A 72,089-nucleotide genomic window follows, 5' to 3' on the forward strand; every position below is an offset into this window, starting at 1 on the left:
TTTTTTCTTCTTATATTCTTTTTGGGAAAGTAAACTGGAAGCCTATACAGGATGAGAGTCTCTTTAAAAGATCACTTAAACAAAAGGGAAAAGCTGAGAAGAATGGAAATTCCTCAGTAATATAATTAACAGATGGAAAATTAATGTGAGGATTGTGAAATCATGTCTGAAAGTTACAAAAAATCGGTTTCACACATAGCTACTTGCCCCAATTTTCATTATTGCTGTTTCTCCCTGTGCATTACCATGGAACAGTCAGACATGGTGCATGACTCTGCTCAGAGTTACGCTCTCTGCTCTGTGACTTGTACTGTGTTTCAGTATTTGATGGATCTGTTTTAGAAATTAAAAACATAGAACTCAAAGAAGGCCAAGGTGGGTGGGAAAGGGAAGGGATTTTTGTGGCACATAGAAGAGCATATAAGGAGACCAGAAATGGTTGTGGAGAGTTCACAGGGTCCCAGAGAGAATGGAACAATGGTGGATTGGAGCTTGTGGGAAAAGATGGTTCTGGAGAGACCCTGATTGGGGTAATATTGAGCAAGGTTGAACATTTCAGAGACTTGGAAGGATCTGTTTTCCCAAGCTTCCCTAAAGGGGGAACACTGCACCACAGATCTCTTGGGGGTCAAATTTCAACCATTTTTCATTAGGGCACAGCTCTAGCTCCCATTGCAATCAATGGCAATCTTCCCATTTTCTTCAATAGGAGTTAAAACAGGCCTTTAGCCTTTAACTTGTGAATAGTAGTTTAGAGTAGATTTAAAGTCTCCACCACCACTTCATTACAGTAAATGAGGACTATCAATATGAAGAGAACATGTAATTCAAAAGTTTCAACAGATATTTAGTGGATGGGGTGTGTGTTTGAGCCCAGCCCCTATGAAGTACAGTGCTCACAAAACAGTTGACATACATGGATACCGTAATTCAGGACTGGTAAATGTCTAGGATCTTTTAAACTCCCCATATAATTTTGTTTTTGTTAAAAAGTCCATGAAAATTTCAGCAAAATGAAAATGTTTGTTTTACTTAAAGAGCCATTTTTCATTTAAAAAGTGTTTTGTTGAAAATATTTGGACCAGTTCTATGTTCCCGTGTTAATTGTGCTAGTGGATCCCTTTACCTTATACTTCTCATCAAATCACCCCCTGGATCTTTACTTTCCATTTATTTCAGCTTTCAAAATGAACTAGGGAATGCTTACCCCTAGCAGAGTCACACACCAAGAACCTGGCTGCAAGCCAGTCAGGACCTCAGCTTGCTGACTTCAAGTGAAACTGTAGATGTTCTGAAAGACAGGAAGTTAACCCAAAAGCTAATATTGATATTTACATCAGAAAAAAAATCTATACATCCACTGTTCCCTTGGATCAGTGATGGCAATTGCATTCAAATTCATCCTTGATGTAAGTCCACTAAATTCAATAAAGAGAAAAGGTGAATTTGGCCCTTTGTATGTATTAGTCACAATGCAAAGGATGTCTAACTGTAAATGACTCCATGTCTGTTGATAAATAAGGAGAAAAACCAAACCAGAGAACCCAAAAGGAATTCTCTAAGTCTTTCATGTTTACTTTTCACTTGTAAATTTTGCTTTGACAGAGTGCTGTGAATAAATTCACCTTCAGTGAACCTAATATCCTTCTTTGACAGGCGTGACAGAATATACCCATGTATTCACACCCTACATACTATTGTGATAATCTTTTTCAGTAATGACAAGCAAACTCATAATTTGCTTGTCATTATTGTTCTGATAAAATGTGTGTGGCAACATTGTATATGAAGTTATAAGATTTCATTGTATGATGCTAACACATGTTCCAAAACGCACAGCCTTGCGAAAACTGAGATTGGTAAACAGGTCGGTCCTAAACAAAGAAATATGTGCTGTGCTTAATTTGCATTTAAGCAGTAAACAGAGTCATCAGGCTGGGAGGAGAAAAAAAAGAAAGCTCAAACAGGTGAGAAAAAGCAGCAGGAAACTCCTTCCATGCAGACTGCCTGTTGCCTTGCTCCGAGCTGGAAATGCTCCTCAGAGAGGGGGAGCAGGACTATAAAAAGAAGGGGGCAGACACCTGTCTCTTTTCCCCGTCCATCATATTCATTGTATCTGAAGTGAAAAAGGAAGCAAGAGTTGGATTCTGGGAGAAGTGATCCTGACCTACAGGGTTTGTTCAGTAAGACTGATGAAAGCATATGGTGAGAAACTTTGCTTGAATCTGATATCATTAAGTTAGGCATTAGTAAACATCTTTATTTTTCTTGTAACCATATCTGACTTTTATGCCTCATTACTCATAGTCACTTAAAATCTCTTTGTAGTTAATCAACTTGTTTTATCTAATCCAGTGTGTTTAAATTGAAGTGTTTGGGAAACCATTTTGGATGACAAGTTGTGTGCATATTTTAAAAAAGAGATAATGGACCTAGTATAACTTGTATTGTCCAGGAGAGGACTGGGCAGTACAAAGCATATATTTCTGGGGGAAATCTAAGACTGGGGGTGTGTTGGGGTCACCCTGCAGTATAACCAAGGCTGGTGAGAGCCAGAGTGTAACCCAAGTGTGGCTGGCATGCTGCAATTACATGCAGACACTCAGGGTGTGGTTCACAATCCCCCTCCCGCTCTCTGAACCCTTCGGTCCCAGCCTGGAGCACCATCCTGAACCCCCCAACCCCACCCCAGAGCCCACACCCCCAGCCAGAGCCTGCACCCCAACTCCCAATTTCATGAGCATTCATGGCCCGTCATACAATTTCCATACCCAGATGTGGTCCTCGGGCCAAAATGTTTGCCCACCCACTTATGTTAAACTACCTGTTCGATCTTGTATTTAGCTGTGACACTCTATCTTTCCCAAACCTGAGGAAGAGCTCTGTGTAGCTTGAAAACTTGTCTCTCTCACCAACAGAAGTTGGTCCAATAAAATATATTATCTCACCCACCTTGTCTCTCTCTATGGGTTCAGCCTATTGGAAACAAACAGGAAGGTCATGGAATAGTTCAGCAAACACTTAAGAGGTAGTACAAGACAATTGGAGAGCATGGCTTGATCCCCTGGGGAGCTCACCAAACTGGTTTTGGGCAACATGGCCAAGTATGTGAGAGAAAAAAGAACTTTGGTTGGATTTAAAGACAGGCCTCAAGGACAGGGAGAGATACTTAAGGGAGACAGACTTAGATCCAGACTCCCAGAAGATAGGGGTCTGTGCTAAGATAGTCCTCCCTAGGAGTCTGGGTAAGAAAGATGGGTAGAGACCTTCTGTTGTTTTAAAATCCTTTTGTCTTGTTATGTATTTTTCCTACTGTTAAAATTAAACAATACTTTGGTTTAAGAAGGCTGCTTTGGGTCACTGTAGTCACTGCTGGTCACAAGCTCCCTAAGGGAAGAAGTGCACATATTTGAATGCAGTTGGATCTACTGAGCAAGCCCAGTTAATACACAGGGTACTGTTGCTTAGCACCTGGTCTATGAATGGAAGATTTATGGAATTTCACCCCAGAAACGGTAAAGGTACAAGGCCCAACAAAAGTGGGGGTGCACTCAGAGAGTCCGAGGGAGTAGGGGCATCAACAAGTGTAGCTAGTCCTGTAACTGTGACAATGTAAACAAAACACCTACCCAAGTAATTTCTCCAATCCAAATACCCTAGTATTTAGAGCCATTCAAAATTTTACTAACCATAACTGGTTTGAGCTGTTTTTACTTAAAGTAGCACAGGTATTGTGACTTGTGAACAATATTACTACAATCAGTAATGATTAAGGATCAGATTTAGGTATTTAGGATTTTCAATGGGACTTAGGTACCTCACTCACTTAGGTACTTTTGTTAAGCCCAGTAGATCCCCATCTGCATTTAAATACCTTTGTAAATCGGGCCCTACGGTCCTAGTTTAGCAACTTGCTCAACCAAGTGCCTAGTTTTCAGTATATATGTCAGTTGGACTACTCACGTGTGTGCACTTAGACACACCCTTCAGTACCTTGCTGAATCAGAGCCAGAGTGAAAGTTTCTCTTTTACACCAACTGTATGAAAAAGCAAACTTCATTATTTTTCCTCTCTGCATGAAACTCTCTCAAAACTTCCAGCGTCGATTATTTGTGTTTATAATTTTAAAAACAAGCATAATTGAAAACATTAATTTCAGCACTTTTACAACATAGACTGGGAGGTGTCGGATGGCTCTGAGGGTGTAGAGGAGATGTTAGTCATATTAAATCCTTCTGCTCAACTAAGAGATATGAAAATATAATAATACTTTGAACTTAAACAGTGCTTCTTATCCATAGATCTCAATGTCCTTTACAGAGAAGACATGTAGCACTATCATCAGTTTGCAGGTGGCAAAACTGAGACAGAGGGAAGTGAAATGATTTGCCCAAGGTCACACAGCATGCCCATGGCAGAACAGGGAATAGAATCCAGGACTCCTGGGAATGGGCGACAGGGAATGGATCACTCAATGATTAACTGCTCTGTTCATTCCCTCTGGGGCACCTGGCACTGGCCACTGTTGGAAGACAAGATACTGGGCTAGATGGACCTTTGGTCTGACCCAGTATGGCCATTCTTGTGTTCCTCACTACCAGCCCAATGCTCTATGTACTGCTGTAATCATATCCCTGCCACTCAGGCACTGGTGTACCTTGGTTCCTCTTATGCTTTGCCTGTGGCACATAATAGCCCAGTCTCCTGTGGGCTGCAATACTTTGGTCTAACTTTGGTGGTTTGGTTTAGTGTGTGGGTGCTGGGTGGTGGTGGTGGTGGTCTGTGATCTAAAGGATGTCAGACAAGATGATCTGGTGGTCCCATCTGGCCTTAAACTCTATGAATGTCATTTTCTTTGGGAAAGCCAAGAGTAAGGAAAGTATTTAATCTATGAATTTCTAAATGCCTATCAATTGAGCAACAAGGGTCCAGGTACACAAACATATTTTTCTGTCCAACCAGACCTTACTCTCCACTCCAAAAGCCTTTGATGCAAGCATTATTTTTAGTCCCATTTTCAATCCAGTGCAAAATTCTGATACGTTAACATTTGTTTTGGATTGGGACAAAAAAATCAAAATATTGGGTATTTTTCCAGAACAGAAAGTTCAGAGAAGTTTAGATTCAGAAATGCTGAAACATTTAGTTTCAACATTTTTGATTGAAAAGAAAAGTTTTGACATTCCCAAACCAAGATGGTTAATTTGGATTTGTCAAACCAAACAAGCTCTTCATGTCAGGTTTGTTTGACATATAACTGTCTACTTGAGCCACCAGGATGCTTCACTGGAGTTATAAGTTTGGTGCCTCATGATCCCATTCTTCCATGGGCCAGGGTCTCCAGCTAGACTACATCTCCTATGATGTATCATAGACATGGGAGTCCACTCAGCCAGATGGGAGACCATTGTGTATCACTATCATCTGAGATGTAGTTCAGCCTGGGAGCCCAGTTTTGAACTTGTCCAATAACATTAGCTCAGTACGTACCAAATCCAGTTTCCAGAAATACCCACTTGAATACATTTTTTTCCTCCCTGTCTCCTCATATCTGCCTGGCAAACTTGAAACTTATGAGAGAAGAGCAAAATATCAGTCAGGATTCACCCCGCATTTCAGCACTGAGAGCACCCTGCAACTACCTGTTCTGGCACTCCTTGTTTTTCACTGTTCGAAGATGGAGGATTCAAAGAGTGACATCAGTTTATACCAGCTAAGGATCTGACACTTTAACTAATTCTAAAAAGACAGAAAATAGCATAGGCCAAAGATTCTCATGTCATCTCATACTCTGTGTCTGAACCCATGGTAGTTTTTGGAAATCTGGTCACATTGTGGTCATCCCTTCTTGCTTTCAGCTGATGAAACCACATTAAAAATCAGCTAACACCACACTAAATACGTCTTTCTAATCTTACTTTTTTCATGCAAGCAATTGCTATAGTTGCCACAGGGGTGTAGTGCAATCACAAAATGGAGGGGAAATCAGCATGGCTATGAATGGAAGAGTCAGTGATCCTCAAGTCAACCTCTGTACTAAATGTGATCTGTGCAGTGAGTAATGCTGAGAACTCCTGCCATAGAGTGTGCCCTGTTTTTGGCATGACATTTTAATTACCTTCTATTATGCAGTGTAGAAGAATTTTCCTTACATGTCTATATAGCACAAAATACCCTGGAAATGCATCAGCCCTTATTTAAAATGCTCTGTGAAGTATATTTCTGATTAATTTCTAATGGCCATCTATGCCTACACAGTTTGTTAAATACTGAAGCATTACCTCTACTACAGAGTATCCTGAGGCTGATAAACTTAGGATAAGCAGCTGAATAAAATGCAAATGTATAATTAGAGTTTTTAAATTAGCACTGAACTTTGTAATGTGTCTTAGCTAGTATATACTATATTGTTGATTATTTTATGTTCAAAACTCATGACTATAAGGAAAAAAGTGACAAATTCACTCACACAGAGATAATACTTATTTTGTCAAAGAAGTATTTGCAATTTAGGAAGGTAATTCATATTTCTGAAGAATATAAAACAAATCTTTAAGAAACGTGAAGCCAAAAGGTGAAAATATCATGATTTCCTCTGGGTTAAAAAAAAATCCCTTGTTTAGTAATGGACAATGCTTGCATCTGATGAAGTGGGTTATAGCCCACAAAAGCTTATGTCCAAATAAATTTGTCTGTCTCTAAGGTGCCACAGGGACTCCTTAATGTTTGTTTAATCGAGAGTTAGAGCTCCCTAATGATGATGTGGTTTGTGCTGTATTTTAAGCTACGGTTTACTTTGAGCTTTCAAATGTAGAGGACAGGGCCGGCTCTAGGATTTTTGCCGCCCCAAGCAAAAACAATTTTGGCCACCCCCCCACCCCCGTTTTTTTCTTATCCCACCCCCGGCCCTGCCTCAACTCCGCCCCTTCCACAAATCCCCAGCCCTGCCTCCTCCCCCAGGCTCTCAAGCCTAGGAGGGAGGGAGGGAGGGGGAGAAGCGGCACGCGCGCCGCGGCCACTCAGAGTCTCCCCCTCCCTCCCAGTCTCTCAAACCTGGGAGGGAGGGTGAGCAGCGGCGCGCGAATCAGCTGTTTTGCGCACCGCGGCCACTCGGGATCTCCCCCTCCCTCCCAGGTTTGAGAGCCTGGGAGGGAGGGCGAGCAGCGGCGCGCGAGCGGCAGCAGTGGAGGTGAGCTAGGGCGGCCGGGGCACATTTTTAGGGGCGGCATTCTGGCGCCGGCCATGCCGCCCCTAAAAATGTGCCGCCCCAAGCACCAGCTTGTTTTGCTGGTGCCTAGAGCCGGCCCTGGTAGAGGACAGATCACGGTCTGCCCTACAGGGAACCAAGGGGCAGATCCTGAGTTGGTGTAAAAACTGTCATAGCTCCATTGAAGTCAATTGATACCTTGCCAAGGATCTGCTCCCCGGGATGCATAAGGTACCTGTGTGGATTACAGATAACAGTGAAGGAGGGGAGAGCAGTCACTGTGGAGCTGCTACTCCCCAAGGCATGTGGGCAGAGAGTGGGTGGAGCCTTGTTCACATCCCCACAACATATTGGCCAGCACAGCTGAGCTGGTGTGTCAGGTGAAGTAATTTGTTACATCTTAACTGCCATTGTTACACAACAACAAAGTATAGAAAAGGTCAGTGAGAAAAGATCAGATCAGATCCAGTTAACTTCCAGACAATAAACTGTAACAAAATGAGACTTTCTACAAACATAAAAGTTATATAAAACCTGTTTCTTTTTCCAGGAGATGGGGACCTATCAATATAAACACTTATACTGCGCTCATAACCATGGTATTTGGGATAGGAGCAAAGAAAAAGACATGTTGAATGAAACAGTAGTGAGCATAGTAAATATGACTCCCTTCCTTCCTTCTAATGAAGTGTAAATTTTATCAGAGGCAAAATCTGAAGATACAGAATTTGAGATTTACCAGCTAACTGGACGAGTATAATTATCCCTGTTTTCCAGAGGGGAAACTGAGACCCATACAGGTTAGGTGACTTGCCCTTTGGGTTCTCCTGCACAAGTATAAGAATCTATCACTGTGTTTTCCACCATTGATGTTCATGGTGGAAGAGGGCCAGGAAGATAGATGTGCATGCCCAAATTTTTGTACACACAAGTGGAGAACAGGTTGAGACTCCACATAAAATCAAATTCTAAAATAGAAGTGGTCCTAATCAAACCCCCAATATTGACATGCTCCATTCCCTCTGAATTTTTTGGAAGTTCATATGTGTTTCTAGATCCAATGTTTGCATCTTAGGCAATAAAACAGGATTAAATGTGCTTAAAACTCTGTAAATTGGCCTGATTCTAATCTTACTTACACCTGAACTATCTCTTAGTTGAGGAAAAGGATTTAAAATGACTAACATTTCCTCTACACCCTCAGAGCTACCCTACACCCCCGGTTTATGTTGTAAAAGCACTGAAATTAATGTTTCCAATTATGTTTGTTTTTAAAATTATAAACACAAATCATCCTGTTGTATACTGCTGGAAGTTAGACCCATTATATTTAAGTTTATTAACAATTCAAAACAGAAGCACTGGTGATGGAATTACATGGGAGAAAACATGCAAAGACTCAGTGATTCCTGAGCTGCTAAACAGCTTGTATTTGCCAACACATTCTAATCTCTGCCTATCTCAGTTTACAGCTTTCACAATGAAACTGAACGCAGAAAAGAGCAATAGATTTTGCAGTTGGGTGCAAGCAGTTATGGATTGTTCAAATACCAGACATGGGAGATAGCAAGTGTAACTGAATGTAGACTGATAACGTACAAACACCTGTTGAGATGAAGAGGAAGAAAGAGAGAAAGAGACAAAGCTCACAATGTCTCAAAAACAAATAGTAAATTAAAGTCCCTACGATCTCCACTTAACACACACCTCTATTAAATGAGTGAACTGGCTGTTGAAATGCATTGCTGGAATAAAATAAAATAGAAATCAATGAGATGAATATCATATACTACAGTGCAAGGCATACTGGCAACACTTTATCTGAAGTACAGTATAGTATCTTTTTTGGTTAAACTACTTCAGGAAGGATGCATCAGCATTTACTTTAGATGGGTACAGCAAAGACGATCAAGAGTGGAAGCCTAAAAGATTTGAATTATAACACAAGATTAAGAATTTATTTTCCCATGGAAATGGAAAGATTTTGACAGGACTTAGTTGAAGATTTTCAATTATGAAGGAGATAGGAGAAAATTGATTGAAGAAAATCCTTCAGGCTGGCAAAGAACTTAGCAGAGAAGGAACTTGTTAGGAGTTGAAAAAGCCTTTAAAGCCACTTTCAGTGGCTGCCATCCATCTCTCTTTCCTACTCCAAGGCGAGCAGCTATTAGGGAGATTGGGAAGCAGATGTGTGAAATTTGGTGCTTTCAGTTTGCAGGGAGCTTGGCAAAGCATTTTGATCTCGTTTTGTATGGGTTTCCATGCCTTGCATTGCAGTTTGAAGTTTTGGGATTAGAACAAACCCAAATTCTCAGTGAAATCAGCTGAACCCACCAAATTTTACCCAACTTCGACTCATAAATTTCATGTTTTATGCAGATTCATATAAAGCTACTTTGCTCTCATGTACATCCCAGGTACTAAGACCAGGTAATGAGGAAGCAAAATCTTGTAAAAACGAACTGCATCATCTAGGTCTGAAGAAAATGAGCTATGGAGCTGCATGTCCTTAGTATACTGATGGCACTCCAGCCCAAAGCGTGAGACCTCTCAGAAAGGAATTATAGAGGGAATTGCTCTTTTTACTTATGAACATCTCATATTTAAACATAACATGGCAGTGATGAAAAATCATACCATTCACTTCAAATTATGTGAAATGTTTCCTTTATTTGTTTTGTTTCTCCTCTATAAAACCTTTGTGGCAACATTTCAATTTGAAGAATAATAGGATTTAATTGACATGCAGTCTTCTTCAAGCTGAGCTGTAGATTGGCATAAGGAGCTACATGCAGCAACTGTCATAGTTGTGTGTACATTGTGTGCAGTTAGTGGCTCCCATCTCCATTAGCTCATCAGTATGGCTCAGGAGAGTTAGCAGGGCAATCAGGTAGTAAAGTCGGGAGAGAGAGTGGACATAGGATCTTTCCTAAAATATGGGTCTAGATTGTGCCATAAGGGCACAACCCATTCATAAGGGGGAAGTAATGATACACCACACCAGTAGAAGAACAGTGCCCCCATGGATCTGGAAATTATGATCCAGCCCAGGATTCATCCCCCTACAGCAGGCACTCCTCTTGCATGGGTTCATCTCAGCTTCCTAATATGGAGCTGGGGGGAGAAGGAAATCAGGCCATAGACCGGCCTCCTTTGGAAAGTCTAGAAGCTTCCAGGAGTCTTCCCTAAGTACAAGGCCAGGAGCTGTGTCTGGTCTCTGCAAAAGAGCACAATGGGGAGGCAAAGGCCTCTTGTGCTGTCTCCTCCCCACTCCCAAGTCCAGCAACAGACTTAATCTGGGGGTAAATTCAATAACATCCTTGCATTTTCATGAAAACTCAGCAACAGAAGATGTTTGTCCTGATTGCCAGTCACCTCATGGTCATGAAAGTGTCAAAATTGCCTATCGGTTATTGGGGTATCTTCTATAAGGTGATTAGAAACATATGCCCTTTGGCCTCCTACCTTACAACATCCACACCAATGGCTAATAAGTGCACACCCTAAAGTACCTTAATGCTATAAAGGAATTTGAGTTCTGAAAACAACAATGTTGATATCTTATCCTTAAAGAGGGAGCATAAATACAGCAATTTCACAATCATAATGATTTATCCATATGATACATAAGACCCTACACAGGAAACAGATCGCTACATAAAGAAATAAATCCAAGGAGAAAGCATCTATTTTATTATTAGGAGTTATAGGATTCTGTTCAAAAATTACAACCCATTTATGCTCCAATTTCATGTAGGTTATACAAAAATATCTCACAAATATCCTCTCTTATGAAAGTTATACAAAACTGAAAGGCAATTTATTCTCTTCTTGATGAAAAGCCCAATAAGGGTCTGATTAAAAGCCCATTCAAGTCAATGAAACTCTTTCTGTTGACTTCAGATCAGGCCCCAAGTACTGTTTGCCATAGATGTAGAAGTCTCAAAATGAATAAAGAAAAGAAAGTGGAATTAGCATGAATGAATGAATAATGCTGAAGGAAAAAAAATTCCTAAAATGTCAAAAACACATTAGACCTCTGCTTCCCAATCTCCTTCTTACATGACAGATAACTGAAAATCACATATAGTAATAGTCAATTTCTCTCTGATACCTCCAAAATCACTAGGGCAATATTTTCCCAAGGATTAACTGATCTTGAACAGTTCTTCTGCACCATAGGCATGCACATACTTTTTTTCAGTATCAGGCTGGCATGCCTTTTGTTACCCATGTGTTTTCTCTGGAAAGCAATTTTTTATGCCATTGTAAGCAAATCTCACACTCCACTTATGTGTGACTTATCTTGCCATATTAAAGAAATGGTCAAATAGAAGTAAAAGTTTTGGAAACAATAGGGAAACGGAACATTTAGGGATACTAGATCCTGAGCTCAGCAAACTTGAAAAAAACTAACCATGCAAACAAGCCACCACATTTTAAAAAGTTCTTCAAGTTTGCCAAGTTTTTCAAGACTAAATTCACTAAGTCAGAGACAATGGGGAATTTAATAATAAGCACTAAATTTTAAAATGCTTTCTTCATGGCAGACCTTGCAGTACATAATCAGTGGAATTTCTAAATGTGTGGAGCCTGGGTTCAGTTTGGATAAACATCCAATAGTTCACAACTGAGTCTTCATAGGGTGGCTGAAGATCTGAGAAGGTAGAATCTTAGAACCATAGAAATGTAGTTCTGGAGGACCTCAAGAGATCATCAAGTCCAGCCCCTGTGCTCAGGGCAGGATCAAATATACCCAGACCATCCTTGACAGGTATTTGTTCAACTTGTTCTCTAAAACCTTCAATGACAGGGATCTCACAACCTTTTTTGGAAGCCTATTGCAGTGCTTAGCTATCCTTCTTACAGTGAGAAAGTTTTTGCTAATATACAAACTAAATCTCCTTTACTGCAGATTAAGCCCATTACTTCTTCTCCTACCTTCAGTGAACAAGGAGAACAATTGAACACCATCCTTCTTATAAAAGCCCTTAACATATTTGAAGACTTACCACGTCCCCCTCAATCTTTATTCAAGACTAAACATGTCCATTTTTTAAAACAATTTCCTCATAGGTCAGGTTTTCTAAACCTTGTATCATTTTGGTTGCTCTTCTTTAGACTCTCCAATTTGTTCACATCTTTCATAAACGTGGAGCCCTGAACTGGACACATTACTTCATCAGAGGCCTCACCAGTGCCTCCTATGTCTTGCAGATGACACTTGTGTTAATATACCCTAGAATTATATTAGCTTTTTTTACTACTGCATCACATTGTGACTCATATTCAATTTGTGATTCACTATAACCCCCAGATCCTTTTTCAGCAATACTTCCCCATTTAGTAGCTGTGCATTTGATTGTTTTTTAAGTGTAGTACTTTGCACTTGTCTTTATTGAATTTAATCTTATTCCCCAATTCATTAAGGTCATTTTGAATTGTAATCCTGTCTTCCAAAGTGCTAGCAACGCCTTCCAGCTTGGTGTCATCTGCAAATTTTATAAGCATCCTCTCCACTCCATTATCCAGGTCATTAATGAAAATATTGAACAGTATGGGACCCATGACAGACCCCACTAGATACATCCTCCCAGTCTGACAGCAAACCATTGATAACTTCTCTTTCAGTACACGCTTTCAACTAGTTTTGCACCTACCTTATAGTAATTCAATCTAGACTGCATTTTCCTAGTTTGCTATTGAGAGTGTCATGTGGGACTGTCAAAAGACTAACTAAAAATCAAGATATATCATGTCTACAGCTTCCCCGGCTATCCAGTAGGCCAGCAATCCTGTCAAAGAAGGAAATTAGGTTGGTTTGGCATGATTTCTTCTTGACAATTCCAGGTATCAAAGTTGATAGCAGAGATGAGGGCTGACTGGTCTATAGTTCTCCAGATCCTCTTTGCTCCCCCCTTTAAAGACAAGTACCATGTTTGCCCTTCTCCTGTCCCCTGGAACCTCACCTGTCCTTCCAGGAGTTCTCATAGATGATCACTACTGGTTCTGAGGTTACTTCAGCTGCTTCCTGAAGTACTTCAGGGTGAATTTCATCAGGCCTGTTCTTTCCCTATTTTGGCTTGCATACATTCTCTCTTGTTGTTAATATTAATACTAATTGCGTTAAATATCTGTTCATAATTTACCTTTTTCTTGAAGACCGACACAAAATAGGCATTAAACACCTCAGACTTTTTAGTGTTGTCCGTTATTAGCTCTCTTCTCTTTTAAATAGAGGACCTACACTTTCCTTCATCTTTCTCTTGCTCGTAATGTATTTATAGAAAGTCTTCTAATTGCCTTTCTGTCCCTTGCTAGGTATAACTAATTCTGTGCCTTAGCCTTTCTGATTGTGACCCTACATGCTTGTGCTATTCTTTTGTGTCATCCTCAGCAATTTGTCCATTTTTTCATTTTTTTAGGATATATTTTTTGATTTTCAGGTCATTAAAGCATTCATGATGGAACCCTATTGACCTCTTACCATTCTTCCTGGTTTTCCTTCGCATCAGGATAGTTTGCTTTTGTGCCTTTAATATTGTCTCTGAGAAACTGCCAGCTCTCCTGAACTCTTTTTATCCCTAGATTTTCTTCCCATGGGATTTTACCAACCAGTTCTCTGAGTTTGTTAAAGTTTGCTTTTTTGAAGTCCATTATCCTTATTCTGCTGTTCTCATTCCTTCTTTTCCTTAGAATCATCAAATCTATCATTTCATGACCATTTTTACCCAAATTACCTGCAACCTTCAGATTGGTATTCAATTCCTCCCTGTTAGATAGAATCCAGTCTAAAATGACTGTCCCACTGGTTACTTCCTCCACTTTCTGAAACAAAAATTTACCCCCAATACATTCCAAGAACTTATTGGTCATTTTGTGTTTTACCGTATTACCTTTCCAACAGACGTCTGGATATTTAAAATCCCCTATTACCACCAAGTCCTGTGTTTTGGATATTTCTGTTATTTGTTTTAGAAATGCTTCCACCTCCTCCTCCTGATTTGGTGATCTATAGTAGACCCCGACCATGACACTATGTCTGTTCTTTTCCCCTTTAAGTTTCACTCAGAGTTTCAACTAGTCTGTCTCTTACCTCTTTCTGTATCACAGAACAAGTGTATATATTCTTGCTGTATAATGCAACGCCTCCTCCCGTTTTTTCCTTCCTGTCATTCCTGAACAAGCTATACCCCTTTATACCAATATTCTTGCCATGAGATTGGAATATTTCTGGAACATGCCTTCTTATCAGATTTCTCTTACTTCCAGATTCCTGCCTTGTAAGGCCCATCTTGTCAGGCACAATCTTGCTCCCTTTGAAGTAAAAGGCAGCAGGACCTGGCCCAAGATTCCTCACTTTTATACTGTTTATCTTGTGTAGAGAATTTGTCATTGTCTATTTGTGTGGGATGCACAGTGGAATATACTTGATTCAGGAATTACTGAGGGAAATTCTATGGTCTGTGTTATGTGAGAAGTCAGACTAGGCTAGATGATCAAAATGGTGCTTTTTGCTCTTAAAATCTATGAATCTATACACAGTAGTAGAAGGTGCTACACATGTGTAAGTAGAGTTGTAGAAAAAAAGAAAGTAAGCTATTACTTATTGTATTAGAAATAGGGGGACGGATTCTCACCTGGTGTAAATCATCCTAGCTCCATTGACCTCAAAGTAACTAAACTGATTTATGCCAGCTGTGTGTGTGATCATGGCTATTTTTTGATTATGCATCACACACAAGGGGGCAGGGTTAGGCTTGTGCATGAACCTTAACTCTGGCATTTCCTGACTTCTGAGGGGTTAGCTGGGCAACCTTAACATACTCTGATCATGGTTGTTTTGATGGGGAGTGCATTCCTTCTGGCTCCACTACCTGAAGCCCTTTCTTTGTGCAGTGAAGCCACACAAACCTCACATGTAAAGATGAGGGGGACAGAATCAGGTCCTGAAACCACCAAACATATCCCACATCTTGTAGCCACATTTTTCATTCCTCCTTCTTATGCTGTCCCTTTCCCACCAGCAGTACCCGACTGCCTTTATGACAGAATGCAGGTAGGGAAAAGTCATTGTTCTTTGACGTGGTGGTGGTGGGTCATGGGATTAGGAAGAAAACACCCCCAGAACTGGAATAAAATAATTTTAGCAGAAATAGGATGAAGCCAAATATAATAAAGTACTGAAGGACTTTTTCTTCTTTTATGCATTGAAAATATAGTATCTCTTCCCACTACTCTTTGTAATTCACATTAAAAATACAAAATAGACAGAGAAATCAGTGTCAGAATTTTTTAACAGAATCCAAAAAGGCTTTATTCCTGGTTGAAATGAGACAGAAATGTTAAATATACATTAAAAACAGATTTGAAAGGTGTGCCCTGATTTACATCTTACATTTTAAAGTATGCCGAAAGTTTTCAATAAAATTTGTTTGACTTTTGAAGCTAAAGCCCACCTTTAATAGGCAACCAATTTTTGACTGTTCATGGACAGTAGTTTAAAATCATGCATGTTAGCATTACGAGAAGCATATCTTGACAGATCAAACTTTTTCCTCAATGTTCTCATTTGCCATTTTTGACCCTGACTTGGTATTCTTGTGAATTAACTGAGGGAGGTCAAGAAAAAGTTACTTTATCCATATTCTGTTCCTCATCTCTGCCTTCACAGCCTCACACAGAGAAGTCTAAAATAATAATGTCTGAATAAAACTAGCACTGACATTGAAAAGACTTCAAGGGAAGCTTTGCATAGACCACAGTAAAGTGAGAAACATCCCACTACACCATGTCTGTTTAATGTCTGTTTAAATGTGAAGAGGGGCACTAACCCAAGATATCTATGAAACTACCAGACCTATGGGCATTCTGATACCTGCAGAGGGACTGTTATCCCCTTTAGAAAACTGTATAGTAAATAGAAATGGGTCTCAATTAAAACCTTGCACCTGCACATCCTTGAACTTTGGGCTCAGGGTGATTGGAATCCAGACCTGGATCAGAATCTCCCAGAAGGACCCATCTCTGTTGTGGGCCAAATCAGAACCCCAGATCCAACCCTCTCACTTTCCCTCCCAAAAATAAAATAAAATAAAATAAACATTTGTGGGATTTAAAAATCCAGCTTCAAACCTTGGTGACCGTGTCTATCAGTAGTAAATAGGATTTTGTATTTCTATAGAGCCTTTCTTTAAAGTCTGATTAAGACTCATAAAGCAGACAAGCAGTATCTTTCATTCAATTCTGGAACTTGGAACTTAGCAGCTGTTTAACAATTATGACGGACAGTAAGGAAGAACACCTTATCCACTTGAAATTGAAGGCGCAATTTAAATAGGCAAAATATGATTATTTGTCTGGCGTTAACACACCTAAGCTTTTGAAAAATGCCATGGAGTGTGTAATGACAAGTGGTCAGGACTCAGATTCATCTGAAAGATAATGTCTCCAAGAACATATTGTCTATTGCCCCTCCTTTCTCAACACAGAGACCCTGGAGGCTTAGTGCTGACTCAGAGGAAAAATGCCTTTTCTAGGTATTATTCCTGGGTCTTTCATAGAGGTCTCCCATTTAGCTATGTACCAAGCCTCACCCTGTTTTTCATGAGACCTGAAAGGATTTGATCACAAAACCAAGGCTAAAAAAATCCTGGGTGAAATCCTGGCCCCACTGAAGTCAATGGCAAAACTCCCATTGACTTCAATGGGGAGAGGATGTAACTTCATAAGCGTGTGAGGTGATTTTCAATCACATCTCATATTATTTAAGGTTAATTACCCAGCTCTCTTTTTGTTACATCTTTGCTCATTCTCTCTCTTTGAGTATAGCAGCAGCTGTTACTTTCCAAAAATCACATTGTATAATGATCAATATTGCTCTACATGGTTAGTGAAAAGTCCATTGTAGTTTTGTCCAACAGTGTCTGTCTAGGAAAGTGCAACCCAAAGTTTTAATATACAAAATCCAGCATTTTCCAATGGGTCAATAAGAAATGTGAGCAATCAAGAAAATGTGCTTTGTTACTGGAATTTCTTAGGATTAAAAGCTCAATTTTGATAATATATCATCACAATTTTTTTCTCAGGATCTAGCCACCTTCCTTTCCCCCCCCCCCCCCCCGCGCAATCTAATATTGCTTCCCATGGTGAAAATCATCCAACATAGTGCTTAATAAAGTCTCACAGTAAGTAATCTTATCCATTAGAGAATAAGAAGATAAAGGTATTATCCTTGGAATTGACTCTATATGAAAAAAAAAGAGCACTTTACCAAGAAAGGCCACAGAAGCAAAGGAAATCATTATGTTCAAGGAAGAAACAGAGTTTTATTATAAAAGAGAGGGCTCCAAGAAGCATGTACAATTTGGGAAAAGACAAGTATCTCTGGTCCAGCTACACGGGGTTCAGCTCAGGACTGAAGTGGAGATGAAGGCAAAAAATGGCTGCAGGCTACCTTTCATGGTTCCCCAATCCTAGGCCCAATTATTAGTTGATTTTTGTCCCTAAACCAAATTAAAGCAACCTCAGGGGTGTTTGAAATTAAACCCAGTTGACTTTGGCCCCAAGGGATGTTCCAACAGCAGGGGGATCAGCAGAGTGCAGGTTTGCACTGGCCATCGCAAGATCTGAAAAAGGGTGATGAACAGCTAAACACCAGCTCTACCACACCTAGGGATGTAGAATCCTCAGGTAGCTGGTTAAGTCAGTATTTCATCCCCTTTGCTTGACTAGAACAGTTGCAGCAGGACCAAAGATCTGGCCCATTCTATCCAATTGAGCCTGTTGCTTATTACAGGCATTGATAATTCAAACCATTTTATGTATTTTCTGAAAAAAGAGAGTAGAACCCTTGTTCAAATTATAGATTACAAATTTAGTGGATTTCTCTAAGAAAATCTAATTTGATTTTGAATGACACACATGTAAAAACTTTGTCTCAATAACATGTTTCTGTTCAGTGTTGCTGTCACTGAAGTTTCATGTTTGTGATGCTACAAAGCTGTGTCAACATTTTCGTTATGAGCCCTTATTTTCAGTGATATATTTCTTGTCAGAAAAATTACTCTTAAGGCTGAGAGATTTGGTATTCAGCCCATGGGGTATCTCTCTTATTGTAAAATGTCATTAAAATGAAAATATTTGTTTTAGATGCTTTATAGCTCAGTGGAAAAACGTAAATGTATCCAGGATTCTGGGTTCCTGAGCATGTTTGGTTTGGATCTGCTTACTGCTGATGGATGCAGGCTGCCTATAGAGTTACACCCTCAGTAAATTAATCCAATCACACTGTTTTGTTGGTAATGCACACAAGTTTGTCATGGGTTTGTCTTATCATCCCCTTTCAGAGTAATGGCCTGAGCTGTCAGGGCTAACTCGGTTTTAACGCAGCCCTACCACAGGTAAATTCCCATGGGTTTTTAGATTGAATGGGAACCTCAAGATTTAATTTATAGTAACTAAAAAGGGAACCACATTCATCAGACAGAAATAAAAAAAAAAGACAGAGAAATGTGACTGGGGTGGGGGCTTACCCTAACCTTGTCAAACCTTATAAACGCATTTATGTTCAGTTCTAGAGGCAGGCAAACACTCAGACAGGTCCCTACTCTATTTAAACCACTCCTCTAATTTTGAATTATGAACAAATATAATTGATGTGTAAATAAATATTGGGCCAAACTCTCAAACTGGGTTATGAACCTTATGTGGCTCCCAGGAGGCAACAAGAGGCTGTAATCCAGCTGCAAATGACTAGCAGAGAAGTCCCCCGGTGTAGGATAATTCACTGCTGGCACATCTGAGTTGTATTCCACTGCCCCTTCCCTGCAGTGATGGTAGAGGAGTCGTATGTTGAGGCAGGTGTGTCAGGATCAGGCAGGCGACATGAGGGAGCTCCACCGTGGCCATTCATCATTAAGGAAGCATGTTGGTGACAGAACTTGAGCTGCCCGGGAGTAATTCTAAGCATTGTCGAGGCTGGCAGACCCGGAGAATCAGGGAGCTCATCATAACCAGCCTCCCGTTGCCCCTACACACACTGTGCTGAGTGGAGCTCTGGCACAGGGGAGAATTTTCCCCAAAATGTCTCCAATACACTCTGAAATCCACACAAGCACTAGCAGAGAAAAATCACTTGATGTATCAACTTTACACAAGAACGTGGGTGATTTCTAGGCTAACTTGCATGTTCTGTTTAAGTAAATACAGCCAAGGAGAAATATAATGCTTTTCACAGCATATTCAAGTACAATACTTTTAATATATACATGCATGTACTGTAGTTGTTATAAATCTTCAACTGCTAGACTAAGTCATTAACATAATTATGTGTCTTCTAAGAAGACAGATATTACTAAACATGGTCTCCAGGCTTGACATGTGGATTAAGACGACTAAAATGTGTGATATAAATAACATGCCCCCTACACAGTATGGGCCAGATCCTGGTTCCCAACAGAGTCTCTTTTCTGTTCTATCAGCGCAAAGGGCTGTAAAGCTGCCATACCTGACAGCTGAGGATTCTTCCGGTAGAGGGGGCATGTCAGGGTGATGTCCAGAGTGCAGCTGTGCTCCAGAGACCTCTGAGTGGTGTAATGGCCCCCTATAAACCTTAAACAAGATCATTAGCTGGTCATAGTAGTAGATCTTCTGTGTGACAGACACCAGAGGACAACCTCATTCATACATGTAAAACAGCCCATTCCACCTCAAGTGCTTCCTCTTAGGTCAGCATCAGTACTGCTTTGTGAATCGTCTGGCAGAAGTTATCATGCAAATACATACTCCAGGTGTCCACATGAGCCACATGCACCTGAACTCTCTTGGTTGAGCGCCTGAGATGCCTTAAGGGATTATCCCAAATATCAGTGTGCTCTGGACACGGTTGCCACACTTCTACTCTGTCAAACTGGAAGAAGAACCATTCTCAAAATGGTGGCTCTCGTTCAAAGTCTTTCAACAAAATACCTTCCTATAAAAGAGCAAATAAAAAAGTGAGTCGAAATCATCTGGCCTAGAGTAATTAGTGTGCAATGCAGCAGCTAGATCTAAACAACTGTTTTGAAGGGTCTTTTGTCTCTTTAAGACAGTCAGTGACTGTCAAGTCACTGACTCTTGACTCTATGCCCTGACAGTTTATGTTAAAAGTTTTTCTGAGCATTGCACATGTAATTTATACTAATTGGATTCAGCTTCTATTCTTACCATATGTTCTCCAGCTCAACTCATTTTTAATACTGTTTGCTTCCCTAGAGATAATATTGAAGAGGAGACAGATTCTTAGACTGTAAACATTCTATTCAAGCAAAAGACAAGGAAAATTATCAGAGGTCAACCTTAATTGTTTCCCTCCACTAAAGTGCAGGGCATGTTCGGAAAAAAGTTATAGAAACCAGCATGAAGTTACATGGTTGGTACCAAAATAGGGAGGTTAGTAAGAACTCTAAAATGGCAACAGTACCTGCAAATAAGGTTTTATTACAATCAAAATGCTTCATCACAAAGAATTTCTGACTATTCCCATTGTAAAGATTTTTTTAAAAAGATGGTTATTTCATTTTGCAGAAAGTGAACTCCAAAGAGAGGGAAACATAGCTAAGTACTTCCCTTCCATCTGTATTCAGTGACTGGGGCCACTGGCTTGACCCTGGCATGTGTTGAACACTTCCTGTGGATAGCCGAGCTCCCTTATCTCCCATTGGCCCAGAAGTGAAGCGGGAATTACTCCATTAAAGTCAATGAAATTGTATTGGTTGTCAGGCTGTTAGGAAAGAGAGGGCAGAATTCTTTTCTTCCCCCAGAGGAAAATTTAAACTTTGTATCAAACCCCAAAGCATTTTTTTGTTTGTTTTAGGCCCAAACCCCGATTTTTTAAAGTTTGGTTTTCCAACAAAAGATTTTTTTTTAAATGGAAAAGCAGACACGTCCTGTGAAAATTTTCATTGTCAAAATCCCAGTTTTCCAGATGAGAGCTTCATTGAGAGTTGAAGATTCTCACCATCTTGCGGAAAGTACTCAGTAACTCACAGGCTCCCTGCCTCCTCCTTTCCCAAAAGTCCCCAGACCATTGACATACAAGATAGCGGAGGCAGTCTCTGCAGGAATTCTGCTAACACATGCCAGAGTACTATGGTAGAGGTTACCAAGGGAGCAGCAGCCCCTTCTAGAAGCATTGATCAACACCACAACTTTGGACTCAGTTTTCTTTTGTTGAAGAAGATGGCTCTTGGGCTGTTTGCAGTCATGGACATTTGTGACATAGGACAGCATCCCTGATATATACTGCTGATGTTGAATCATTACCCACAGAAAATGTTTATGGTTCCTCAGGGTGACAAAACTCAACCAGCGAGTAAGGAAACAAACAAAACCTTTTTCATTTTCTTACTTTCTTTATCATCTGATTTTAGAGCTAGATTGTCAACTGTCAGGGGAAATTAAATATTTGAAAAGACAAGACATTTAACACTAAAAAGTTAAGGCTGTTGTGATATAAAGAACATCACTGTTCATGCCAGAGATTTTGTCCTCACATGCCCCTTCCACAAAGCTGAAATCTTCTCTCTCCCCCTCTCTTTTTAAAAAAAAAACCTTTCTTTCCACTGGTGCTTTAAGCCTCTCTCCCTCTCAGGAGAGACATAGTTATTCCATACAAAGGTTAAACATAGTAGCCACTAGACACAGAAACAGTTTAATTGAGTAAAATCTCCTCTGCCATTGCAGTAACTTTAGAAAGGTTGGAACACTCACTTCATGAGAACAACACACTTATGTGTGGCAACGTATCCATAGGAAAAATAAACTGAGGCTACCCCAAACTATTCAGAGCATTCTCAGGAAACTAATGATTCTCCAGTACTACTATGCACTGTATAGCTCTCCAAATTGCTCCATGGATGATCTATTTTACCACGTGGTGGGTGATCTGGGTCTTTGCATAAATTTTCATTTAGTTTTTAGCAATTTTTACTTAGTATTTTAGGGCTGAAAAGACAATGTCTAGAAATGGCTCATGCCTTGATGCAGTTCATTTAAGTAGACACTCATTTCCCTTGCTGTTCATTTTGTTTGCTATTTCATCACTTGTAATTATTTTAAACTGTTTCTATGTTTAAAAAAAGAATTCAAGAACAAGTGTCATGGCAGGAGATTATATTTAATAGCTGCCTGGAACAGTGGCTAACTGCCAAGACCATATGACAGTTTTTATTTTCCATCCACTTTTTTTTTTACATGAATATGAAAAGGGAGGTAGAGGAACCATGTCAATTCATTGAACTGAGACAGCAGGGGAAGCTAAGAATTTTGAATAAATATGATGCAGTGCATCAAAGACGTTCTTTCCAGCACATTTTTGGATAAGCTACATAATAAGGGGAAAGGCTGCACCAAGTGGATATTTCCCAAACTAGTTTGGTTAGAATGGTAGTGTAAGCTATATACTGTATCTTCTATGTCTGTTATTTTGTGCTGCATATTTAAGTTTGTAATGGTCCAGCTGTGAGGCCCTCCATTTCAGAGGGCACTTTCAAGTCAAGATGAGTGCTATTTTGGAATAAGTCATACACACTGTGCTCTCTCATGGAGACTTTGCCTTTGTTCTTTCTTGTCTGGTTATGTTCCTTAATTTAAAAGTCCCCTGACTGAAAGTATGTGGTTGCCTTGTGTATAGAAAAATCATAGCAGCTAACATTTTTCTCATTACCTGATATTTCAAGCTTTAGAGGTCACCATAAATGATAGAAACTTGAGATTTATGTTGTTCTACTTTAATGTGCATTAGTAGTTTGTCACATGGAAAATATTTGCAGAACAGTATGTAAAGCAACCTTTTAAGTTTTTGGATTAACAAGGGCACTACTCAGCTTTCTGGAGTGCAATTTTCCCCCAAAGGTGCCTTCTTGTAAGCTGCTGTATGTTGTACCTGTTGGGTTAAATTTATTCCTGGTATAAACCTCATTGAGCTGAAATTAGTGGCGTTATACCAGGGATTAATTTGGCCTGTGATCTTTAACAACAACAAAAAAAGTAAGATGAGCCTCACTGTATATTGCAGCCTCAAGCTATCCATTTCAAATTTGATAGGAAGCTTTCCCAGTCCTCCTTATGCTGGCTCAGGTTTACCCATTGTGCCTTTTTTATTTCCCATGTATTAATGAAACTAACATTCAGAATTCCCATTCCCAACTTACTAGGGATGTCTACTAGCCTGATTTCATGCAATGAAAGTAAATCTTCAGAGCTCTGCTGCCCAGAGTGCAATGCTATCAACTCACAGATATCTGTAAATGGATGACCTGTGTGAAACGAGTTTGACAATTTCAGTATAGTTGCCAGTGAGCAGGCATCCATAGCACCAAAGCCACCACAACTGGCAGCACAACAGTGAGGGCAAGCACTGTACAGGCATGGAAGGTGAAATATCATCTCACTCCAGAGATGGCCCCTCCAGGCCATGTATCAGAGACATTATCAGTATTAAAGCCTTCAGGGGCATGGGCGGCAGGTATAATAGGCCAGGGAAGGCTGAGTCTGCCATGGCACAGTTGCGGCCGCCGGACACCAGCTGCAGGTTTGGCAGGCAAAGTTTTTGCTTATTATTCCCCATGCAAGTTTCGGGGCGGACAAGGAGGTGGTATCTTCTATTCAGCTTCCCGGGGTCATCAGTAATCTTCCTGGACTCCAGAGAGATTACTGATGAACCTGGGAAGCTGAGTAACACCTACCACCTCCTCAGCCACCCCGGAACCTGCATGGGGCATATCAAAAGCTCAGGTTCTTCTCCCAAAAGAGAAGAAACAAGAGCTTTTCCTGCAGGGTGGTTTGGGATCTGGAGAGCTGTGGTGCACCTGGGGGGGCTCCGGCTGGCCCAGGGCTCCTCTGGCCATGGGGCGGGGGAGGGAGTCTTTTCAGGGCTCCAGCTGGCCCGGGGCTCCTCTGGCCATGGGGGGTTCAGGGCTCCAGCTGGCCCTGGACTCCTCTGGCCAAGGGAGGGGACTCAGGGCTCCTGTGGGTGGGAGGGGGATCATGGCTCTGGCCGCAAGGAGAGCAGGGGGTCACAGGGCTCTGGCCAAGGGGGGGGCACGTAAGCAGAAGGGGCGGAGCTGGGGATGTATTACTGATGCTATGTACACACTGCAGCTTATGTCCGTATAAGTTGTGTTGCTCAGGGGTGTGAATAAGCCACACCTCTGAGCAATGTAAATTACACTGACCTAAGGCACCCCAGAGCTTCTCCAGCTGACATAGCTACTGTTGCTCTCAGGGGCTGGAGAAATTAAGTCAACAGGCGAGATCTCTCCCATTGGCTTAGAGCGTCTGCACTAGCAGCTACAGTGGTGCAGATGTACTGATGCAGCTGCACTGCTGTCTGCTCTGTAGTGTAGCCATAGCCTGAGTTATCAGGAGGCGGTTGTGCTCCATTCTTGCTGTAAGTTAGTTGGCCCAGCTCTGCAAAAGGTACTAACAGGAGTGTAGCCACAGTAGCACAGGTGGTGGCAACAGAGTCCCGGCTTAGCTGTCCCAAGTACAAACTTGCCTGAAACCCAGGGTATGTACTCGGCCCAGCTAAGCTTGCCTCTGCAGCTGCCATCCCTGCTACCAGGGCACTACTGCTATTTATACTCACACTAGCTTGATGAGAGCTAGAGTGAATATATGTACATGAGCAGGGGAATCACACCCCTAGTTAGTAGTGTAAGAGGTATGTAAGCCTATGTCTAGTGTACCCCTACTAGCACAAAGGGAGAGAGGCTCCCCCCCCCCTTTCCTCCTTATACACCTCCTTGAAAAAGGGGGAGTAAGTTCTATCCTTTGCTTGTCTCAGTGCATTGTTCTTGGTCTCTTTTCTCCCCTATAAAAACCCGTGTGTCTTCAGGAATACTACTTGACCCTCTGAAGTTAGTGAGAGTTTTATCACTGACTTCAGTAAAAGAGGGATTTAGACCCACCCTGAATTTTCATGACTGAGACCCGTACTAACAATGGGTGGTGCCAATGGCTCAGACCCTTGAATATCAGTCTGTGTCTTTGGGACATGATGAGGTCCAAGAAGAAACAAGGATTTCAAACTCCCCAGCAGATGGTTGGCCCTGCCTTTGGGACACAGGACAATCCTTAAAATTAGAGCTAGTAAATGAAAAGCTTCTTGCGTTGCTGGGTTTTTTGTTTGTTTGTTTGTTTTTGAGAAAATCAGTTAACATGGTAAAAACACATGAATAATTGATAACTGTATCCCCTTTCTCAAGCGGGCCCTTAACTGAGCGCTTTCAAACCAAAGGATGCTAAACAAAATGAATTTAAAGAAATTAGTCTGATGCCATTATCGTATTCCTTGGTAGACAATAGCCTTCAGGCAGTTTAAATTAATGCTTGATCTGTAACTTTTTGTTCAGTATATTCAGATCAACTACAGAGGTTGCCTTTTGTGTTTGCTTAGTCAAAGAAGTCCAAGGGGCACTCTCCTAATTGCTCAGTGATATTCCCATCTAGGCTGATATGCCACCGGCACTTCTATTGCCCAACGATTTTGATTTTGCTTTAATTCATTTTCAGTGCCACAGTGCTCTGACTTTTATACTCCAACTCCTCCATCACGGCTTATAGGTCAGATGTGGTGGCTTTTCCCTGAGCCAGATCATAGCATCTGAATATTTCAGGTACTGTACCCTCAGTTGCTCTCCAATTAATTTCAGTTCTTTTTCTGGAACACATCCTCTACGCAAAACAGGAACGGGTCTAAAGGTACTATTTATTTTTCTTGTACTTCTGGTTTCTTTCTTACAGCAGAGCTGTGGCTTACGGCAGAAAAAGAAATGCTGTATATGGAAATTAAATCAGACTAGAAATACCTTAAAGTACTATGGTTCCACAAAGTGAACAAGATAACAGTTTAACAGCCTAGCCATACACAATGTTTCAGAAAAAAATTAAAGAGGGAGAAGTGAACTGAATTGTTGATAAATTCTTTGGGGGGTACTGACCATGTTTCATTATGGGTGTGTACAGTACCTAGCACAATGGGCCCCCAATCCCTGGTAGGGGCCTCCAGGCATTACAGTAATAGAAATACATACACATCATAATAGGGTGTTGCTCCCTCTAGTCATTCCATTGTAGAGAAGTTCCGCTGGAGAAAAGGGGACTATTAACAGTGTTAAGGTTCTGTTCAATGTTAATACGGGTGAGTGAATTGGACCTTAAGAGGTATTTTAGTCTTGAAATTTTGCCACCTGAAAACAAAAAGATCTTTCTTAAACAAGTATCAGTGTTGCATTTCCTTTTACAAAAGCAATACCAGTATAACTGAAGCTGCTGCAGGTATTGTAATACATTGTGACAGTTGTAGTTCAGTCCAAGAATCTGCTGATTGCAGACGATGGACAATTACTTGCTCAGAACTAGCTTAGTATCCCAAGATGTAAAAATAAAACACACTGAAAAAAAGCTCAATTTTCAATGCAAGAGAACCGCTTGGTTCAAACTGAGCACCTTTCAACATCCAAACAATATAAACAATTTAACTATAAAATGGCTGAGTTAATAAAAATATGCAATTTCCCATTAAAATCACTTATTATGCCAGAGAGAAGCAAATATTTTACCTATTTTTAAAAGGGAGGTAGGGCTGATCCTGAGAATTACAGAGTAGTAAAGGCTTATTTCAGTACAAGGCAAACTGGGTAAAACAATAACCAAAAATAGAATTATAAAACATCTAGAAGATCATGGTATGAGAGGGGCTAACCATCATAGCTACTGTAAAGATAAATTGTGCTTCTTTAATCTATTGGAATTCTTTACCTAAAATAGAGGAGAATAATCCAAAATAGAGAAAAGGTTAATATTTATTTGGACTTTGAAAAAGCCTTTGACAAAGTCCCTCACAACGAGCTATTTAAGGAAACTAAGGGTTAGAGGTAAAGTTCTGATATGGATTATAAACTGGTTTAAAGACAGACGACATGGTAAAAGTAGATGGAAATTTCTCTAAAAGAACTGATATTACTTATATTATATATTAATGGGTAAAACAGTTAGGTGGCAGAATTTGCAGGTGGCACATAATTATTTGAATCTTGAAGTTCAAACAAAGCTAGCTGAGTGGGCAACATGACAAATGCAAACCAAACCACATTAGAAAGAATAATCTGAACTAGTCATTGTTGACAGATAAGTGAAAACCTTTGTTCAATGAATAGCAGCAGTAAAAAAAAGTTGCACTATCTTGTCATGAGGTCCCATCATGTATGCAAACTTTGTGAGTCCAAGGTCTCCTGCCCTATCCTGTCTTAAAGCAGGGGCACTGTACAGCTAACGTATTTCCCCCACCACCACCATGAACTTGTAACAAGAACTGTATTCCAAACAGTCCCAATTAACATAGCAACAAATAAGTAAAATCCAAAGTAATCTAGCTAAATCACAAAATAACTCCTGTCTCCAATGTTATAATGGAAATGTAATATAGCTATACAGGTCGATACATATAAACATTCAGTTAGAAATAGTCTGATGTATTAAAAAGAAAGTAAAAAGATAATGGATAAGGAAAGATCTACAGGTGTGGGTACTTTATGTAGTAGTTTGCAAAAAGAAATGCACATAATCTAGGCATCATTTTTAAAGACTTTTTGTTGTGGGCCTCCATTTTAGCCCTTCTGATTGGCAGAAGGCATTCCCAATATAAAATAAGCCTAAATAGAAATACCAGGCACACTTCTATAAAGGGCAAGGATGACAGATGTGATTTATGCTGTAACTTCTTGAAGAACTATGGGGCAAACAGGAATACGTGGATTCTGACTCAAGGAATATGGATGTGACAGATACCACTTTGTTATCAGAAACTGGAAGTGATATAAAATATAATACTTGGCAGTCATGTTCCAAATTCATCCCTGGTGAAACTCCATTGACTTCAGATATGAATTTGGCCTTATATATCTTTTTGTACCATTTTTCAATTGCTAGCTCTTTCTATAGATAGTGTTTTTTTCTTACCTATTACATTCCCCCTCTCACAAAATAGCAAACCCTCCTTTCTGTGGATAACCTGAATCTCGAAGTTACTAATGTTCAGTGAGCAGCATGATCTAGTGGATAGTGCACTGGCATAGGAGTCAGGAGACCTGTGTTCTAATCCTGCCTCTACCAATAACATACTGTGTGATGTTGGACAGGACTCTGTCTACTTAAGAAGAGGTTTTTTAAAAGCACTTAAGGTATTTAGGAGCATATTACCCATTGAAAGTCAACATTTCCTTATGCCCAGACTTTCAATGGGACTTTTGCTCCTAAATCTCTCAGACGCCTCTGAAAATCCCCTCTCCCTCCATGCAGGACAAGGACTGCCCGTTAATATATGTATATAAAGTGCCTAGTACAATGGGCCCTGATCTTATTTGGAGCCTCTCCCACTACTGTAATAGTGTAATAGCATACTAACAATAACATCGGTACTCACATTTAGCAAACACAAAATGGAGTAGGAATTATGCCAGGATTGAGTCCCCGAAGTTCAAAATACAGCCCTAATACAGCTCATATTGTTAGATCCATTTACATGAAAGCTCTACACTTCACCTAGAGCCCCCGTGCATCACATGAGTGGCAGGCCCAACAAAATGGGCACCTGCACCACTTCTGGCAGCTGAATTCCAACGCTACTCTAGAGACAACTTTAATATTTCATGCTCACTATCTTTCCTCATGGGGAATGTACTTCAGACCCTCACCAACCTTGGAATTTGTTCTCATCTTCATAATAATTTAGGCAGAAAGTGAAATATGTAACTTTATTAATACCAATACATTTTCAATTTTGACAAAACTAATTTTTTCAATGAAAAAAAATATGGTCAGAAAATTTCAACCACCTCTCATCAGTACATTATGTTTGGGGATAAGCCAGCTAATGCAGTCATACCTGCCACATCATCTTATTATAATATGTTAAAATGTAATTTAACATTCAAAGAAATAACAGACTGCAGTTCACTCTTGAAACAAAATATCAAAAATTGCAGCAATAGTGTACAATGCACTTTTGAAATAAAGCAAAGGTACGACTTGGCAATATTTACGCTACTGACAATACTGTACCCGTGAGATGAAAGAACTAAATATTGCATTGGCGCTACAAAAATCTGTGTCAGTATCATCTCTCATATTTACATAGATAATGAAGACAGCTACATTTACTGCCATAGGCACACCAAGGAATTGAGCACAATTCAGCCACTGACTTGGTTATAGGGAATAAAGCTCAGAAATTATTCAAAAACAGACCACAGAAAGAGCAGTGCCTTCCACCCACACACGTACATCCACCCACAGAAAGTTCCTGAGTCAAAGATTCATGTGGGTTGCTGCTGCTGCTGGATTGATTTGATTCCCTAGTCTACCCTAAGAGCCCTTAAAAAAAAAATCTATGCAGCAGGCAGAACAGCGAGAAGCAGCATCCGTGTGTCTGAAGACTCGATGTTTTTTTTAATTCCATGAAGCAAACTAATAGTTAGTGACAACCTGAGCATTAATCATTCAGTAGAAGAGCTTTAGTAAATAACATTGTAGTAATTGTCACTGCACTAGCATGTTTCAAATCATGCAAGTATAGAGCGGGGTAGTGAAATATAGAAAGGGTTCTCTATGTAGTTTCAGAAAGCAATGGCTTATGAGAACTTAAAAATTGATTTCAAATGCAGGCTATAGTCCACAAGTGATATTCTCAGAACAATGCAGTACATAGGGGAAGGGGAAATAGGATAGAAATCATTGTACTCAATAGTCATGCATCTCTTTAAGACACATATTTCAGTTTATAAAGAGGCACCAATACAAAGATTCCAGGCTAAAGGCTTTGGTCTCCCTTTAAGGCAAAAGCCCTTCACTGAGGGCAGCATGGGGCAGCATGGATGTGCACCAGGGAGAGGAAGTATGAGGGATTGTGGCCACTACAACACACTTGAAGAAGGTGCAAAATTCATTCACCTCTGCCCCATGCTAGCGGTGCTGGCCACAGTAGTAGGGGAACCAAGGAACCATGTCCGCTTCATCTTTCCATCCCCATTGAAGAGGCTAACTGCCTTTTCCTCTTCCACACTTGCCAGTGCTTTTCAGAAGATTCACTGCACTTCCACTATTGTAGTACCCCAGCATGTAAGTCCTTGCACAAACAGAGGAGGAAAGGTTCTCTGCTGCTTCTGACCCTTTCATCTGAGAAAAGGAATATTCATCTGTGCTCTCTGCCCCATTTAATCTGTCCATCACCAAGCAAGATGTAGGCATCATGAAAATCAGTACTCATGTTATCTGTTGTAGATATACTACCAAGGTGAAAATTCTGCCCCTATTGAAGTCAATGGGAGTTTACCATTGTCTCAACAGAACCAAGATCTTACTCAGCTCATTTGAAAAGAGAGTTAATACACATCATGTGATACTTATATGATCAGAATAATAAAACTGTTACTCAGGTACAGTTTAACTGATCATAAAATGGGTTTGTGCAGCAAATCTAATACATACTGCCAATTTTCAAATCAATCAAAATATACAAATTAAAAATCATGGTTGACAGAGGCCAGAGGAAATGCCCATATACCATCTCCAGATATGCTGATGTCTGAGAGAGGCTGGCGACATTTGAACTGGCAAAGATACTGCTGCTACAAGATGAGCAAACTCCTCTAGTCATCAAAAATATAAGGTACCTGTTTGTAAAGTTTCTGACATTGTTAGTGGAGGAGGAAAAGTGGTGGGGAAAAGTGCATTTGGAACATGAAAGTGGGACCAAAAATAAGGAATTTCCGAGTTGCAATAGTCATTCCTACTGAAATACATCTAATCTTAATGAACTCTTCACTGTAGAGCCCTAATTTGTTTTCTCAATTGTTTAGACACTTAATATTAGTTTCTTATAGAATAAGTGGCTTAGAGGTTTTAATTAGTTAGGGCCACTTTTTCAAAAAAGAGTCTCCTAAATTGTACCATTAAGGACCCAAATTCGCTAATTCGCATTGAGCAATTTATTTACCAGTAATATAATCCAATTGCATTTCCCCCCCAAAGGCTTTTGAAGATCAAAGAACATTTAAACTACAATAATGAACCCTAAATAACAAAGATTTAATTAGCTTCATGCCTTAGACCAGTGCCTAATATAGACAAAAATGTTATGGAAATGGTTTTGTGAAGAGTGAGAAGTTAACCTCTTGCCCAGGCAAGTTTCAAAATACTACAGTGGTTCTGCTATATATCTAAGGTGATGTCTAGGTAAAGAAAGTGGACCCTCAGAATAATTATGATATATTGTCACATAGCAAAGGTATTAATTATATGCCAATGCACAAGAAAAAGATGTGTGGTATACAATTATGGACTGTACATTAATGATGATTATTTATTATTGGTATTATAATAGCATGTAGTGGCGCCAACTGAGATCAGGCCCTTACTTTGCACAAACACATAGGTACAGACGTTCTATTATTATAATCTTATTATACTATATTAAATGCCAATGGATTGTTGATTCCCTAAATCAAGGTCTACCATGTTTTCAGATGTCACTGGTAAATAGTTGGCTTATAGTTCTAGATATTCATAATATTTATATGGTTGCATGGTTATATAACAGATGAATAAAAGATACAGTCTCTTCCTTAAGGAACTTACAATCAAGTCTTACAGCACATTACTGCCTCTGCAATGACAGGATATTCACAGCATATTTTTCCCTTTCTACATGCAATATGAACTTTTTGTGGATCCTATCACTGCCTCTTATTCATAAACTGCTAAATCCAAAGACAGTAAATAATAACTCCACAGCTGCAGAGATAACTAAAAAGGGGAACAGGTATGCGCAGTATCTGGACTTCAGCAATTTATCATATGTATTGGAATTTGAGTGAATGATAGACAGCAAACCTCAGCTCTTTGTTGAAATCTGTATTTTCAATTGGAGTACAAGAGCTTTGCTGTAAATATATATCATTTAGACCAGTGGTTCTCAAAGCCGGTCTGCTGCTTGTTCAGGGAAAGCCCCTGGCGGGCCGGGCCGGTTTGTTTACCGGCCACGTCCGCAGGTTCTGCCGATCGCAGCTCCCACTGGCCGCGGTTCGCCGCTCCAGGCCAATGGGGGCTGCGGGAAACGGCGCGGGCCGAGGGATGTGCTGGCTGCTGCTTCCCTGAACAAGCGGTGGACCGGCTTTGAGAACCACTGATTTAGACCTTACACATAAGAATGGTTTCTTTACTCTGGAACCAAACAATTTATCTGCTATAACGAAGAATGTGTTTGTGAATTCAATAGATTTTGAAGTAGTAAACCTAGGAATACTTCACAGAGGGAATGTTTACCTCACCACTTTCAGACAAAATGCAAGACTCACTGTTCAGTGTAGCTTTCCCACAACAACAACAACAGCAGTAACAACTTACCAATGGGGAGAGGTAGGGAAAGAGAATCAGGGATCCATATAACTTTAGGATTTGTAATAAGGACCTCAGATGCCATAGTGATGAGCACAGCATAAAGAAGATAAGACACAGAGGGCTTTTTTGTGCTTGATAAGTCCAGCCCTAGTGGGTAGACACAGTTCCTCATTAGGAACACATCAGAGACACAATGTAAGGGACAGTATGGCCACAAGGCAGTAGTCAGCAAGCAGGGATCATAGTAATCACTAAAGCCAGGACTGTTAAGGAAGAGTCAGGGTCAGAGTCAGGCTGGTGTCAGAGGCCGGAGATCAGAGATTGTTACCAGGCTGGAGTCAGGATCCAAGTCAGGCTGGGGTCAGAGGCTGGAGATCAGAAAAAGAGATGAGATCTGGAGTCACAGGCTGCCAGAAATCTGCATGATTACCCCAGCAACTTCCTGGGGCACCCTCCAGAGTTAAATAGTGACCATGGGCCACTCAGAGGGCTGCCGGGTGCTGTCACTCTGGACCCTTTGGGCGGTACTTCATGCAGCACCTAAGCGCCACAGTGCTCCTTGGAGGTAGCTCTGTAAGGCCTCTGAGTGGTGATGTGGGAATGTCAGCTCCCCCAGGCTTTGCAGACCCAGGGTTCTGATCCCAAGAATCCTTATAGACAACACCCCCAAGAACTCCTGGGCATGAAGAAGGAATGAGTCTGCTACTACACCCCTTAACATGCACTCATCTTCTGCTGGTGGTCAGGTCTGTCAGCTGCTGCAGAGAGAGATGAGGCCCTTATCCCGCCCTCTCCTCACCCATTTGGATTGTCTCACACCTATGGGGGTGCTATCAGAAAGCAATTATGAACTCAGAATTGTGCTACAAATGAGGCTGTTCTGGTTGGTTGGGGAATGATGTGCTTTCCCCCTCCATGCCAGAGAGAGGCCACAGAGCCAATCCACACCTGCTTTAGAAGCCTCTCAGCTTCAATAGCCCGCATGGCTTCTGTGCCCCCAGTACACGGGGTGAGGGTTGGCTCGTGGATGCCTATAGTCATTGATCCACTTCACACTACTCCCATTACAGGTGAACTCCCTGCATCATGCTCCCTCTACACGTTGGTCTGCTGATGTGGGGGTAGGATTTACCTCACTCTAAGTTACTTCTGAAGTGCTCACTAACCTTTATTAGCTGAATTGTCAAGTAAAATAGTGGTAATGGCCTACACTTCCTTGGACAATAGAACATATCGTACCAGCAGAGGGAATGTGAGCAGGACAGTGGGTTTCTCCTCTGCACTTTATAACCCGTGCCATATGGGTAGCACCTACACAGACAGCCTCATTTAATGTCTCATCCAAAGGTTGTCCCTCCAACACTGCAGCCCCCTGTTTAATATTAATAGCTCCTAGAAGCTGTTAGGAATTCTGTTTCTTTCTTGCGGAATACATTAGGAGCAGCAGCAGTAATTCCACAGTTAAGGCTGGGTTCTATTTTGCAATTAAAGCAAGTGTTCAATCTTTGTTTCTGGTATGAAAAAGAGTGTATCTGCTCCAAAATTTGAGGACATAATCTCTGAAAAGAAAAACCCTAATTCAAACTCTAACACCACTCTTACTGCAGACCTACTGTCCCCTACCACTGCCAGCCCACCCTACCCTGACCAATACATCCTCTCCACCATCACCACCTAAGTCCCTTTTCTTTTTCTGTCTCCCTCATTCAAACCCACTCCCCCACTGGGCCTCTCCTGAAGACTAACACACCATCTTTCTCCATTGTCAAGCCAGACCTGCTCACATCCAGGCCCTCCCACCAGACCTGATCCTGATGTCCCTCTTCTGTCTCTCATGTAGCCCGAGCACATTATCTTCCCATTTCTATCACCCCCAGAAAGACCCCCTTTCCCGTGGTATCCTCCCTCTGCTCCACAGAATCCCATTACCCTCCCACCCCTCCTCCTCCTCCTTCAGTGCTGAAATCAACCCACCTGCCACAGCTCTCTGAAACCAAGGGGAATTGCAGCCACTGAGGCAGAGAAGTAGAGGCACTGCTTCATGGACCTGCCCTGTGGTACTAATCCTGGAGCACACATGGCAGGATAGGGTGGATGAGTGGCTGAATCAGGGGAGGAAGCAATTGAATGTATTCCCATATTCTTTCATTCTTTCCCACTCACCCTTGTAACAGCACATCCCCAGGCCATTTGGCCCCTACCCCAAGGCTCCACAGCTACCCCTGATGCCTCAGCTTCAGACACCAGGTTTCTCACACCAGGAGTCTCTCCAGGCCTCTTTATGGAGACAGTCTGGAATGTCCTGCTCATCTTGGGTCTCCTGCTGTCATACTCCATCAGTCTTTTCTGACATTCCTGCTTCAGCTGGGCAGGGAGGTATGCTGGTCCCACCCTGGGCCTCTTTGGAGAGATCTATGCCAGGTCTTTCCCAGTCCCTACTATCCCCCTAACTGAGCAAAAGTCCCCCTAACAGGAGGCACTACCTACATGCTGCTGTCACATGCCCCTTGCTCAGCTGATTCAGGCACAGACCCGAAATTAGAGTCTTACTCCCTTACAAGCACAATTCACCCTGTGACAAGGATGTTTAACTTTTGTCCTGGCGTGAGGGAGAGCACTGTGAAATCAGGGCCTCTTTACGCTCTGGACCATTTGATTCCCAGTTTGCCTTTTGTCTAGGTAAAGGGCCTGTGTCCTCTGCCCAATGTTAGAGGTAAAGGAGCCCAAGAACTTTAATGGCATGTTCATATGGCTTAGTAGGTTAATTTTTTTTCTCTTTCTCTTTGTTAAATCTGTGTTAAGCAAGAAACATCTGGATGGAATAATATGGGGCCCTTCTCTAATACACAAGCCATTGATACAGTAGATGGTGACAGCTCTTCTACGGTGTGAATTAGAGGTTGGGTATTTTTAAAATGAATAGACACTGTAAATCAAGCATGAACTGTATTGTGCAAGTGATAGAAGTAAGCAGTAAAAAATCCTTTACAAAATTTAGTCCCTGCACACATAGACTGTACTATGCACTTATTAAGCCACCATAACCCTGCAGCAGGGTATATTTTGCATTCTTATAGCAGGAGTATTAAGAATTGACTGCCTTGTTCAGAATGCAGCATTGCTTTCTTGCAACATTTAAGCATTTTAATTAGAGCACTTTTAAAGTGACAGGAAAGGAAACCAGTACCCAGAAAACTCTTTTAATTCCTTTGATTTAAAAATCAGGACACAAATCAGGTATCCTTTTAACAACTAATTACATATAGTTCCTACCAGGCTCAGTTTGTCTTTGCCAAGCTACATCTTGTTTATGCGCACGCAGGAGTCATTCACCTTTTATTACAGGGGGCTGGTGATGATTAAGATGAAACAAATGTTGTCATAGGGAGTCAGGAGACCTGGGTCCTGTTCCTCTGCTACTGACCGGCTATGTGACCCTGGGGCAAGTTACTTTACCCTTATGTGCCTTGATTTCCCCCTTTCTAAAAAGGGGACAAAGGTGTACGCTGCTCAGAGATCCATGGGTGAAAAGAAGTATAAGCTATAGAATTATTATTGTATCCCTATAACACTGTAAGAATAGTAATAGAATACATTATCCTGACCCTCCTTTTGAGCACAGCAAATCCATACAAAGAAGAGCCTGTGCCTTAGGCAAACACTAGTGACTGCAAACAGATGCAGTGAAATGCATGAAAAATACTGGAGTTTAGGAACTCAGTTACGTGTCTGTTGTTTGTAAATTAATGGCTAAATCGATTAAATAGAAGCATGGGATTTCTGCTGAGGAAAGTCTAGTCACTCTTGCAGCTTTCTAAGGGGCGAGGAGGGAGGACAGACCCATTAATGTCTGCGAAGCACCAGCAGTGTGCATGCTTTAATCAATTAATCGGGGTTTTATCTGTGATCCTAAAAGCAGGTTAGATTCAGCCTGAAAGGGGGGGGGGGGGAGGAGGAGGAGAGGGAGCGTCTAAATGCACTCGGTGAATTGCTGGGACTGATAATTAGGAATCTCAGGAGAGCCGCTTCTCAGAACAACCTGCTTCTTTTGGATGGAAGGAGTGGAGACAGTGGTTCAGTCCTGCTGATGTTTTTTAAGCCCTCCTCGCCGTTTGACGGGCATTCCCAGGGCTTTTGTGCTCGTCTCTGAAAGCGTTGACGTGGAAAGAAGCAGCGGAGGGAGGGGAGGGGGGGGGGGGAACTGCAGTTCTTCTAAAAATACTGAGGGCATGCCGGAGTGTGAGCAGGCAGGGGAAGAGGAGGAGGTGAGAGTGCCTCGCACCATGTTCTCTGGGTGCCCGCTGGGTGCAGTTTGGGAAATGTTCCTCCTGTGAATGGACGCACCATGAACATTTGGGAAGTGATCCTGGCTTTCTTGGTTGTGGTCCTGATCCTCGTGTCATTGCTGTCCAACGTGCTGGTGCTGATCTGCTTCTTGTACAGCGCCGACATCCGCAAGCAGGTCCCGGGATTGTTTATCCTCAACCTGACCTTCTCCAACTTGTTGATGACTGTCTTGAACATGCCCCTGACCCTGGCTGGGATCATTTACAAGAATCAACCGGGGGGAGATCAGTTTTGCCACATGGTGGGATTCCTGGAGACTTTCTTGACCACGAACTCCATGCTGAGCATGGCAGCGCTGAGCATAGACAGATGGATAGCTGTGGTCTTCCCTCTCAGTTATCATTCCAAAATGCGTTACAAAGATGCTGCTCTGATACTCAGCTACACGTGGCTACACTCTGTGTCCTTCCCTATAGTGGCAGCTTCTCTCTCCTGGGTGGGTTTCCATCACCTTTATGCCTCCTGCACCCTGTACAACAACAGATCAGAGGAGAGGACACAGTTTGTGATTTTCACTGGGGTCTTTCACATCCTCAGCTTCCTCCTCTCCCTCGTAGTGTTGTGTTTCACCTATCTAAAAGTGCTGAAGGTGGCACGGTTTCACTGTAAACGGATTGACGTGATTACTATGCAGACACTGGTGCTGCTGGTGGACATCCATCCCAGGTAAGGAGATTGTCTGTACGCTCAATGAATGAGGGGGTCCCACTGCAAAGGAAGCCAGATCCGGAGCTTCAGCATCGTAAATAGGATCCAATCTGTATCACAAGGAAGGCGAGGAGGGTATTGGGGAAGGGAGGACAGGAGGAGAGAATCTAAAATATAGCTCTGGTCTGCTTATAATCAGCATGCTTATTTGAGTTGCGCTCACATTTGCTGTTAAATTCATTGCCAACAACTCCTGAGATGGGAGAATGGCAAGCAATGTCCTTTAACGACCCGGGTTTATGTCATGTCCGGGGAATTGCATTGGGGTGGAGGGCACAATAGTTCTTTGAATGTTGCCCTTTGGCTCCGATGAGCACGTGCCGAAGTTTTGCTAACGACGGTCTAAAATGTGCTTGGGTACCACTGGAGGTGGATTAAACTGAAATTCAGCCTGCCCTTTAACTTTGCGCCGAATGTAATGCCTTTGCTCGAGCCTTGCATTGTCAGCGCGGAGTCAGTAACTTTCTCCCCCTTGAAGGAAGAATGCTTAGGCAATACTACGTACCAGATAAACACGAGTGAATACCTAGATGTACATCCACACACTAGAGCATTCAGTGCCAGCCTTAATCTCACAAGCAAAAGGAACGGGAGTTAAATCTGCCCCCGAGACCTTCCATCAGCCCATCCTGCCTAGGTATGGGAGGAATGGGACCCTGGAATACAGCGGGATAATGATTCTTATGAGCATAGGGGCGTTGAAGGAGTGTATGGGGGGAGTGGGGGGCAGGTTCGGAAGAGGGTATTTGCAGCGTGTGAGGAAGGACTAGCTCCGGGGATATGTGAGGGGATGGTAGGGGGTGGATCTGGCCCAGTAGAGAAGTCTGGAGGGAAGCAGATTTTTGCTGGGGGTTCTTCCCGGGTCAGTAAGAAAGGGGGGGGGCGTAGTGGAGGCTGGCGGAGAGGGAGTCTAGCTGGGAGAAGCCCATGGACAATAGTCAGGAAGGGAGTGACTCTGGCTGGGTGAGTGTGTCTGGCTGAGGGGCAGGGGCAGAGGGGGAGATGCCTGGCCGTGGGGAGAGCAGAGAGGGAGAGGCTTGGGAGGGGAACAGATCTAGCTAGAGGAGGCGGACAGGATGGGAAAGAGAGGACCAAACTCTTGAGGGGTCCGGGTCTGGCTGGAGCTGGATGGGTGTGGGGCTGGAGAGATAGAAGAGAGCCCGTCAGGCTAGAGTGATCTTCCTGGGGGGGGGGGGGGGGAGGTATTCAAATCTGTCTGTCTGGGGGCTGTCGTGGGGAGATGGGTCTGGCTGGCAGTGTCCTGGTTTAGGATGTAGGGAGTCTGGCTAGTTGGGGCTGGGTGGGAGAAGGTCTGGTTGACTGGGGTGGCTGAGGAGAGTGCGAATGGATAGAGGGGTGAGTTCTGGCAAGGGGAAAAGTAGGGAGGAATGGGTCTGGTTGATTGGGCTTGGGGGGCCCAGAGGAACTGGTCTGGCTTGGGGGATCTAGCAGAAGTGTGTCTGGCTACCCACAGTAAGTGATTGAAGGGGAACAGATCTGTCTAGAGGTACATTCAGCTGGGGGAAGAGAGAAAATGGTCTGACTGGGGCTGGGCTGAGGAAAGGAGGTCTGACTGGGAGTCTCTGGCTGGAGGTGGACAAGGGGAGGAGGTGTATAAAGAGAGTAGATCTGTCTGGGAAGGTCCATCTGGGCGTGGTGAAGGGGAGGAGCTGGGAGTGGGATGGAAGGGAAGAGATTTTTCTGGGAGATCTGGCTGTGGGTGGGTTGATTGGAGGTCATCTGTCTGGAAATGTGTTGGAGGGGAGAAGACCTGGCTGGGGGAGAGGAGGTCTGTATGGGGATGGAGAAAGGGTTCCATTCCATTCCAGTCATCCACAGTGACATTCCTTGCTATTGATCAACCTCAGCCTCTATCCCTGCAAGACAAACTTAGGGGCTCCCCTTGCTGGGAGGATATTCAGCTTGCAGTTAACTAGCAGCTGAGCTCCAGAAGGGCAAGACAGCTTCTTCCCACTGGTGAAGATCCTGCCTTCATGGGGACAAGAACATGAATCAAATTTCTGGTACCGCTGAGTCTTGGGTCCCCAAGTACCAAAGGGATAGGATTTCACCCATCTTTAATGCCTGCTTTAGTTGCAGTTGACTTAGATGAGAGAGAAATGGAAACCTTAGCTCAGAAAATCTTTCCTTTTTCCACTTAAGTAACAATTTAGGGTTGTTTTCAACTAAGGATGTGGGGCAGATAAGGGAGTATCTCCTGCTGGCATTAATGAGACTCATGAGCATAAATCACTCCCTTATCCATAGCTCCATAGTAATAAGGGTTCCCCTACCATATGTGCCATTTGGTTGATAAAAAATAGCCAAATAGTTCTTAGTATTATTTCTTGCAAACACTACCAAATGTAATGGTTACTTCCATGAGCATTGGCATAGACTACACTGGGACCAATTAAAATAGTCATCACTGTTCTTGACTCTTTGGGCAGTATTCGGCCCTAAAATAGTTTCTACAGTATTTAGAAGATTATAAAAATAAGTGTCCAAACGAAGCATTTTCTGTTTTGTGAAAAGTTTTCTCATTGCTAATATGACTTATCATGATTTTCTCTAGCCTAGGTTAACTTGAGGATGTTTCTGAGCTAAAACATTGAAACAATGGTTTCTAGTTACCAGGGGTTGATCCAAAGTGGTTGTAAATGTTACACACCTTATCTTGCAAACTGACAGGATAACATGGAGAACATCATGTCCATTCGTGATAATTGTAGTCCATCCATTATATCAAATTCCTGCACATTGCACAGTAAAATGAGTTTTAAATCCTGTTGTAAATAACAGAAACATTGGCTGACTTTGATCTGTAGCTGTGCTGTCCAGCACTGCTGTAACAAATGGATGGAATTACTGTATATGAATCAGTTATACACTGGAACATCTCCTATGATATGAAGCCTATAAAAAGGCCAGAGACCCTCTTATCATCTCTGCATATGTCTATAAAGTGCTAGTCCAGCAAAGCACTTCAGCAGATGCATAACTTTAAATATATAAGTTCTCTTATTGATTTATCTTGTGGATCAAGGCCTAAGAAATTAGGTTGGGATTTTCAAAGGAGTCTATCAGAGTTAGAATTCCAAATCCCCAAAATTTTCCAGTTCTAGCAAGATAATTGGACAGGGTTACCTTAGTATCAGCCATATTCCCTTGTGCTTTCTGATGTTTATTGTGGGAATATCTTGAATACTGCAACTACTTTACAGTTATCTAAAGCAATCTGCAATTTTTAAGGGACAACGCTATTATTTACTCTCCTCCAAATAGTGCTACTTAGTTGGTTAAGAAAATTGAAAAACAAAATACAGAATATAGCAGTTATTTTCTGACCTAGTTTATGCAGTGGTGAACTAAAAATAATATATGGTTGTTATTTTATAACAGTTTAAAAAAGGTTCAGAGGTAGGAAATACCCTTTTTGGAATAAAACAATATAAATACATCATATACTTAATGAACTCTTTTGAACTGCAGTGTTTAACATAGGATTCTGGGTCCACAGTTAGAAACTAAGTGTCTTCAATTATATCTGATACATCACCAAATTATAGCACACATAGTTATGAACTACTTTTCACCCCTATAATAGTATTCTGAATTTGTCAAGAATATACTGTATACCTCCAGCTAATCCTCATCCACCAGGTAGCTCATTTATTAATTATTATTCTTACTGTAACATCTATAAACTTCAAGAATCCATGGTTGTGATTCCTAGGCTCAATATTAATAACAGTTATAATTCTATTAACAGCAACAACACATGTAAGGGGAAACAGATATGTAGAGAGAGTAAGGAAGAGGGAAAAAAACAATATAAAGAAACTGTGGAAAATGAAAAAATATGGCAGGAATATAAAAGTGGGAAATACCTGGAGCTGAGAAGACAATTGAATGAGAGAACAAAAGGGAATAAAGACAGAGAAGGAAAGAAAAGCAAGAACTCCCCCACCACAGAAAGGAAGTTCCTTAGGAATGATTAAAAGACGTCAAATAGGAGGCACAAAGATGTAATGGTGTCATCTAGTCATCTATATATTGTTTGGCAAGACCTGAATAATTCACCTGTTGTTCACTACGTATGGAAAATACGGTCATTTCAAACATCCCACATACTCAAGAGACCATTATGAGGCACTGTACAAACTACTAACTAAAAAGACAGTATGAGCTCCAGACAGCTACAATGTAGGCACAATACAAGGCATAATCATTACACACACAGATCTTTCCATTTTTTTAATACTGTAACCCCAACATCTCTCAATCTTCATTTGATTCAATCACAGTCACTCTCCATCCTCCATGCCCCCCGATCACCCCTTTTCTACCTACATTTTCTTCATAATGTCTATCCTCCAGTTTTTCTCCTTACCCACAGTCTCTCCCTCTCTCTTTCTCTCCCCTGCCCCTTCTGTCTACCTCTCATTTTCCATAACAAATATTCATTTTCCCCTTTGCCTCCTTAATCTGATCTACAAATGTTACATTTTTGTAGTCAAAATGGTGGTGAACCCCAGCATACAAAGGGGTTCTTCCCACTCAGTTATTTTCCCAAAATCTTGCACCATCTGTGTTATACAGCAGTACAATATGGTAGAGTATATTGCCTGCATATGAGATTTATACAAAATCCCAGTTTTTATTGCATTATCTATATGACGACAAACAGAGACTATATGTTAAGGAATGTGAATGAGGGTACAAAGTTCAAGCTGAGTGTTTGTCCTTCACTTAGCATTTCCTGCCTTGCCAGTGCCCAATTCCTCTTTTTGGATGGAATATATTTAGGCCACAATCCTGCATTGAGAAACATGTACACACATCCCTCTGCCCCCTGTGGTTCATAATTCAGGATTGGGATCTTATGTACCAATATATATAAATATGTACACACAAGGGTGCATAATGCTGGAAAGGATGGCCACATTATTCCTGAATTGTAAAGCAACCAGTAATCTTTGAAGATCGTCCAAAATGAGTGCCAAGAAAACTTTTAAAACACCTCACGTGATCATGTGTTTGTTTGGGGGCACACCTTTAAAAAATTGTTTTACATTTTTATTACTATTGTTTTTCATCTCTCTACTCATAAAGCCATGTTGCCTTACTTATATACTGGAGTAGACGGCTAGAAAATTTAGAAATCTCCCCCCCCCAAAATTAGCTTCTATATATCACATTGTGGTTATTTGGAAGTCCATTATCTCATAAACTTTCCATTCTAGAATGAATTGCTTTATACCAGCTTTCCAACAGAGTATAGCATAGTTGTGAAATTTCCTTAATTAATGATCTCAGTGATCTGAAGAAACATTAATGAAAGGTAGATGATGAGTGCAGTTCTATTATCATTATCGAAACATATGTCTATGTATATATATATTTATATATATACACATTAGTGCTGTTGATTAATCGCAGTTAACTCATGCGATTAACTCAAAAAAATTAATCATGATTAAAAAATTAATTGCGATTAATCACAGTTTTAATCACTCTCAAACAATAGAATAACAATTGAAATTTATTAAATTTTTTGGATGTTTTTCTACATTTTCATATATATTGAACTCTGTGTTGTAATTGAAATCAAAGTGTATATTCTTTTTTATTACAAATATTTGCACTGTAAAAATGATAATCAATAGAAATAGTATTTTTCAATTCAGCTCATACAAATACTGTGCAATCATTTTGTCTTGAAAGTGCAACTTACAAATGTAGATTGTTTTTGTTACATAACTGCACTCAAAAACAAAACAATGTAAAACTTCAGAGCCTACAAGTCCACTCAGTCCTACTTCTTGTTCAGCCAATTGCTAAGACAAACAAGTTTGTTTACATTTACAGGAAATAATGCTGCCCATTTCTTATTTACAATGTCACCTAAAAGTGAGAACAGGCTTTACATGCACTTTTGTAGACGACATTGCAAGATACTTACATGCCAGCTATGCTAAACATTCGTATGCCCCTTCATGCTTCAGTCATCATTCCAGAGGACATGCTTCCATGCTGATGACTCTCATTAAAAAAATGTGTTAATTAAATTTGTTACTGAACTACTTGGGGAGAATTGTATGTTCCCTACTCTGTTTCACCTGCATTCTGCCATATATTTCATGTTATAGCAGCTTTGGATGATGACCCAGCACATGTTCATTTTAAGAACACTTTCGCTGCAGATTTGACAAAATGCAAAGAAGGTACCAGTGTGAGATTTCTAAATATAGCTACCGCACTCGACCCAAGGTTTAAGAATCTGAAGTGCCTTCCAAAATCTGAGAGGCATGAGGTGTGGAGCATGCTTTCAGAACTCTTAAAAAAGCAACACTCCGATGTGGAAACTACAGAACCCGAATCACCAAAAAAGAAAATCAACCTTCTGCTGGTGGCAAGTGACTCAGATAATGAAAATGAACATGCATCGGTCCGCACTGCTTTGGATTGTTATCGAGCAGAATCATCATCAGCATGGACGCATGTCCCCTGGAATGGTGGCTGAAGCATGAAGGGACATATGAATCTTTAGCGCATCTGGCATGTGAATATCCTGCGACGCCGGCTACAACTGTGCCATGAGAATGCCTGTTCTCACTTTCAGGTGACATTATAAACAAGAAGTGAGCAGCATTATCTCCTACATATGTAAACAAAATTGTTTGTCTGAGCGATTGGCTGAACAAGAAGTAGGACTGAGTGGACTTGCAGGCGCTAAAATTTTACATTTTTATTTTTGAATGCATTTTTTTGTACATAATTCTACATTTGTAAGTTAAACTTTCATGATAAAGAGATTGCACTACAGTACTTGTTTTAGGTGAATTGAAAACAAACTGTTTTTTACAGTGCAAATATTTGTAATAAAAAATAATATAAAGTGAGCACTGTATACTTTGTATTCTGTGTTGTAACTGAAATCAATATATTTGAAAATGTAGAAAACATCCAAAAATATTTAAATAAATGGCATTCTATTATTTTTTAACAGTGCGATTAATCACGTGATTACTCGCAATTGATTTTTTTAATCATGCGATTAATCTCAATTAATTTTTAATCATTTGACAGCCCTAATATACATATAAGTGCATTTGCATATGGAAATATACATATACACATAAATACATATATATGTATCTAAGAAAAAGAGTGAAAGAAAATATATTAAGATGTGATGTGTTTATCACATGCTTTTGGGATGGTTGTGTTACTCACAAGTGGGGAAGTCTTGAGTGACATATGCAGTGTCCCAGTTGAGTGTTAATAAAACCTGAATACTAAATCGTTCCTAATATGCCACATAGCATAGAGAAAAAATATTTTAGAGAGTTAAAAAAATTGATGAGAATTGGGTTTTTTTTGGATTAAGTTCCTTCACCTAGAAAGCCAGGTGGCTGAGTTGCCATGAGTCCAGCTGTACAGGGCAAAGAGGAAGCAATAAAAACCTCTACCAGTAACCTAAAATAGATGGTCTAGATCTAAAACGCCACATATTTAAAATCCAATTTCCCAGTTCCTTCAGGACTGAAAGCAAATCCTGGGTTCCAGTGGAACCCTTTCCCAAAGGTATAAAAATTCCACTTTTACCCTTGAAGAGATCAACAAACAAAAACAAAAAACAAACCAAAAAGAGAATTTGCACGTGGCATTGTTGAGATATGATTCTCCCCATCCTGGGCAGGAGTATTTTTTTCAGGAATGGGGGTGGGGATCACATATTTCAAGGGAGGAAGAAACTTTTTTTTGGCATGTTTGTTTTAAAAACAGTGACTGAAGATGCCCAGGGAGCTGGCAATATAAGAATACATTTCCAACTGATAAAAGGAAATCCATTCTCTAACAAAACCCACGGCAAGCCTTGGAACTCATTGCCACAAGGTAGCAATGAAGCACAGAATTTAGTAGGATTCAAAAAAGGATTAGACACTTAGATGATAATGAAAATCTTTGTGGTTCCATTAGCCTTAAGTGCTATCAGAATCCAGAGATGAGAGTAAGCCCTATGCCTGTTACTGTATACATGTTTGGAACTGAGAACCAATAATGCATTTACAATAAAATTATTGATAAATGACAATTACAGAAATGCTGCTCCTGGCTCGAACTGTGAAGTCCTAACGTAGGATCAATGGTGGCTCTGCTGTTAGTCCTGTGCATGAAACAGCTTCCAGTTGTGCTGCCCCAGGAGCAGAGCAGGGAACAGATTGACTCAGAGCCCCAATCTGCCTCCTGGTTTCCCTTGCTCAAGGGGGAATGTGCCTGTGCCAGCCCTGTACCTGCCATAGCATATGTAGTCATGCTACTTGGGACATTGAGGGAGATGGGGCATTTTCCCTGCCCCTTTCCACCCACATGCACAGTGCAGACGTAACAGCCCTGAGAAAGTGCTCTTCTCTCCATGTATAGATGAGCAGAATGGGCCTCAACTGGATCCTAAATACACTCACTCCTTATTTAGGTGAATTGATATTGATTTCAGTGGAAGTTTTGCCAAGTAAAACCAAAGGCTCATTTCAGAAAGGCGCTGAGGATCCTCACTCACTTAATTTCAATTTGAGTTGAGCTCCTTAGCAACTCATAGGCGGCTCATAGAACCAGGGTTTCAGATCACCTCCAGATCTGGCCCAATGTGAGTTTTAAGAAGCAGTTCATGTGCTAAAATGGCAAATATTATATTGAAGTAAATATATACAGTAGTTAATTTCTTTCTACTTGTCTACTCAGTCTGTATAAACAAAACATGCAGGTTTCAGTCCAGGGTTCAGGATGTTATAGCTATTTAGACTTGATATTTAATTGTCTGCTTTGCAAAGCTACATAAACTTTTTTCTAGTATCATGCATAGAAATTTACAAGTAATTACAAAGCGTATGGCCATACAATTCATATCTATGTGATAGAATGATCTTTCTAATGTCATACAAAACTTTCACAGTATGTTATATTTTTCCAGTTACATTTTTATTGCTTTTAACTAAGGTATTAATATACTGAATATTTATTGGTTATCGCTTTGGGAAGTTCTGATCTCCTTTTTTCTCCTCCCCTATAATATGTTGTTTAAAATGTTCTTTCTATAGACTAGTGTTCCATATGTACCATTTTGGTTTTTTTCCAAATTCCATTGACTACAAATGGCCAAATTCAGGCCTGATGTAAGCAGGTACAACTTCCACTGATTCCAAGGAGAGGTATAACTACTTTCACCAGGGATGAATTTGACCCAATCTCATTATAAAAGAATAGAATTTACAGTAATTATTGTGTGTGTGTGGGAGAGAATATGAGTTAAGGGATACAGTGAATTAATAGATAGTAGTGTCCTGTATGACTAGAACGTTTTCTGGGAAGACTTGTATAAACCACTCCAGGAGTAAAACCATTAAAATCTGCTATTTGGTATTGTGATTCATGTTATTGTTTGTGTTAAATGTTACACAGTGTACGAGAGCGTTGTCTAGAAGAACAAAAGAGACGGCGGCAACGAGCAACAAAGAAAATCAGTACCTTTATTGGTACTTTTATACTTTGTTTTGCACCTTATGTAATTACAAGGTAAGTTCAAACCTACCTACTGAAATTCCATATGCACTAACTGAGAAAAGTTAAATCAATCAATCAATCAGAAAACAGAATATTAATCCACAAGTCTCCTACTCTCATCAAAATTTTTGTCAAACATTTCCACTGTTATGACAGAGGTTGCATTTATTGTAGTAATGGTATTCTATATATTTTATAGTTCTTATTCTGTCCAATTCTCAGTCAGGCAACAGGTCAAACTTTGATCTCAAAGTCCAAATAGGCCAGGATTCTTCTCTCATACACATCAGAGTAAATCAGGAGTAACTCCACAGAAGTCAGTGGGTCAGATGAGTCTGCTGTCCTTATTCATACTTAATTCACTGCACAAATTGTCTCTCTGATTTCAGTGGGACGCTTTACAGAATAAGGTACTACACAGCCTGAGTAAAGCTATGAGAATCTGGTCAAATGAGATCAGAATCTGGCCCACAGACTTAAATGGGAATTTTGTCTCAGTGGGTAGAGCTCTTAATCATAAACAGAATATCAAAGCTTTCGTGGCTCAAAGCTAAAACAAAAATTCTTGTGATTTATGATCAGATGCCAGTTTCCATCTGCTATCTTATCTTTAAAAATGGTCCTATAGGAAACATAAAATTAATCCTATGAGATAAAAATGTTAAAGCATGTAGCCCAGATAAACATTCTGAAGTTACATATATTGGAAAGGAATGCTCAACTTGCATTCATTATTAAAGGACTCCAGACAAATTCTGGTGCTGGAACTGGAGAAGGAAATTTCTTCTTGAATATTACTTAATGCTGTTCTAGTGAAAATAAATTACTGGAAAGTCAGACCCAACATATGTGGGCACAACCTAAAAGGTTAAGTTAATTTTTTTGGAATATTTATGATATTTGGTATATATATTTTTTTTAAATAGGCTTAAAATCTCTTGGCAGAACTGGAGGTTTGAGTGTCATTCATGATGTTACATTCACAACAATAATGACCATTAAATACATGGTGTTCATTTGTAACAGAATGTGACTGTATTTATTGATAAATTCCACTTAATAACAGCAATAAGATCTTCTAGGCAACACATTCTGACACTTTTTAGATTATTACAATCACTTAGTTTTCAGTCTCATGCTTTACAATGTCAGAACTAGAGTATTTGTCTGATTTCAAGAGGCTAACTTCATTTTACACTAAAACTTTGAATTTAAGGCTGAATGGTGATTTTTAAGGTTCTTCTCCATAGTAGCCTATGGCTCAGTCTTGCAAGGCGCTGAGCAGTCTGTCCTAAATCCAGCAAAGCTCATTAGGTACATGCTTAACTTTAAGCATGTGAGGAATCCTGTTGAAGTCAATCGGTCTATCAAGTGATCAAAGTTAGGCAGATATCTAAGTGGGAACAGAGTTCTCAACACTTTTCAGAATTGAGCGCCTAGTCATTTTTCTAAGCAAAGAGTGAATATAAGGTATGCATGGAAAGAGAAAGTTAATCACTCAGGCCCTCGTTCAGCAATCCATTCCTAATTCAGCAAAGCACTTAAGCACATGCTTCAATTAAATATGTGCTTACCTGCTATGCTGAGTAGGGATGATTTTAAGCATGTGGGTTAATGCTTTCCTGAATTGAGGCCACAAAACTGTAAATCATGAGGCGTGATGATTGATCTGGGTTTAGAATAAGGGGATCTCAAAGTAACTTTGGTTTAGCCAGGGAAAAGCTTATCTAACTGGGGTTAAAAACCAGTACTTTCAGTGATTCAAACAAGTACTGGAGGCAACTGTTTGTTTTTAGCTCTGAAGTAGAAACATGCTATTAAATGCTTATTAAGGATACGCCCCTTTAATTTATAACAAACCTCATTAGGTCCAGTCACTGACATGTACCAATACTCCTTGTTTCTGAAGGTCTTTGGTCCATATTTCTAGAGTTACTAACATAATAATATGATAGCTGTACCTTTCTATATTATATGCTAAAATACTTTGATTTGCAATAATGCTGCTAGTCCATGCTTCCGTTCCTTATATCTTTATATTAAAATATGTAGCTATACCTACCATTAGATAACATTCTCACACAACCCTTTATTTCCTCTCTGTAGCTTTTCAATACAAATATTTTTATTTAAATTTTTTCTGGCACCTATTGCAGACTCTAGGCCCTTCATATTATTTCATAATATTCAACATTTACTCATGTGAGTAAATTCTGTGTGTCAATAATCAGGCCCTAAATTAATGAATTATCCCATAACATCAGCAAAAAATAGCCCACAAGCCCTAACAAACAAATTTTTAATGAAAAAAGGTAAGAATTCTCTTATGTCATCATGGAACATTTGACAAACAAACAATGCCACATTTTTCAAACCTGCTTGTCTGATCTTTGCAGACAAAATCCTGTTTGTGCCAATGAGTATTTGGGTACAGAATTCCAATGAGGGGTTCCCACTTGCCAGTTTGTGCATATAAATACTCAATTTTCATAATCAATTTTGGGCGGCCAGTTTTGAAAAAAACTGCCTTCTAGTCTCAGTTGAAAGCTTTAATTGATGTGAAGTGGAGATATGACAATGGCTAGAAAAAAAGGCTTCTGGGGCTCACAGGTCAGGTTATAGGAATTCACATGTCACTCTGCTTCCTTGCAGAACATGGCAGGTCATGATACATACACACACTGAAGAAGCAAGACTGACTGTTAATAAGACTGCTCACAATCACTAAGAAGCAGTTATTTTCCTGCTTTTGGAGGTTATCCAGTGCAGTGGCTATTAAAACAAGCGCTTTGTCAAAAGGAGGACATCATGCTAACAGGCTCCCATTTTACCAAACAATAAGGTGAAGAGCGGTGTGCCCGGAGCTTCTTTACAACAATTAACACAGAAATCAACATGTAGCATCAAAACTCTCTGATAAAGCCTTGAAAATAAAGATCTCATCAGTACAACATATTTAATCAGAAACTATTCAGGTCAAATTCTGATGTCAATGGGAGTTGTGTGCAAATATCTGAGGGCAGCAGTTGGCCCTTAGCATTTCGACATATACTAAAACAATAAGAATTCGGGCTAAATGGAGGTAATACACTAGAGACAGTCTTAACCAAATTTCTGGAAAATGAATGGATTTGTTCTGATACGATCATCTAAAGACCCAGAAAATATCTGTTTTATCTCACCGTTTAATGATAAAATGTTTGAGACTATCTGTTCTATACTGTGTTTTTCCTATAACTGTTCTCAGATTACAGCACTGAAAATCAAGTATGTTGGAACTACATCACTGTCTAAGCTTCTTTAGTGTGTTTGCAGTAAAAGCTTTCACTACAACAAATGTTTAGACACAGAGGCATGCACTGACTTGACTAATACAAAGGGGTTTCACTAGAGTGCCTAAGAGATTAATGTCTTAATTCTCAAACTAAACAAACATTCTCTCCTGTTTACTGGAAGTGAAGTTAAAAGATTTATTATCTACATGACATCCTTTCTAATAATTCTAAAATTCTAAAAGATTAACAAAATATTACAAGGAATACAGCTTTACAGCTTTGAAGCATTAAGGCATTTGGAATTGTGTAGATGATGCTGTGGAATTTAATTTACAGATGGCACTAAAATATTAATGCGACTACTGAAAATGTCACTTTTTGGCTCTAATGTTTCATGAAAATTGAAACTGGATGCATAGAATGTCCCTCATCAATGGGAAACAAAATCTTCCTTTAAAGATGATGACAAATACAATATGTCTTGAATACCCATCATGGAATTGTCTGTGTATTGCACAACATTCAGCATTGGGCTCTGTGTACATTTCTATGCCTGTGATTTTATTACGTATGTTACATCTGTAATAAAAACACAGGCATAGAAATATATATATAGTTGCCAAAAATAATGCGCTATGTATTATGCAAATTGTAAGTTTCAAGGACACTTAAATATAATTTAATAAACTACTAAAAATTCTGTTGATAAATGCGAGGGATTTCTAATAGGCCTCAATCATTGAAGAAAAAAATAGCAGTGAATCTTGGATAGCTTCCTCTAACTGTCTACTTGATGTGCTTTTAGAGAAGATTGATTATAATTCATGGAATTGATTGACTCAGGGTCAAACACAAAGTTCACATCTTGGTTATTGAAGGCATCCACTGAATTTAATGAAGTTCCATCAAACTCTATCAGAATATGTCTCACCCAGTAAAGTATTCTCTAGTTACCAGAGTTTGAATGACTCGCCCTTCTCCTATCTGATCTCTTGACCTCTTTCCCACATTTTAGAGCACTTCCTCTGTTTGAGAAAGAAGTACACAGCTTGTTACCAAACAATTTTAGAATGGCTATATGAAGAAAAGATTAGAGAACCTGAACTGAATTTTGTTAATGGGCATCTTCAACATGAAGGGGTCCTGGTTATGTGTGGGAAAGAAAATCCCTTTTGAAACTTGACAGTTATGCAATAGCCAATATGCAATTATTTGAAAGGGAAACTAATCTACGGTACAGCACTTTTTGGTTTAAACTCAATAGCCAAACATTGTCTTCACTTGCTGCCCTTGGACAATGATTCCATTTAATTGTCTTAGTTCATATACATCTAAACATTCACGGTATTGGCAACAGGTGACAGTAACAGCTCACAGAGTGCAAGTAGTTATACTGTTCAATGTGCAGACCGACAGACATTGAAGTCATGTTTGTCAACTGATTTTAAAATGAAAAGTCCCTCTATGGCTTATGAGAGGTTTATCATCATGATATTGACTGGGAAACTATGAGAGCAAAAGTGGTTTTCACAGCAAAGAAAAAAAATATGAAAACTGGCATGCTGGAGAGTATTTCTATCATGGGGTCCACCTTTCTGCTGTGTCGCCCCTTAATTCCCTTTCTTTCACTGTTCCTGCAACATCTAAGATCACACTAAGAAACTTTACCATTCATATAAGGAAACACCCCCCCATACAAAATAGTATTTAAATGCTAGTGTAAAAGACATAGAACTATCTTCATTATTATCTACATTACAGTAGTGTCTAGAAGCCCCAACTGAGATCATGGCTCTATTATACAGCCTCAAAATGACTTTGACAAATTGGAGAATTGGTCTGAAATCAACAAGATGAAATTCAATAAAGACAAATGCAAAGTACTGCGCTTAGGAAAGATGCATAACTCCAAAATGGGAGATATCTGGCTAGATGCTAGCACTTCCAAAAAGGATCTAAGTGGTATAGAGGAAAGTAAATTGGATATGAGTCAACAATGTGATGCAGTTGCAAAAAAATCTACTATTCTTGGACATATTAGCAGGAATGTCACATGTAAGACATAGGAGGTAATTGCCCTGCTCTATTTGGCATTGGTGAGGCCTCAGGTGAAGAACTATGTTCAATTCTGAGCACCACACTTTAGGAAAGGTGTGGATAAATTGGAGAGTGCAGAGGAGAGCAACAAACATGAAAAAAGGTTTAGAAAACCTGACCTATGAGTAAAGGTTAAAAAACCTGGGCAAGTTTAGCACTGAGGAAAGAAGACTGAGAGGGGACCAGATAACAGTCTTTAAATACTTTAAGGGCTGTTATAAAGAGGCCAATGATCAATTGTTCTCCAGGTCCACTGGAGGAAGGAGAAGTAGTAATGGGCTTAATCTGTTACAAGGGAGGTTTAGGTTAGATATTAGAAAAATCTTTCTAACTATAAGGGTCATTAAGCTCTGTTAGGTTTGGGGTTAGGCTTCCTAGGGACATTGTGGAATCCCTGTTATTGGAGGTTTTTAAGAACAGGTTGAACGTTTGTCAGGGATAGTCTAGGTATACTTGGTCCTGCCTAAGCACAGGGGGCTAGACTAGATGATCTCTCTAAGTCCCTTCAAGCCCTACATTTCTATGATTCCGAACTAGGTGCTGTACAAACACATAGGGCTTGTCTACACTTACAGCACTGCAATGGCGCCTCTGTCATTCTTAGTGAAGACGCCTACCCGGAGCTTCTCCCATCGGCATAGGTACTCCTCCTCCCCGAGAGGCAGTAGCTACGTCAATGGAAGAAGCTCTCCTATCAACACAGCACGGTCTACAGTGGGGGTTAGGTCGGTATAATTACATCGCTCAGGGGTGTGGATTTTGTAGTGTAGACCAGGGCATAGTGCCAAAGAGTTTACAGTGTAAGTAGGCAGGACAAACAAAAGGTGGGAAGGGAAAGAGAAACACGGAGAGGTGAAGTGACTTGCCCAAGGCTAGTGGCAGAGCCAATTAAGGAACCCAGGTCCCAATCCAGTGCCCTAACCTCTGGCCCATGCCGCTTCTCAATTCTCCTTCAAAAAGCATGATTGAGGGAGGAATTAAGCAAGAGATTAATAAACCAAGGGAGAAGACATACAATCTGTAAGATGATTGAGTCAGACAAAGCTACTTTTAATACTGCTTCAAAAACTGTGCCTCAGTCATGCTCTCTGAAACAGTACTGACAGTTTTTTTCCCTGCAGGAACACTAGCAATAAACCCATTTGCTATACATGTTCATGGGGACCTGCTGCTGAAAACTTTCAGCAAAGATTTAATTTCCCAATGCAGATCAGGGCATTTTATTCTCAGATAGCAGGACATGCATCTTTTGAAATACTGTTCTGGAAAAATCAATTGTTTTTCAACAATTTTGGACACATATTAGGCAGAACTGCCCTTCGGTGCTTCTCAAAGACATTTCAAGAGAAAAGCTTGCAAAATATTCAATATTGTCTTATCAACATTGCCTGAAATATCACAAAATGAAGTATCTGTATTTGAATCAGCATAAAATGAAGTAACTTAGCTGAGAAACTCTTTTCCCTGCTGCTTTGAAAAATTCACATTGCTATATTGCACGTGTATGTTTTTTCCATTAAATGACTGATTTATTAATTCAGAACATCTCTCTAATATTAGCATCTAGATGATCTCTCAGTGATGAATTTTCCTACATTGCCCCCTTTTCTTAGAGACAGATCAAATGTTGAATGAAGACAATTGGAATCTTTCCATTACATTTAATAGAAATTGGATGTTTCATCCATTATTTTAGAGCCAGTTAACACTCGTGATACTTGCTACTGTCTAGGGTCATTAGCCAGGCTGCTCAAGAGTTGGTCCAGAACAGCTGGAAGAGGTATATGGTTCCTCTGTGACAACAAGACGATTTCCAAAATGTCTAATATACAAAAGTTATCAAGAACATTACCGGAACTACCAGGGCCGCCCGGGGGGGGGGGAGGGGGAAAGTGGGGCAATTTGCCCCAGGCCCCGGGCCCCACAGGGGCCCCCACAAGAGTTTTTCCTCACTCCGGGGGTCCTTCACTCGCTCCAGGGGCCCCGGAAAACTCTTGCGGAGCCCGGGCCCCCGGAGCTTCTTCCGCTCCGGGTCTTCGGCTGCAATTCGGCCGCGGGGCGTCCTTCCGCTCCAGGACCCGCCGCCGAAGTGCCCTGAAGACCCGCGACGGGGGGCTCCTTCTGCCCCAGGACCCGCCATCGAAGTGCCGGGTCTTCGCAGAAGACCCCAGGCCCCCTGAATCCTCTGGGCGGCCCTGGGAACTACCATCCTTCAAGATCTAGGATACATCTACACTCCAAAGTCAAAAACACAACCCCTGAAGCAACAAGTCTCAGTGCCTAGGTCAACTGACTCAGCTTCATGAGGCTTGCACAACAGGGCTAAATATAGCAGTGTAAATATTCCCACTTGGGCTGGAGCCTACGTCCTGACACCCATCGAGCTGGGAGGGTCTCAGAATCTGGGCTTCAGCCTGAGCAGGAACTCTATACACTGCTATTTTAGACCCATAGTTCAAGCCCAAGTTAGTTTAGCTGGGCTCAGACTTGCTGCAGTAGTTCTTTGTATTTTGTGTTTGGTTGGTTTTTTTTTTTTTTTACAGTGTAGACGTACAGCTAGTATTCTGCACATGCAATCCACTCGCCTGAGCAATGGCACTCCTCTCGGTGTTGAACTCTAGCATACTAAAAAAGGTTTTAGGACAATATTTAGAAAATTATTTTGGACAATTTGGAAAAAAGGTTCTTGTAATAGTTGAGATTAATTTGTTGTGCACAAGTGATTGTGTGATAATAGCATGATATTTAACAGGAAATTTTCAGTGAAGACTGTATTCATTTAATTAATTAATTTGTGACTAAGCAAAAGCAAAAATAAACATGAAGCTGATGATACACCACTATTAAAAATAATTTCTGAAGAAAGCCAAGTGTAAATTCATGCTTTCCTTTACTAGACCAAGACCTTATAGGAATAAGCATCCAAGACCTTATAGGAATAAGCATCCAGTAGAGATCAAAGAAAGCAATACACTTTCTCAGGAAGGGCATACAGATAGGATACGGCCTACAGAATCAAAGAATAATTGTTGAATATCTGTTATGAATCATAAGACTTGTGTGAGGTCCCTAAATGCTCAGTGTGAGACCCACACTGAACGGGACCTGCTCTAAATCAACAGGAAGTACATTCTTTGTTTTCTTTTCTCATTGTTACTAGAAAAGACATGGGAGAGATCATACAAGTAAAGTCATGTTCATATCAATATTTCCAAAAATCAAGCTTGAACAGTAAACATATCCTTGCTCCAAATAGATGCAACTTCATTGAAGCCAGTGGAATGCATTTACTTACAGCTGGGCTGTATGTGGTCCAATATAGTGAACATTTCTGCTCAGGTCAGATCCAGAGATGATTCCTCAGGATTTCCGACTACAGTAAATGCAGCTTATCTGAGAAAGGACTGAGTAAATCATGAGAATTTGGCCTCTTGCATTTAGTTTAAAGATCTTGGGGAGGTGGGCTCATGTTTTTTTCCCTTCTTGATGCTATCATTCAGTAGCTTCAAGATCCCAAGAAGACAGCTGTATATGGCTTATGTGTGAGGGAATGTGGTTTCCACAATAAAGAACCACCACATAAAAAAACAATACAGCTGGTACTTGGTCTGTGTGGGTTTGTTCTGTTGTGCACAGAACTGGTCATCCAGTTATAGTCCTCTGCTAACCTGCACAGGGAGGTATGCGTGTAACTTCCATTTATAATAAAGGCAGCTGTATGTAGAACCAATGTGCTATGTTGAAATTGTAGTCCCTTGCTCTGCTAAGAAATGAACAATACAAAGAAAATTCCTCTCCCTGATCCAACTGGTGTGCCACTAGCAGTTTGCTCTGTTTCCATCTGTACTGTTGTTATGTCTCTCTCTCAGTAACACTTTTCCCCATTTCTTGGCAGACTGGTAGAATTATCATCTGTAGTCCCCATCAATTCTCACTGGGGAGTCATTTCCAAGTGCTTGGCTTACAGCAAAGCTGTTTCAGACCCTTTTGTGTACTCTTTATTACGACATCAGTACAAGAAGACGTGGAAGGACATAATAAACAAGATTCTTAAAAGAAGCTCCATAAATTCCTCAGCCCTCACAAGCGAATCGCACAATCAGAATATATTGCAAACAACTGAATGAGGAAGCCGGCACAGAATCTCCACGAAAGATGGAAGAATACAAGGTGGTTGGGGGGAGTAACATGTAGCTATCATTAACTAACAATGGTCATGAAAGTTATTCACTGAAGCTCACAATCTAGCTTGTACCTCATCAGCAGCCCATGTAACAACTTTCCTAGTGAAGCTGGCTGCTTCACATGTCCTTCTTTTGACATGAAGTGTTGTAATTGATACCTGAACCTGCCAGCTCTCCAAACACAAATATCCCATTGACTTCAATGCAGGGTGATGCATCCATAATGAGTCAAACCCTGTCCTTATTTGAGGGAGCCAGAGAAGTGGCAGGAGCAAAACGTTGCAGGATCCATTTTAATGCTACTCTAAAAAGCTGTAGTGTGCATCCCTGGCTTGCACATGTTGCTGGTTCCATGTGATGCTCCACCCGATCCCCCTTGCTAGAACTACAGAATGATGCTCACCTGGCTGCTTGAGTAGGTCCCTATGGAAAATCTTGTTAGAGCTTAATAGAAAATTATCTGTCTGTTTACCTATGTGCTTATATGGCCCCTTTGCTGTAGTATCTGAGGTCCTTTTTCTATATGCTTTTTTGAACTATCCTGTAGAACTGAATAGAGAATGATGTCTTCTATAGAGTGCTATAGGATGGCTCAATTAAGGCCATCTTTCCTTATTAAATCCTGTAGGTTCTCAGAGTAATTTCTATAGAACTTTCTTGGTTTCCTCCCCTGAAATTCTAGAGGACTTTTCCACAGGGTATGCGGGGATAAGAGGTCAGGGTACGTATGTCCCTTTCCCACATGTCTGAACTGTATAGGGATAGGGGAGGATTTTACCCAATGACTGCAGGACTGGACTCATTTCCCAGAAAGTTTTCAAAGAATCTAGTTATTTTCTTCACTGAAACTTTATTAATCATGAAAAGCTTTAAATTGTTACGGTTTTTGATGGTTAGTTGTTTTTTGGGAGAAGTAGAAGGTGGTTTGAAGTAGAGATAGGCCCAAAGCTGAAATGGACTGGGCCAAAAATCATGGATCCAAATTCTCCTAAATTTGTGGTCCAAACTCTGGATCAAGATTTGAATTTCCCAAATTTCAGGGTGTTAGATTTAGTCCCTTATAGAGCTAGATTCAATCTGCAGACTTCAGTCTGAACCCAGATTTGAAGCTAATCCCATTTCTCTTTTAGAGGTATGGTTTCTTCTCAGTCTTTTATTAAAGAACAGCTCTGTCATTAGCAATCACTGCATTTTCAGTCGGCTGTTAATTCAGATATACAAATTGGCAAAACATTCAGACAAAATCAAGACAATCCTATGTACAATATTTCTATGGGGACTTCATTCTGTATATTACATTTGGTTCAGTCCTTAGCATAAGAATCTTTACTGAGTTCAGGGCAACACAATTCTGTTTTGTAAGTATTATTCGGTTGACTTTATCCTTTAATTATAACTATAGTCAGTAGATGACTTCATAATTAAGTGACACATACATATCTGACCCTGAAACCATCATCCAGCCATTCATTCAGAATTATATTCACTGATCATCAGCAATTGTCCTTTTGATTCAATGAAAACCAAGGTGGCATAAGATTATCTCTGTACATTCCAAATGTTTTGCCAGTTAACTGATATGTAAAAACAAGAACAATAATTAATCAATCCTCATTTTTGTTACTGTAATTTTAAAGTTAATTGGTAGCACATGATGTCCTCATTATGACACCAGATTAATTTTAAGTCAAGCACCGTTGGTCTCAAAAACCTCACATGGTATATATGTTTGTTAAATATATCAAAAATATTTTTATAAACTCACTCTTTGTGCCAGTAACCAAAGTGTTCTGATACTGAGATAATGCTTCTCGGTGGATTTTAGTCAATTTTTCTGATAAAGAGACAAAATTCTGCCTCAGATCTGCACACTTATCTCCAGAAAGTGATTTACAGTCCAGACATTTAATAAGAAATCATAATTACATCACAACAAAAATTAATTGTCGAGGAATAGATTTGTATAGTGTTCGGTCTAAAATAGTCTGCTCCACAAAACCAGCTGAATGTTTTGGTGATGGTATGATTGCAGATTTGTGCCCACAGTACACCTGGAATTGAATGCATATAGTGAGATACCTTCATTCATATGATTGGCATCTTCCAATAATGGTTCAGGTCCTTGATGAGATTGAAATTTTTTTGCTCTGTTCATATTCTGCAGATAAATATGAATCTGAGGGCCATATTGAGCTGATGAGGCCCTCTGCACTGGAGGGCTCAAATTCATTCTTGGAGTAAGGTAGGCAATGGTACTGCTCTCCCTTATATTTCTGCTATGTGAGGGGAACTTTATTCCGATCTATGCGCTCCATTAGCAGAGGCTGATAGACTAAATAAAGGTATTGTCCCAGGTGGTGTGGCCAGGCACATTTACCAACCAGCTTTGTCCACTTTTTGGAAACACTGGTCCCTTACATCTGTCCCACCTAGGCAAGGGAGGTTGTAGCTGCTTTCTGCAACTTCCTGCACCTTGGGAGAATGTCTATTGTTGAGGCTTTCGCAAAAGCCTGATCCAAAGGCCATTGAAGCCAATGGGAATCTTTTCACTAATTCCAATTGGCTTTGGATCAGGCCCCAAGTATCCATGTGGGCATTAGCCTGCATAGAACCATGGTGAATTTAGCCATTGCTCTATAAAGATCTCTCTTCTATAGTGAAGTGTACATAAACAAGCATTCACATACTTTAAAAATGAAATATTAAACAAGGGAGATTGACAACTACACTGTAAATAAATATTCTCATGTTAACTATTAATTGTAGTCAAATCAATTGTATAGCTACATAAAAAATTAGGGAATTTAAATGAATTTCCTCTGATCCAACACCCCAAGTTTAGCCCCTTCTCCCCCAAATTAAATTGTCTACCTCATCTTAATAATTTGATTTATTGGGCTTAACATGATTTTCTCAGGTGCAATAAGTAGAAACATCTGGTTCAGTATTTTTTTCTTAAGGACTTATTTTAATGGCTTGATTGTATTTCTGACAAGAGTCAGGGAGAATGACTAACTGCTGTTAGTCAGTTTAAAAACTGTAAAGGGTACAATATAGATAATTTTATGTTCCATGGTGATCACATTTGTTTAAGCGTATTGCAACTGGCTGTCTTAAGGCCCATTCCTGTTGTTAATCTGTGCATGGGACTGCTATTGAAGTCAATAGGAGGTTTGCATGCAGAACCACCATAGGACTGGTTAAATATTCAATACTGTCCCCATAGAGATTAACTTTTTAAAAAGAGCAATCATTCAAAAAGAGTGAGATGACTTCCGAGCCAACTTTTACAAGAACTATTAAGGCGGATAGTAAAAGACGGAGAAGAATATAGACAGGTTTGTTTCATTACAACTGTGTGTCACACTCAGTCCTTGGTTGATTCATGTGTCATCATGAGCAATAAATCTCTCCCCCGTATGTTGTGTAGCAATTTATCTTTCTTTCATGGTGCCTTTCTTCTAGAATTAACCTTATAAGAGAAGCAAATTTAATTTCCTCATACTTGCATTTTTTAAACTTGATACAGATATCTGACACATTACCATATTTCTAGCATAGGAGACAAGATAGAGCTTTAAATGCTGGTGCTCAATAAACTGATTCAACATACAAAATAAAAGTAATATCTGAACATTTTGCTGATATTTTATAGGATGCTAGAAATATGTTTCAGTGGCTCATTAAGTGATAGATATTAAGCTGAATTCTTATAGGCAATGGGCAAAGTTTTCTAAAATATGTGCCTGAGTGATGAATGTACATGCAAGTTACTATGTGTCTATTACCACATACTATATGATACTTTCGCTCCAGTGAGTTAGAATAATGATGGCAAATGGAATGCACAATACTTTATCTCTGACCACGAAGTGGAATTGCAGTCTTCCTGTCGGAAGCGCAACTGTGTATGTATGTTTTATGTACAGTTGTTATTTTAAACTATTGGAATAATTTTTTAAACGTGTGCATAAAATGTGCTCAGTAAACCTTGTATTGCATCTGCAAAAGTTGCATAACTGCCTGTACAATATGCAGTTTGTCCTTTAAAATCTCAATTCCATATTCTATATCCATTTTCGACATGCATGTCCAATTACCTATCTTCCCATGTGCAACTCTGTGTTTTGCAGACAGAACTTAGGTGGATATTTATGAAAATTTAGCCCAATATGGTATGTAGCCTTTTAAAAGCATGAGCTTCTTTTATGTTCATTGTCCTTTGGCAGATGCTTATAGCATTTAAATGGGTGTATTTGGGTTAATAATGCATTGCAAAAAACAATAAGAGGTTGAAACTGACCATTCCAGTAAATAAAAAGGCCAGATCTTCAGCTGGCATAAAGTCATCATATTTTTATTCACTTCAATAGAGCTATGCTGATTTATATCAGGTAAGGATATGGCCCTATGTATGACTGGGTAGATATTATTTAACCCAACCATTAAATTTCTTGTGGACAGATTTTTAAAGGTGTTTAGGTTCTGAAAGATTCAGATAGACACCTAGTGGAATTTCCAGAAGTGTCTAGGCACCTAACTTCCATTCATAAGTATCTAGGTTCTTCTGAAAATCTCACTAGGTATCTATCTTCATCTTAAAGGTCTAAATACTTTTTAAAAAATCTGGCCCTAGGTCTGTAGGATTTGTTTCTGGGCCCATTGAGTAAAATGACAAAAGTCCCTCTAATTTCAGTGGTCCAGGATGAGACCTGTTATGAGAGGTTGCAGTTCCCAACTTTTTAGGAACTAGATATTCAAAAAAGTTCTCTGAAAGTTATCCTTCCAGGCTGTGAAGTAGGACAGTGTCACCTTGTCTCCATATTGAAATCTGGAAGAAGTAATTCACAACCCACTCCTCAACTCCCAAAACATCATCTAATAGTAAGTGTAGGAGGTTCTGACCTGAATATCCAGCTAGTGCGGAGTGCATGCAGAGGACACAGGCTGTGTGAACAGTATTGATTCAAGTCCATAGAATATTTTATATAAAAGGGAGTTTGGGAGGACCCAAATGGCCCATGTTTTCAGGTGGGTTCAAGTTTCCACTAAAACTATTCACACCGGCCAAACCAAGCCCTCTTTTGAGGGCACCGTCAAAAAACATTTTGGTCTTGTGAGAAACTGTTCTCCAGAGATTTTCAGACTAATTCTGTGAACCCAAGTGGCTCGGACAGTCTGATTAAACAGCCAAACATTTATCTAAAACTTAACCTCCAAACTCTTGTAGTTCACCTCCCACTAATTTATTACGCAGGTTTTAGACATGACAAGCATCCAGTTTTGAATATCTAGTCCGGTACACTTTCAGCTTGCATAGTGCATGTATTGAACACAACATCTTGGAGGTTGTTTGCTGCCCACTCAGTACTGGAATCATCAGCCAAAATTAAATTCAGATAATCTAACAAAACTTAAAAAAGAAGCTAGAGACTCCATCTAAGTCAGTCTACCATCACTATTACTGAGCATGTAATACAATACAGAAGCTCAAGTAAGGCCTGATTCTTCAAATACTTATGCATATGTTTTAATAGGGACTAGCCATGTGCTTAAGTGTTTGCAGAATCAGGGCCTACATCTTTAGCAATCTCTCCAATACTCAGACCCATAGGAGAGAGCTAAGGATAAAGTGTTAGCCTTAATTCTTTCTTTAATTACTTTGTATGGTTTGTGTCAGGCCACTGATGATACTTGTAGCCTCTGTGTGTGAACTTTTTATTAAAATCTACTGCTAAAAAAAGAAAGATGTCCCTCAAGGAGATGTATAAGAGTTCACATGGTAGGAAAAGCTGTTAAGGTCTGTACAAAATGTCTACTACTGGTCTCCATAGTCATTGCTGTGTATCATGTAAATATGTATTTAGGATTTACTTTTTCTAAATGAGGCATATTGATTTAACAAACTGCTAATGGTTGTTATGGTTTATCGTATATATCTATATTTATAATGAAAATCATTGGCTGGATAGACTAATTGCACTGTCAAGAATATGTGTATTGAAAAGCGAATACATGGTTGGTAATATATCATGTGTACTACACCATGCATGTGCAGTAATTCTGTGTAGTAAAAATATGAAACTTTGTTTAAGAAGTGTTATCGCACATGGTTTCAATGTACCCAAAAGGCACAAGTCCACATAATTGACTAATGCTCTACAAAAGCTGTATTTAAAAAATTGTAATTTTGTAGTTCTTGTTAAATGCTGGAAAACTATCTTCCAGTTATTTGTATACCTAGAGCTTAAAAAGTATCCAGTACTTTTAAAAATAATATGAATATTAGAAAACCTCCAAAAACACCAATCACTTCTTTGGTTTCAGCCCAGCCAGAATTCCTAGAGAATAACTAAAATAGTGCTTTACAATGAAAATGCAAATACAACCCTAATAATAAGAATATGACCATAGGGCCTGATTCTGTTTACACCACAGATAGTCCCATTTACTTTAATTACTTTGCTCTTATGGATCCTGTTGCAAAGCCCATTGAAGTCAATTAAAAGACCTCAGTTGCTTTCAATGGTCTTTGGATCAGATTCTTATAGAGCTTTCTTATCTTCAAATCTCAAAGTATTATTATCCTTGCTTTGCAGATGTGATAACTGAGGCCCAGAGATGTTAACTGTGAAAGGATCCAGAGCAATGGATGGTCACTTGTTACAAAACAAAATTAAGTGACTTGCCCAAGGTTACACAGCAGATCAGTGGCATTGTCAAAAACCGAACCCAGGTATGCTAACTCCCAACCCCAAGCTCATCCCAGTAAACCTTCTAACCAGAGAGTGTAAAAATGGAGCTGCTATACTAAAGAGAATCAAGAGGGCTTCCCCAGAGGAGATATTTGAAAATTCAGTATCACAAATTGCCTTGGAAAAGAGAAATATATAATAAAAGGTGCCTTGATTTATCTTTATTTAGATACAGGGCATTTTTCTAAATATCAGATTTTTTTTCACTATGTTTTTATTTTCTTAAGATCATTTTAGAAAACAAAACCCCATAGACTTGGCAGTCACTAGTGAATCACTTCTGAATTCTTATAGGAATGTAATATATTGCCAATGTTTCCAGATGCAGTTCAGTAAAAAACTTTTCCTCAGGATTAGATTATTTACCAAACAATCATTAACAATGATTATGGGACCGATCAGACAAACCCTTACGTAAGTCCCAATGGGACAACTTGGATGAGTAAGATTGAGCCACATGACTAAAAGTTTGAAGGACCGGGCCTTTATGTTTCAATACATATAAAAGATGATTATTTCCATGTCTACTGGTACCTAGCAAGTTTGATTAAGGTAGTTCTGAAATACAGTTAACAGCTACTGTACCTGTAGAATGTGTTGACTACTTCAGCATTAAAATGTGCCATATCATTTAAATTTATATTTGGGCTTCTTTAAAACTCCTTTTTCTTGGATAATACCATGTGTTTATAAGGACTATTCATTCAGAAAAATAGCTAAATAAATAAAATATTTCTAAATTCCATACAGAAAATTTACATCAGTATAAATGTCGAGTGACAAAACAGAACAAGACTGCCATGTACATAAGAACATCAATTTCCCAGGTAGGCTAAATGATATACTCCTTTTTTCATTTTGTCCTATTTATGTTTCAGATGTGCTGAATCATTTGTGTAAAGACAGATTGACAGACATCCTAATTTTGTTACAATAGTACCTTGAATTTAAAAAAAAATGATTAAAGACCAATGTAATTAACTTATTTACATATTTTTGAACAAGAGGCCTGTGCTGCCTGTTCTGTTTACAATGGCTTGTGCTTTGTGAATACATATCAAATGTTGTAATATATTTTTATTATCTAGAGTTAATTGTTAATACAGAAAAATATATATGTATATTGTGATTTTGTTACTCTGTTATAAAATGTGATTCTATTATTAAATGAACTTGTGTGAGCAATTTTTTAGATAAAAGTTTACATTTAAAAAATCTGCCTCTTGCTTATTGGAAAGATGGAGATTGTTTATTTTCATGTGATTGCAATGACATTAAATGATCTCATTTTATTAACGGGTAGCTGGTACCTAGTACACTGTGATAAGGATATACTTTTTCATCCATTAGGAGCACCACAGGTGTAGGAATCAAATCCGCAATCCTGCAGTGACTTCACAGTTGGTTCCCACCATGTTACAGTTGAGGAGCTAAGCTGTACCTGTGATCTCAGTCTATCTTTGGCCACTTGCAAGTAACAGGCCTATACCTGAAATTGTCTCAGAGTGAAGTCCAGCAGTAAACCCCACTCTTGACTGGATCAACAGGTTATAACATTTCCCATTTCCCCATCTGCATTACCTCCAGCAGCTCCAACTGGGTTTGGACCTATGATTCAGAATCCTCTCTGGGAACTAGAACCAGCTGGAGAATTCAATAACAGAACAGCTTGTTCAAATCAGAGTATAATTTTATTTATGGGCACATAGGAACATCACAAGCAGAGATAAAAGGGTTAAAAATAACAAAAATCTAAATGTATATAATCTTATCTTGCCAGTTAAAAAAGATTCCATTTGACCCAGGAACCTCCTATGCATTGGGGCTGGGTAAAGCAGGCTGCAGCCTCTGCCTCTCTGAGGGACTTTTCCCCCAGTCAGTCTCCCCCTCAGGACACAGGCTGTCTTTTATCATGTCAAAGATCCTTTGCTTGTCAGTCTCCACCCAAAGATATCCTGAGATTTCAAGCAAGACTCCTGAACCTGACCAAACTGATTTTCACATTTTTCCAGAGGGGGCAGGAGAAAGTTTTCATTCCCAGGGTGGCCCATTTGAGCCCCAAGGAATTGGGCTCTGTCAGCAGGCAATGTTTCATTACAATATTACAGCCATTCCTTCAGGATAACTCTTAGCTACCTTTTAACCAGCAATACAATAACTGAAAGTCCACAGAGAAATAACATTCATAAAAATTAATACACATGCCTGTCATGTTCTTCAAACACCTCTTCAGAGTTCTTGGCAGGATTGGAGCTTATGGGCTCACCTCTACTCTGGTCCACACATCAGGTCTCTTGATGGCGGTTCTGCTTTCCCTTCAGGTGTGACATCACCATTGTGGGAGAGCAGAAGGACTTAAGAGAATTTAGCATTCCCAGATGCCTGTTCACTTCAGAGAGAGTCAGCAATTCTATGTACTGTCTGGCCTCGGTTCCTATTTTCCTCCTTTGTTTCAAGAAATTCACCAAATGACTTTTTATTTTCCAGCTCCCCAACAGAGCTGGTTTTAGGGCAATGCAACACGTGGTTGAATGAAGGATTTCTATTCTATCCTTTAAATGAAGGATTTTCTATTCAGACTCCACTTAAATAAAATCTGATGAGCTGTACAGAATCCATGCCAAGGAGCCAATTCCCCTACCTCCCTGCATACACATGCATGGTGGAGATGACCTTCTAATGACAGCTTGGGAATAGAGAAACTGGGATGCAGAAAACAAATAAAGTTTTCAACTAAGGGGATGAAGGAGTGTGATGATGTTGCCATGGGGAGGAACAGAGAGAAAGAGAGGCATGGTGGAAATAAAGAAATTTGAAGGGGATGGGAAAGTAACGAGAGGCTGATAAGATGAGAAACCATGGAGAGAGAAAGGCAGAGGGAGACAAAGACAGGTGGGGGGACCCTGGAGAAGAAGAGAGGGATTTTTGTTTCACAACTGTTGTGATTATTGATGGGACTCATTTATAACTGGATCCAAATGCCCCTTTGGAGTAGAGAGAGAGAGGGATGATATCCAGATGGGAATGTTGCAGCTCAGAGTCAACTCTACTAGAAGTGAAGTTAATAAAATACAACTTCCAGCTTTAAAAAAATAAGTCACAGTAATGTAATTCCTCAGGTGAAAAGTTAGTCATTTTAGTCCTTCAAGGGAGCTAGCAAAAAGTCAACTGGGAGAAAAGTCATTTTCTGTGCAAAGGTTTTTACACAGCTACAGTGCCTGGGCATAAATGTGTAAGGGGTCAATCATTAAATAGATCTATGAATATAGAAAATGACTTTTTACATAAAATGTGAGGGGGGGGAGAAGCAGAAGAAAAAGTTTCAGCAGAACACGATGTGGAAGAATGCACAACATAGAGTGAAATCCAAAAGATAGAGTAATAGTGAGAAAATACCATGGGGAAAAGTGCTTTTACATAAATGAATGTACAGTGAGCATAATTTTACTATAGATAGAATATTCTGAAATCACAGAATTTCTGGTTCTTGTCCAGCTCTCTTTTCTGAAATAAAAACAAACAAACAGAAAGATGTTCCCACTAAATTAAGTTTGGGGGGGTTGGGGGAGTTGGTTTGAAAGCATTGAACTATTTTGTTTTGATTTCTACCTTTTAAAACTTCATTTTTTAATATAAAATACCAATATGTTTTCTTTCAAAAAGGCATTTTGAAATGAAAAAGGAAGCATTCTCTTCCAAAAAGTGTCAAAACAGGTGATTTCAACATAACAAAAATGCTTCATTTTGGGTTTTCTCCCTCCCACCTCAAAAGAAATTTCATAAAAAAATCAAGTTTAAGAGAAGTGAGTCAGAAGAGATGGGTGTAATTTTTTATATCTGTTCAATGGAAACTATGACATTTTGGTAATCAGTCATAAAACAAATTTCAGCTAGTTATGTGATCTCACCATCACTTGTCCAACAGTGTCGTCATTTTTATTTTTATATTTTCATATAATTTCCATACATTTTTATGTAAAATAAAAAAATCAGTCTCTAAAGTATCTAGGTCACTTTTGAAAGTGGGACTTAGGCCTTGCAATTTTGAGCAAAGCAACACCCACATATCTTTAAAAATCTGAGCCTAAGAGTCTCTCATGTTGCCTCCAGATATTCAGAGAGAGACCAGTTCTGAAAACAATAGGAGTTGTGGGTATATAAAGGATGCAAGATCAGGCCTTAATGTAGCAAGCTAGGGAAAAGTAAACAGCTGCTTCACTCAAAATAAAATAAGAAATTTGGAGTATGATATGCTCTCACAAAGATGAGAAACTGGACTAGCTCCAACGATGGAGCTGGTTTCATACCAGTGTAAATAAGAACAGAATTTGTCTGAGAAGAAAGAGACATAACTCCTCTGAGACAACACAGACATCATTACTCTTGATCCTATGCACATGATGGGCCAAATTCTGTTTCTGGACATGTCCACAGAGCACCACTTGAACTCCATGTATGCATCCAAGGACAGAAGTTCACCTATTGTTTGTAGAAAAATTAAGGTGCAGAAAAGTGACTGGCAGAATACAAAAAGAAACACAATCAAATACTTTTATATTCCCTAAAGTATGGCTTCCCAAAAAACAAATGGAAAGGGAGACTGCAATCTCATTTACTGACTTTTCAATAATATTCATCTCCACAGTGCCTGAGCACCTCACAGACATTAATTAATATAATCTGACATTACCTCACAGAGGTATGGAAGCATAAAAAACCCCAAGTTAGAAAATATTTAGATATATTCAAGTTGGCAGGGCCTGATGACATTTATCCTAAGGTACTTAAGGAACCAGCTGAAACAATCTTGAAACTATTAGTGATTATCTTTGAGAACTCATGAAGGATGGGTGAGAACGCAATTGGACTGGAGAAGGGCAAAGACAGTACCTATTTTAAAGAGGGGAACAAAGAGGAACTGGATAACTATAGACCAGTCAGCTTAACTTTGAGACCTGGAAAGATACTGGAACAAATCATTAAACAATCAGTTTGTAAGCTCCTAGGAAATAATAGGGTTATAAGGAATAGCCAGCACGGAATTGTCAAAAAAATCATGCCAAACCAACCTAATTTTCTTCTTTGACAGGATTACTGTCCAAGTGGATGGGGAGTGGGGAGGGACAGGCCAAGCTGTAAACGTGATCTATCGTGATTTTAGTAAGGCTTTTGACACGGTCCCACATGACATTTTCATAAGCAAACTAGGGAAATGCAGTCTAGATTCAATTGCTATAAGGTTGGTGCAAAACTAGTTGAAAGAACATACTCAAATAGTAGTTATCAGTGGTTCGCTGTCAAACTGGGGGAACGTATCTAGTGCTGTCCCACATTCAATATTTTCATTAGTGCCTTGGATAATGGACTGGAGAGGATGCTTATAAAATTTGCAGATTTCACCAAACTGGAAGGGGTTGCTAGCACTTTGGAGGACAGGATTCAAATTCAACACAAATTGAAATTGGACAATTGGTCTGAAATTAACAAGATGAAATTTGATTAAATGCGAAGTACTGCACTTAAGAAAAAAATCAAATGCACAGCTACAAAATGGGGAAGTACTGCTGAAAAGGATCTGGGGGTTAGAGTGGATCACAAATTGAATATGAGTCAACAATGTCATGCAGTTGGGAAAAAGGCTAATATTCCAGGTGTTTTAACAGAAGTATTGAAAAAGGCTAATACTGTATTCCAGGTGTATTACCAGAAGTATTGCATGTAAGACAAAGGGGACAATTGTCCCACTCTACTCAGCACTGGGTGAGGCCTCCCCGGGAGTACTGTGTCCAATTCTGGGTGCCACACTTTAGGAAAGATGTGGACAAGTTGGAGAGAGTACAGAGGCAAGCAACAAAACAGAGGCAAGCCCCCCTACCAGAACCCCCCTTCCCCCCAGTGCCTCCTGCCCACCGGCGGGCCCTGCCGATCAGCGCCTCCCCCTCCTTCCCAGTGCCTCCTGCCTGCCGTGGATCAGCTGTTTCGCAGGATCAGGAGGCGCTGGGGGGGCGGGGGGAGGAGTGAGGGTGCAGTGTTCTCGGGGGAGGGGGTGGAACTGGGCGGCGAAGGGGTGGGTGGGAAGAGGCGGTGCGGGGAGAGGTGGGGTGGGGGTGGGGCTGGGGCCTTGGGGGAAGCGGTGGAGTGGAGGGGGCCTGCGTGGAGCGGGGGGAGCACCCCCCAGCAAATTAGAAACTCAGCGCCTATGAAAATAATAAAAGGTTTAGAAAACCTGACCTATGAGGAAAGATTTAAAAAAAAATTGTTCTGAGAAAAGACAACTGGCAGCATGTGTGTGTGGAGGGAGAACCCGATAACAATCTTCAAACATGTTAAGGGCTATTTGAAAAAGGACAGTGATCAATTGTTCTCCATGTCCGCTGAAAGTAGGAAAAGACATAATGGGTTTACTCTGCAGCAAGGGAGATTTTGGTTAGCTATTAGGAAAATTTTTCTAACTATAAGGCCAGTAAAGTTCTAGAAGAGGCTGCTAAGGGAGGCTGTGAAATCCCATTCATCGGAGGTTTTTAATAATAGGTTGGACAAACAACTGTCAGGGGTGATCTAGGTATATTTGGTGCTACCTCTGCTCAGGGTGCTGAACTAGATGACCTCTCAAGGTCCCTTCTAGGCCTACATTTCTATGATTCTATTATAATGATCTCCATATTACAGATGGGGAAACGGAGGCACCCAGCAATGAAGTAATTTGTGTGAAAGATTAAGGAAGTCTGTGACAGAATTCAGATCTTCTGATCCCCTGTCCAGTGCCATAATCACCAGACAATCCATCCTGCCTACTCCAGTGTAGGTTTCAGTTTTCCATGACTGATACCAACAGTGAAAAGCCTTCCCCCACGCACATTTTAAATTAATAAGCCAAATAGCAAATGATAAATTGGCAGCTACCACTTCAGAAGTTGTTCATGCGCCAGCTACTGTAGGAGTCCCACACGAGACAATTTCAGTTTGTTTGTTTTTCCATTTTGCAGTAGTACAATAAATAAAACAGTAACTTCTGTTACTCTTGATTATCCTGGGCAGTAAAATAACTGAAAACAGAAGGCTTACATTCAAGTTAACACCAAAAGTACCAGTAATGCTCTTTGTCCTGGAGTAGGAGGAAGCCACATGGGGGGGAAGAGGGGGAGGCGTGTCTCCAATTATATGGATTGGAGATTGTCTTTGAGAATAGGTTAGCAATCAACTATTACTTTAGGGAGAAATAATTTTGTCCTCACCAATTATCTTTTAAAAGTAGCCTTGATAAACCAAACAGTTTCAGATGTATTGTTACAGAATATACAGGCCTAACGTCACACCAGACTAGCACTGTAGTCCAATAATTATGTGATAGCATTTTGCATATCAATTTTGCTTCTACTTTAATCTTTGCCATCTTGCAATCATTTAGCATAAAAGGCTGACTCATTTCCACAGCCCATCTTTCCTCTCCTCTTGGTGATTGCTGCGTGATTGGCAGTGCCACTCTGGACTTGCCATTAAGTATACTCAGACACGACCTGATCCCACAATTTGCCAAGCACTTCCTGCAAGATACTGATTTCCCTCAATTCCTCATAGGATCAGGCCCACAATGTTGAAGTTATGTCCCAAGTCTTTAGGAGACAGAGTTGTCCCAAGTCAGTTAACATGGATTCCAACTGGAAACTAAGAGGGATCAAGCTGTAATTTTCACATTTTAATCTGGATTTTGAAGACCACAAAGTTTAGAGCAGTTCAGACTGAGATTTTGGATTGACTCACTATGAAGATACTGCAAAATTCAGATCTGGATCTATGTTTGGGGCAGTGGAAAGCTGATTTCAAGGAAAGACCTTTTCTACTTAGAGTCTACAGGAAAGATCTTGCAGGGATGGGTGCCCTGCCTGCTTTCTAATTCCGCAGCAGTAGGAGCTGAAAGTTTTCTGTGAGCCCTGCTGAGGCTACTGACATTACAATTTTGCATCCCTATGGGACAGACACTCCAGAATGGAATGCTGTAGTAGGAAGTCCCTAGTCTTGTTATGGAGCCCTTTGGGGTTGCACTGTTCCAGACATTTGGAGTAAGCACACCACACAGAAGACCTTCCGTACAGATTATTTGATGGGAAGATGATTTACCTCACTGGTCTTTTAGAGACTAAAGATGGAGAAGGAGGCCAGCTAGTTGTCTCAGGAAGAGGCCAGATGGTTGAAGGAGACTTACCAGTTATGAGCATTGGTGAGTGGTAAAAAGCTACTGGGGCTTTTATCCCAAGGAGATAGCAGTAGGTCAGGGAGGAACCTAGGGAGAAAGGAAGCAACCCAAAACTGAGTCCAAGTTTGGCCCAGGTTTACCAAAAGTTTCACCATCTGGGAAACAAGGCCCCCGCAGCTCCGATTGGCCACGGTTAAATAATATATGGAGATATCCTATCTCCGAGAACTGGAAGGTCATCGAGTCCAGCCCCCTGCCTTCACTAACAGGATCAAGTACTGATTTTGCCCCAGATCCCTAAGTAGCCCTCTCAAG

General features: G+C 40.2%; 1 protein-coding gene across 1 annotated transcript; it reads left to right on the top strand.

The window, feature by feature from the left end:
• Positions 1-36,992: 36,992 nt before the first annotated feature.
• GPR26 (G protein-coupled receptor 26) lies at positions 36,993-56,768 on the top strand. The gene is made up of 3 exons (XM_065408703.1): positions 36,993-37,660; positions 47,168-47,281; positions 56,537-56,768. Exons 1-3 carry the CDS (start codon positions 36,993-36,995, stop codon positions 56,766-56,768), a joined length of 1,014 nt encoding a protein of 337 aa, XP_065264775.1.
• Positions 56,769-72,089: the final 15,321 nt, after the last annotated feature.

The sequence above is a fragment of the Emys orbicularis genome, chromosome 7 (genome assembly GCF_028017835.1).
Source record: "Emys orbicularis isolate rEmyOrb1 chromosome 7, rEmyOrb1.hap1, whole genome shotgun sequence".
Classification (NCBI taxonomy): Eukaryota; Metazoa; Chordata; order Testudines; family Emydidae; genus Emys; species Emys orbicularis.

Excerpts from the sequence above, each read along its gene's own strand:
- GPR26 (XM_065408703.1), top strand. The coding sequence starts at position 36,993 with ATGAACATTTGGGAAGTGATCCTGGCTTTCTTGGTTGTGGTCCTGATC. Across the intron at positions 37,661-47,167 it reads CTGGTGGACATCCATCCCAG|TGTACGAGAGCGTTGTCTAG; the intron begins GTAAGGAGATTG and ends AATGTTACACAG. Across the intron at positions 47,282-56,536 it reads GCACCTTATGTAATTACAAG|ACTGGTAGAATTATCATCTG; the intron begins GTAAGTTCAAAC and ends ATTTCTTGGCAG.